Raw genomic sequence first — 72,089 nt, forward strand, 5'->3', positions numbered from 1 at the left:
TGAAGCATTTCATATGAAGTTCTATTGAACCGCACAAGGGGGAGTGTTGTAGGGCCTATGACCCATAGATGTGTGGTCCAACTAGATACCTAGGATTTACCTTTACATATATATAAAGGATATGATATCCATGTAACCTGATTATTCTACTGAATATAACTCTCTTTATTTCTCTTCCTCTTTGTCTTCTTCTTTATGATTGTACTGCAACAATTTTCTCCTTTTTCTTTTAATTATATAAGGTTTTGAGACAGACATATTTTTAGTGAATATACGGGTTTTGGGTGAAATTTTGTTTTTCACATGACTTTTTTCTAACTTGCATCTCATGTAAAAACTCCAACTATCACCTAATGCCCAAATAAAAAAAAAATCAAATTATCATTCATTTCTGTTATGAAAGATCATACTTTCACTTTACCTAGATGTGAAAACTCTCATTATCACCTAGTTCCAAGTTGAAAAATAAAGTTATCATCCGTTCAAATTTTCACTTTAATCTTTGAACTTATATCAACTATTTTTTGCGTGGATTTTCTTTTCTATGGGACTTACACCTCAATGTTTGCTGAACTATCATTGCCTCTTTTTTTTTCCTCTGTTTCTGCAGAGATGATACGAGCATGAAATTCTTGGTTGCATGGCTGACCTCTGGTGCATCTAGGAATACTTCTAAAGAGTCTAGATAACAACTAATTGATGCGAGATCGCAAGTTTGAGTGTTTGATAACGAAATTAAAAAAACAAACTTTAAATCAAGGGTGATAATTGGGTTGTTGATATGGAAAGACCTTGAAGAAAAAAATGAGCACAACATAGTTGGTTTGGAAGCTAAGTGTTTTAGGCAATGTTGGATTATTTCATCCCAACACTTCTCTTCACGGGTAAGGGTGATTTAAGCCTCTTAACACGTGGATCGTTTATGCGTGGAATTTATACCACTCACGTATGAGCCTCGCTCTGATACCAAGTAAGATTTCTGTACTTCCAACTCAAAACTAATTGGCAATGAGTGGAGTATCCGATAGTGTTATATGTGTATAAAGTCTAGGTGTTTTGGGCGATGTGATACTATTTCATCCCAACAAGTAAGATTTATGGGCTTCCAACTCAAAACCAATTGGAAATGAGTTGAGTGACCCATAATGTTGTAAGTGTATAGAGGCTAGGTGTTTTGGAAAATGTAAGACTATTTCATCCCAACACTCCACTTCATGGGTAAGGGAGATTTAAGCCTCTTAACACGTGGATGGTATACGGGTGGAATTCATACCACTCACGTAAGGGCCTCGTTCTGATACCAAGTAATATTTCTGGACTTCCAACTCAAAACCAATTGGTTTTGGAAAGATGAAAAGATGAATTTCACCCCGCAAGAGTGGTTATATATCCTGTGTTTTTCATCGGTGGAATTTTTTCAAGTTTTTGAAGGACAAAAAAATTAGGACGTGATAAAGTAGTTTATGATCTATAGCGATAGTCAAATAACTATTTTTCGGGAGATTTTTAAGGGATTGGATATATAATATCCGGTTATATTTGGAGAGAAAAATTAACAATATTGAATTAGTTTCATATTTTAGTAAAAGGATATTTTTATAATCCATTTTAATTATGGGTTGTACATATATATACATATATAATCTTAGGTTTTCCCTAAATACCACCCACATTTTTCCTAGACGCCACCCACAATTAAAAATAAAATAGTTTTCTACCTAAATTAATGTGGGTAATAAAACCTCTCGTCCTTCTCTATCTACCACCTTAGTCTAATACATCGGTTGCGACCATCTAGCCGAGGCTTCCACCACCATCATCAATTTACTTTATACGTAGAATTGGAAGCCTGTTCTAGAAAGTAGTACATGGTTAACCACAAGAAGTTATCTCTAAGTTTTTCATTTGAGAGCAAACCCTTACTTATTAGACATTTTCTGAGATGAGAATGTCAAACGTGTGTCCTTTCTTATCTTTCCTTATCCTGCCTCTGTCCTTACAGCCGTACATGTGTACTTTAGATTCTTCTTTATGAACCCACCTGACTTGGACTGTGCACGTGCTTTTCAACAGGGAAGGGGCGCTATATAGCGCTTTCTCTAGGATATGGGGAGACTTTATCCAGTTTTCGAGAGTATACTCTCTAGCATCTCCTCTTGGATATGGGGAGGCATCTTAGATTCCTTAACATGGACTCCCAACCATCACAGCTCTTAGGGCGTCAGCTTCATGCTCGAGCCTTTGGACGGTGATGCAGTGATATCTATGCTGACATCCTCCTTTGACATTTTCCAGGTATCTATAAAATAACCGTGTATGACATGAAGATCTTGGTTTAGTTTTATTTTATCTTAATCACGATTTTAGTTTTTAAAGTAAAGTTAGGCCTTGATCTTATATTATTTTGATCAATTAGGTTTTAAGTTTTTGATAGAGAAAAATTAAGTTTCGATTTTAATCGTTGTCACGATCACAATCTCGACACCAGAAATCTCTTATGTCCACAAAATTTGTTCGATTCCAATATACGAGGGATTTCCCAATTATACATATATATAACTTGGAAATTTTGTAACAAGATCCAATTTTTCCGCCAACAAAAGGAAAGAAAAAGAAGACAAAAATGCTTGGATATAACATATGCGTTACTATGAAGAGGACGACGATGGTGGTGATAGTGGTTGTTGTATGTTAGAAGAATGTGAGTTTTTGTGATGTACTAAGAAGAGGACGACGATGGTTGTGCGGTGTTTCTTTTTTATTATTTTATTTTTTACCGTAGTGGTGACAATAGTTGTTTTGTGTTAGAAGAAGGTGAGTTTTTGTTACCCACTATAGATTGGGTCTACATCTGTTGTGCTTTGAGACTGTGGGTGGTATTTAGAAAACGTGTGGGTGATATTTAGATAAAACCTAATCTTTTTAACGGGTTTTTGATATAAAAAGGATTTGTTTTGGGCTACAAATAATTTTCCCCTTTGTCATGCTTGAATATGTCGTCTACATGATAACAACTACAATAAGCACAAATTTCATGTATCAATTTTTTTTCAATGAATGCATACACAAACGCATCCACTTTTTTTTTATGAAACCTATTATAGGGGTTGTTGAATCCATTAAAGGGGCTTCACCATGATTCTAATATCTATTTAGTTGGTTAGGGGGTGTCCTAAAGGTATAGTAAATATCTATGTTACCCTTTCATCAATTAAACCTAAATAATCAAAGAAAAAAAAAATTCTCTAATTTATAATCATATCATCAAAACAACCCAAAATTAATCATCTCTTCCATCAATTACACTGTTAAGATCAATCATTATCAACAACCCTTCCATCAATTAAACCGAAAAAAATCAAAACAATAAAATAACCTAATTTTCTAATACTAAACAACAATATCCCACATTAATCGAAGAAAAATAGGTCAGATTAATCAAGAACTACGTTGAAAGTTAGGGTTACAGGTGGAGTTACAGTTGGTTGTTCTTCATCAACCAACCGTAACTACCGTAATTATAAAGAAAGACTCACGTTATGGTTGGCTTTAATTAACCGTAAAAATATTGTGGGAATTATATAATTGCCCTCAATTCTGAAAGGCTTCATAAATACCCTTGTCCTACAATAAAAATACCCCATTTCATCCAAAGTCCATCAGGGGTCCATTAAAGATTATACAACATTACATATCTACCCTTTATTCTATCGAGTATCTTCTTCTTTTTCATTTCATTTTCATTTGCAGATGTAAAATATGTTTTCTCACCTTCATCGTCGTTACCACCACCTTCTCCTCCGTCGCTGCAGATTCAGGAACACCATCTTCGCCATCACCTCCTATACTTCCACCAAATACACCACCACCATCAAACGACATCAACGGGAAACTAACTTTTGTAATTAAATTCATTAGAAACATCAGATTCAAATTCGATAACATCAGATATGGATTGAAAAACCTAAAGTCGATGATAACAGTTAGTTCTTAAAGATCTTTTTGCATCAATTTAGGAAGAGACAATTAAAATCGTCATTAGAAGTTGATGATGGTGGTGGTGGAGGAAGATACCAGATCAATAATGATGGTGGTGGCGTCGGCGATAAAGGAGATGAAGCAACGTTTGATTGATTCATGGAGAGCTGGATTTAGTTTCTATCGAGAAAATTCAGGGAAGAAAATGGGTTTGCTGCCATTGATTCACAGACGCGGAAGGAAGAATCGACGAGTCTGTGAGTATGAATGATGTTAGGGTTTTGTTTGAGTTTAATTTCATAGAGAGGTTGTTCATGTTCAAACCAAGAAACAATCAGGTGAAGGAGAAATGTGAGAGATGATGAATTTGAGTTTTTTACTCGAATTGGAGATATTCATAATGGGATTTTTAATGTTTCTGAAGTTGAATTAGGGTATGAAGGTTTGTTGGTGATGGAATTGTTTGCTGCTGATGAAATGATGATGTTGTTGGTAACTCATGAGTTGTGAGAAGATGAAGCTGGGATTTTGTTGGGGTGGTGGTGGATTTTGTTGTAGTAGTGAGGGTGGTGGTGGTGCTGGTGATTACAGCATTGGTTGTGTATCAACTCATGTTGTTGATGCCTTTTTCAGCGGATCAACTCTTGTTGGTTGATCCCATTTATGTGATCAACTCCTGTTGTTGACAACATTTTTTATGGGATCAACTACTGGCTCCTATTGTTTGATGTGGTGATGGATGATGTTATAGTGGAGATGATGGTAGTGGTGGTTGTGAATGTGCTGGTGGTGGCTTTTGTTGGGATGGTGGAATCAACAATGGAGATTGACTTATTTTGCAACTATTTTGGCTTCATGAGCAGATTTGGGAACTACTACCTCGGGGATTATGTATGTATCAGGTACTGAAATTACCAACAATGCATGATATTGATAATTTATGGGATCAACTCCAACTGTTGATACCATTTTTAAGGGATCAACTATTGTTGTTGACACCACTTATGGGATCAACTCCTGTTGTTGACACCGTTTTTATGGGATTAACTCCTGCTGTTGATACCAATTATTTTTATGAATGTTATTCTTGTGTTTCTTAAGGATATGTCAGTTTGCAGGTTCCAGGTTTATTGGTTTTTACAGGAAACATACTTATATAAATATGTTGATCTCAGTTTTTGTGGATCAACTTCCATTGTTGATCCCACTCAAAGAGATCAACTTTTGTTGTTGACCCATTCACTGGGATCAACTTTGATTGTTGACACAATAAAAGAACTGGAATATGTATTAGTAAACTTATTTTTGAGCTTTTATTTTTTGGATCAACTTCGATTGTTGACGCCAAATTTTGACGGCGGTGGTGGTGGCGGCGGTGGAAACAGCGGCGGCGACAACAGCAGTGACAACAATGACAATGGTGGTGGTGGTTAAAACATTAGTGGTGATGGTGAAACATACTTATATAAATATGTTGATCTCATTTTTTGTGGATCAACTTCCATTGTTGATCCCACTTAAAGGGATCAACTTTTGTTGTTGACCCATTCATTGGGATCAACTTTGATTGTTGACACAATAAAAGAACTGGAATATGTATTAGTAAACTTATTTTTGAACTTTTATTTTTTGGATCAACTTCGATTGTTGACGCCAAATTTTGACGGTGATTATGGTGGTGGTGCTAGTGGTGGTGGAATGGCGGTGGTGGTAGTGGCCGTGAAATAAGAAAAAAAATTGTTAATGGATGAGGATAAGGTTTGTAAATGAAAATAATTATAAATGAGGATATTAATGTAACCAATATTTTAATGGATAAGGTTTTTAAATGATAGGAATATTTTTATTATTGTATAAGGGTATATTTATTGGATGTCAAAAGGGTATTTAATTAATATACCTAAAAAAAAATTTACGATTGGTTTCGAGTATAATATAAGGTAGTGTGAATTTTTGCGTATAACTATTATAAGAATATTTTACGGCTGTATAACTATTAAGAATATTTTATGGCTGATTTGGATATAATTATGTCAATCGTAAAAAATTATGGTTGGTTGTAATTTTTTTCTTGTAACTGTAACATAATTACGGTTGTTAGTTGTCACACGTAACGTGTGGTAGTGTCTTTTAGAAGAGTCTTTACTTTGTATACGGGTCGGTGTCTATAGTTGTTAGGTTGTTAAGTTAGCGATTTAATCCCTAGTTTCTAGGATTTAGTTTGATCGGGTGTCCATAGTTGTTAGGATGTTAAGTTTGTGAATGTGGGGTAAGTCTTGTAGAATTCAATCACCGGTGTAGCTATCCAAAACTTGACCTAAATAATCAAACTTATGGCTGGTTTGAGAACCATCGTGACCAACCGTATGTTAAGTTTAACAAACCATAATTTTGTATTTCCATCCGTAGAAACCAAAAACTATGTATAGGAAATTTACCGTTAGAATAGTAAACACCAAAATCAGCCGTAATTTCATATAGGATTGGTTTTACTTTTCTTAACCAATCGTAATGCGCATAAGAGCATCTTCAATAGAGGGTGAATATTTTTATTTTTCATGAAACATAGGAATTTAGACCCAATTAACATAAATCCATCTCCAATGGTTGGATCCTAAAATCTAGGAGGGATGTGAAAATAAATATGAAGGTGTTCAAGAAAGTCTTATTTACACCTTCACTTGCACCTCCACGTCATATTTTCATTTATTTTATTTATTTTGAAATTAGTTAAAGTAAAAACGAACGGTTAAGATTTTATCATACAAAATATTCTAAGGATTATACCCTTCACTATTGGAGATAATTTTTAACCATGGGGTCCTATATTTACTTAATGTATAAAATCTCCTAAATAAAGGTTTTAATTAGACCTCCACGTAGGATTTTTTACACCCTGTTGGAGATGCTCTAATGAGTTACAGTTTGAATCTAGAAAACCAGAATTTTAACCGTAACTTATTTACGGTTTGTGCGGCAAGAAAAAATTCCAACCGTAACTGGTTTCTGATTGGCTTTACCAAATTTTAACCAGTTACGGTTGGAAGTTCATTAAATACCAACTGTAAGTTGCTATGAAAATCTTTTTTTTTTTCTTTTAACTTTCTTCCACCAATTTTGATTATGGAGCTAAGTTAAAGGTTATCTAATTATTTTCAACCATTGATTCCCTATTTTTATTGCGTGAACCAAAACTTACGGATTTTCAAAGAAATCTCAAAAAAATAAAAAATCTCTCCACCTTTACTTCCCATCAAAACAACCTGTAATCTGATTTAGTTTCTTTGACTAAGTATAAAAGAAATCATTATATTAGCTAATTAAATGATTAACACTAACTAATTAAGTGTAATTTAGCCATTATTAAATATATTTAGATACGGAGTTTTTGAAATTACTATCTAATGACCAATTTTGTCTTATTATAGCATCCCTTCTACGGATTTCATAGCTCCTATAACAACTTCTTTTTTATACTCAGACTATATACATTTTTGAAGTCGAAAAATGCACTCGGGCGTTTTTTTTTTGATGGAAAGAGATCATATATTAAATAGCAAATATAGTACAAGAGATTTACAAAATCATTTTTATCGAAAACATTGGAATCTATGCTAGATTTATGAACTTTTTGACGCAAGTTATCAGACATGTGTTGTAGCTTTTTAATCCTTGCCTCCTTTGCAATGAAGTCCGCTGCTGAATTGTTCTTCCTCTTGATAAATTTCACTTGAGCTTGAGGGAGATCGCCTAGTCCTTATTTCTTGCAATGTATTTTCTGCTGACCACGAACAGTCTGTTCTTACCTTATTTAAATTGTCCGCTAAGGATTTGGAATCAGTTATCATACACACACTTGATAATATATTTTCTTTTAGCCACGTAACAACCTTTAATAATGACTTTGCTTCTGCGTGGAAAGCGGACGTTTCCCATTCCGATCCCGCAGATAGGTGCATGAAAGATTCTTCATCATTTGAGTATAAAATGAAAGCGAAGCCCATCGACCGATCCTCTTTTTTAAAACATGCGTCAATAAAACTGATCCAGTCCGAATTTAGATTGGACCAAGAATAATTATATGATATTTTCTGTTGCGTTTTGATATTACTTTGAATGGTAATTGACTGGGAGGAGTGTAAGAAATTATTTATTTGTCCTATTAAGTTGATTGGGTCTGGATTTATTTTCTCAAAGACGAATGAGCATCTATATTTCCAGATGAACCAAAGTGTGGTAGAGATCTTTACCTGCATATGGTTTAAGCTAGTGTATGTAATCCACCTTTTGACCCAAGAAGATATCGTGCTGGGTATGTAGCTTGAGATTATATTATTTAGGGATAGACCAAACCAAACTGCTCTTGCAAATGGGCACTCACAGAAGAGATGGGATTCCGTTTCTTGCACTTGATTATTATATAACTGGCATATCTGGTTGATTTCCTTATTATGAACACCTAATCGTGCAGAACTTGGGAGAGCTTTCTGAGATAGTTTCCAGATGAAGAGTCATATTCTTGAGATAACTTGAATTCTCCAGATTTTATTCCATGGGAACTCTAGATTATTATTAATGTCCTGATCCTGATTGGCTAGAAAATTATAGACATTTTTGGCTGAAAATTTTCCCGAGTGATGGTGTCTCCATCTAATGATGTCTTGCTCTTGATTCCTTAGATTTAGCGCTTGTATTTTTTACCTATCCTTTAGGTAAAAGAATTTGTTTAGCTTATCATGATCCCACTTATTCTGATCCCTAATCAGTTCTTGGACTCTTGTTGGCGCCTGGTCGAGTGAGTTTGGCACTTTTTCAATTATGTCTGCATTAGGAATCCATTTGTCTTCCTAAATTTCCACCGAAGCTCCGTTTTTGACTTGCCAAACAATGTTACCTTATATTAGCTCTAGCCCTTTTTGTATACTGGTCCAAATCAAAGACAGATTCGAAGTTTTGGACTTTTCTATAGGATGCGAGTTTGGGAAATATTTTGCTTTTAGGAGTTTTATCCATAATTGGTCTTGTTCTGTACCACTCTATTGGCAAGTTTAGTGAGGAGAGCTAGATTGAAATGATGAGGATTTTTGATTCCCATGCCACCTTGGGAAATGGGCTTGCATATACTTTTCCAAGCTTTTATAAAATCTCTTTTTCTTTTTTGCCCATCTTTTTTCCACCAAAAATTCCTCTGAGTCCTGTCGAGTTGATCGAGAGTTTCTTTTGGCAGAGCCAGAACTTGCATTTGATAGGTTGGGTACGATTGAAGGATAAATTTTATCAAAATTGTTCTACACGCTTGAGACAAGAGTTTAGATTTCCATCCTTGTAGAGTAGAATAATATTGCTGAAGAAGAGGCTCAAAATTGGCTTTTTGGTTCTTATCAAAGAAGAGCGGGGTACCCATTTATAGTTTTTGGTCATCATCGGGACTTTTAAAAATTTTGCTAGAATCTTCCTGTGTTTTGGATGTATTCGTGGACTGAAGTAAACACTGGATTTTTGAAGATTAGCTACCTGGACCGTGATGTTCCCGAAGAATTGTAAGATTTCCAAAAGGCTTTTCGCTTCCTCCCAGATCAGCTTTTGCAAGTAAGAAGCAGTCGTCCGCGAAAAAAAGATGAGATATGGGAGCATTATTGTTGATTTGAGACCCAGAGATTTTCTTTTCTTCAATAGTTTTTTTCGAGGAGCCTATAAAGTATCTCCATGCAAATTAGGAAAAGGTATGAAGATAATGGATCGCCTTGTCTTAAATCTGTCGAGGTGTTGAAAGTGGGTCCCGACGAACCTTTTAAAAGAATTGAAAAAGAGGTTGTTGATATACATTGTAGGATGAGGTTTGTCCAATTTTCTGAAAACCCAAAAGCTAGGAGGACCTTCTTAATAAAATTCCATTCTACCCTATCAAAGGCTTTTGATAGGTCGAGTTTTAACGCCAAGAATCCCTTTTTTTTCTTTGTGGTTTTCATCGATTGAATAAGTTCATGAGCAATTATGATGTTATATGTGATTTGTCGGCCAGGGAGAAATGTCGATTGATTTGGGGAGATTATTTTGCCAAGAATAGGTTTTATCCTATTAACTAGTATTTTTGATATAATTTTATAGATCGTATTACTGAGACTAATTGGCCTGAAATCTCACGGTGTTTGGGGGATGGAAATTTTTGGGATGAGGGTTATGAATGAATGATTAAAGTCTTTGTCAAGAATGCCCCGAGCGAAAGAATTCTTGGACTGAGCTAATGATATCTTTTCCCAAAATGTTCCAGTTGGCTTTAAAAGAACCCGGCTGGTAACCATCTGGTCCTGGGGCTCTCCACTGATTCATATATTAGATATGGTATGCCAGATCTCTTCCTCCGAGGGTATAATAGGCAAGGAACTATTTTCTTCCCTAGTGATGCAAGGAACTATGATGCTAGACAGATCAAAATCGAAGTTGTTGTTTTGGGACGACCCTATTTGTTTAAAATGGTTAAGCAGCAGCGAGTTGATTTGATCTCTATCAGAAAGCCAAAGCCCCGAAGGTTCCCGAAGGGAATTTATCGCATTGATTCTTTTTCTGTTTGAGGCGGCTGCATGGAAATATTCTGTGAAGAATTTATCCCTGGAGATTTGATAATAGTAATCGTTTTTTGTTTTATACCATTTTCCTAGCTTCTCTTGAAGGCTTTTTAATTTGTCGATTTCTTTGGAAATGTTTCCGGACCTATGGAAATTGCCTATTTTATTATTAAGAGATTTAATATTTTTGTGGATGTTCCCAAAAATATTTGAGTTCCAATGGCCTAAATCCGTGGATAACAATTTGAGGAGCCCAAAAAAGGTTCTCTCTACGTAATTGTCTGAATGCAATTTCCAAGAGGCTTCAACTACCGTGGGTAAGGTGGAATGGGTTAACCAAGACCTAAGACATACAAATGGTTTCTGTAACCTAGTTTTCTCAGGATTTGAATCTAATAAAATCGGTGTATGATCAGAGCCTACCCTCCGGAGGTGAGTTACCTTAGTGTCCGGAAATTTCTGAGACCACAAGAAGGAAGTTAGCGCCATGTCAATTCTTTCACGGATGTTTGCTTCGCCCTTTCGGTTGTTTGACCACGTGAAAGGCGATCCATCATATCCCGCATCTTATAGGCCCAAAGAATCAATAGTGTTGACTATGAAGGATTTACTGCTGGAGACTGCTTTATTTCCACCTTGTTTTTCGTCTGGGTCCAGAATAACATTTAAGTCCCCTATCAAAACCCAAGGTTTGTTAATTTGTTGCGCGATGTCCGAGATATATGTCCATTGTTTGATTTATCATCTGCTTCGACTGCTCCATAGACACATGTGACCATGATGTCTATATCTTCTATCCTTGAATCAAAATGACAAACATTAAACTTAGAAGATATTAATTTCATTTTTATGTTATTATGCCAGGCTATTTCTAAAACCTTGGCTATTCCCACGGTTGGAACGATAAACCAGTCAGAGAAGGGTGAATTTTTGAAAAAAGAGTCCATACGGTTAATGGAGCTTTTGTCTCCGCTAAAAAAACAATATCTGGCTTGTATTATTGGCACAAAAAATTAAACTGGTCTTTTGTGAGCGGAGTCCCAAACCCTAGACATTCCAGGAGAACAATTTAATGAAGAGAGATTTGAAAAGGCCTGACAGGGTTATAGATGAAAGAAAGAAAAAAGAAATAAGAGATAAAGGGAGATAGAGAGCTCGCAAAAAGAGATTAATGACCAATAGAGGAGCAAACAAAGGAAAAGAATAAGAGTACAACAAGCAGGGAAGGAAGCTGTAAACAAAATCTGACAAAAAAAACGAATTGAAATTGGATTAACACAGGGAACAAATCAAAGTTACATAGAGGGAAGAAAAATAAAATGGACCTACAGAGATGTCTAGATAACAATGAAGATGCCAAGGCAGAAATTACACACAACAGGTAGGTAGAAAAGAAGACCAAAAATGAATAAAGATAGACAAGTTTAACACTAAAGAAGTAAGTAGATGGTATTAACAGTATTAACAGTACACACACTAACACAGATTAAGGTAGGAAAGCAGGAAACTACAGATTTACACCAAAATATAGCTAAAGAGAAGTGAAGGTTACAACTAGATAAACAGCAGTAAATAAATACAGGAAACTAAAACAAAGGCTAGCAGACTATAAGCAAAAAAACAATCAAGAAAAGGAGCCATATGCTCTGATGTAAGTCTGCACTGTGATTCACTTAGTTTTCTGCTTCTTCTTTTTTTGTTGGGTCATATGATGTCAGCCAAATTTTGCAATTTCCTTGCCCTTTGCTTTAGGGTCCATGATGGCTGGAGTTGCATTTGAACCTTCACCACTAAACCACTGATGAGGGTGGGTGTTGGTGGTATTGGCCTTAGCTTGCTCCTCAATAACATAAGTATTATTGGAACCTCAGGTACTTGTTCTGGTGGCTGACTATTAAGTCTATCTCAGTAATCCTGAGCTTCTTTGGAGCTGGTAGTGGCACATCTAGTGGAAATAAGACTGCATTAGTTGCCAGTTTCTGTAGTAAGCAGAATCCTTGTTGAGTGGTTGCTGAGAAGAGCTAGAACCACTCCAGAAACCAGCTTCAAAGTTGAGAGATTGTCCAGGCCTATCTCTTTTATGGACTACTTTCCACATATAAGTGTCTTTGTTAGCACTATCAGCAGATGAAAAGGAGGAGCCTCTGCATTTAGAGCACTAATAGTAGATGGACCAATACTCTCATTGTACTGATTTGTCTCCACAACACTGCCTTGACTAGCATGATCTACTTCAAGTTGTTTGAGATAATCTGAGAAAGTTACTTCAGAAGCAGCTTGCTCTGCATCAGAGCTGGCCGAACTGTCTTCATCTAAATCCTCCATGTCATGCTACATATTCTGCTGCTCAAGCTGCTGCAAGTTCTCATGTTCCATTTGTTGCTCATCAATATTTTGCATTGCAGCCATGACAGCATCAGCCTCTGCCTGTTGCTCTTCAATTTGTTCCTGGGCGTTCAGAAGATACATAACTACATACCAAAAAAATCCATTCTGTGTGTGTGTATGCAATAATTTTTCAAAAGTGAAAAATACTATAACCCCATACTATATGGGTTCAACACATAGAAACCCAACAAAATGGATCCTTCATTGTCAACTCCATTCTTTCACATTTTGATATTTCTAGGCCCGGAACTTTAATTTTTAGGGCTTGATAATAAAGTGACATTTTCATAATATCAAATTTACCCTTTTCAATATATACAAGAGAAAAATCATAAGATCCATTCATTTCTTCATTTTCTTTCTCTCTCATCTCTCTCGCTCAGTTGCAGGTTGCAGAGAAAAAAGTTTCAGGGTTTGCTCTCTCTCTCTCAGACGAAGAAACAGGCCGAGAACACGATTTCTAATCGAAATTTCCAGTGAGTAATTATTTTATAACTTAGATCTGACCTTTACAAAAAAAATCCTGATTATCTAAACATAAATTCGAAATCAACATCAATTATTCTTCGGAGATTCAATGAAAATTCATCAGCAGGAACTGAATATGAAGATTCTCGTAGAAAATCAAATCGAACAGGAAAAATTTCAATTCAATCGGTTGATTTCGTAATATGATTTCATTTTTTCTGCAGAGATTTCGTTCTAATTTAGTTTTCTGTTTGAAGATTCATATAAAGTTTCTAGGTTTATATTTCTTTCATTGATTTCATTTGCTTTTTTAGATTTGGAAGAATGATAGTAAATCATCTGCGTGTTTGTTATTAGAAGAAGAAGATCTGTTAGAAACGATGATAAATCGAAATTTTATTCTCGGTGTTTTGGAATTTTGGTGCATTTTTGGAGTTCATCCTGGTTATGATGTAGTTATTTAGAGATTTGAATGGATTTGATTCAATAGATTAAATAGTTGAGCATCAAATAATCTATGAATTTGAATCAGTCAAATATTATTTCAATTTTATTTTGAATCTGAAATTAAAGCTTGTGAATCTCAAGTTAAGGTTTCATCATCTCTTCTCAGTCTCCATTCAAGTCAGAAGTCTTCTATAATCTAATTAGTTATTGTTTCATCTCTTTCATTTTTTTCAAGGTTTTTTTAAGTTGGGATTTCCTCTTCTTTGTTGTTTTTCATGTATGTAATGATGTTTTAAACCTTAGGACTTACTTATTGTGCAGGTTCAACAATGGAACTATGAAGATCTTCAACAACAACAGAAATAAAGAAGATAACAACTAATCGTCATTCACAGGTGATTCAAAATCTGATTCTTCTTTTGCTTTGGAAACAACTAATGAAGAAGCTGTTAATAGTAATAATTTTCATCTGGAGATTCGGTATCACCAACATCTGAAAATTCTGTTTTTGAGTTCTAAATGTTTGATGAATTGCTTCTGTTGTTTGGTTTTATTGATGTTGTTTAATTTTTGTAATTTAAGGATACGAAATGTAGATGAAGTATTTGGATCTGGCATTTAGTATGTTTATTTACATATTCTCAGTTTTTACTAAACAAAATTGTTACAAAATGTGAAGAAGGACACACAAAACCTTTTTTGAGATCTTTACTTCTTTCAATTGCTAATAAACCCAGTATGTCTATCCTTCCATGTAATGAAGTTTTCTACACTTCCTTGATGCAGAACAACTTTGGGTACTGGAATCTGTACCTGGAGATGTAAATCCTGAAGAGAGTGATGGAGAAGTTGAGAAGGTTTTCCAGACCTTGCAAATTTTACCCTCAGAAATCCCATCAAGAAAGTAAGAGTTATTCTCCTTCATTTTGTTGTACTTATGTATACTACAGTTTTCATTTGTGCAATTGGGAAGTTGATATATACATTCATCTACACTACCATATATATGGATCCACTATAAAGGTGGACGACTTTTGGAGTTCATGAACTGCCAGTGAACAACACATTTGGAAGTGTTTTCTTCTTTCATGGAAAATCATACCTTCGTAAGAGAATTGACGTTAGTAGATCAACTATCTAACATGTCATATTATGTTTCTAAAACTCAGGTGGCTTGTAGATTACATGATGGAGCTTGGGTTCTTCAAATCACTTTCCCAGTGGGTTGGCAATAACCTTATGAAATCTGGGGACCATGAAACATGGGCTTTTGATCTCCAAGGTGCTGTTGATATGTTCAATTCATACAGGTATGCCCGATTATCCTCATTAATCTGCTGGTATTAGCTCCTGTTTGTGCTTTATTATGGATGTGTAACTCTCAGTTACACAAGCTAAGTGGATGTGTAACTTCTAGTTACACAAGCTAAATATTTGTGTAACTTCTAGTTACACATGCTAATTAGATGTGTAACTTTTACTTACACATACTGATTGAATACAACAGCTGAAGGTTTTTAATGCTTGGAAACAACTTATTCATGATTAAACCTAGGTAGTACTTGTCATCTTGTATAAGAACTCCAATTTGAATGATTCAGGTTTCAGTTGGTGATATTGTGGTGACTCCAATTTGAATCAATCAATTTATTCCAATTTGTTCTTTTGAAGCTACTTCAGGTAACGTTTTTGTTTTGATTCAATATGATTGACTCATTTAGTAGTTCTATTTTCTTATTTAGTTTGATTAGGTTTTGATTCTTGTTTTGGTTGTTCTATTCAGGTCAGAGCAGAAAAATATAATTTTTCTGGAATCAATGAATTTTGAATCTAGGTACGTTTAGATTGTTGTTATTACTGTTGATGTTGTTGTTTTAGGTTCAATTTCTTGGTAATACTAGTTGAATCCAATCATCTAAAAACGATGAACTCTCATGATTACAATGGATTCAGTTATTGACTTGTATCTGTAGATGATAAGATGAAATCTGATTGTTAAAACATCTGTAGATGTTGGGACTTACACATGCTTGTTTAGTTAGTTGATTATACATGCTTGTTTTATGACTTTTGGAGGCTGGCAATATTGCTTTTGCATCTAGACTAGTTTGTGTATACAATGATTAGTTTGGCTGATATTTTTATGTTTCTTTTACAGGAAAATCAACACTTGTGGTGGTGTTGATGGTGGAGGTGCAGGTTTTGGAGGAGGATGAGGAGGCAGTGGTGGTACTGGATCAGATTTGGAAGATAATTTGTATTTGGAGTTAGTGGTGGTGTTTTGGTATGAAGCTGAGAGGTTTGGTATGGATGTTAGAGCTGTGTTAGACATTGTAAGTTGGATCTACTTTACATTCTGCTTGTCTTAGTGGTGGTGTTTTGGTATGGATGTGTAATTTTTAGTTACACAAGCTAAATAGATGTGTAAATTTCAGTTACACATGCTAATTAGATGTGTAACTTCTAGTTACACAAGCTAAATAGATGTGTAATTTCTAGTTACACATGCTAATTAGATGTGTAACCTTTACTTACACATACTTTGCTTTAGGTAACTTAGGCTTGCAAGTTCATGATAAATGGCATATTCCATATGCAGGTGTAACTCCTAGTTACATAAGCCATATGCATGTGTATCTCCTAGTTACACATGTTATATGCATGTGTAACTCTCAGTTACACAATTCAGATGCATGTGTAACTACTAGTTACTCTAGTCAGATGCTTGTGAAACTGAATATACATTGTTGTATGTACTGTTCATTTTGATCTTATAAATACTGATTGCTTGTTGTTATATTTCAGGTTTCAGATAACTTCATAAAAGCTAATTGCTTAAACGTGGTAATGATCTCGCTGGAACTGGAGTTGACGTTGAATACACAAGTCAGATGCATGTATAACTCTCAATTACACTAGATAGACACATATGTAACTCTCAATTACACTAGACAGATGTGTGTAAATTCTAGTTACACATACTAAAAAATTGTTGTAAATGAATATTAAAGTAATACATGTATTTTTTTTTTTGTGTTTTCTTTTTGATGTCTATTTTCTGCGTATATATACAAGTGTAACTTTGCATTACACATGTCACAAGGATGTGTAACTTTTGGTTACACTTTCCATATGCATGTGTAACTTCTATTTACACATTCGCAATGTACTTTAATAATTTCGGGCCTAGATTTAATATTTTCGGGCCTATATTTAAATTTTATTTAATTATGGACTTGACAATATACATAAGGGTATCAAGATCTTTTAATAATTCGGGACCTAGATTTAAACTTCTTTTAATTAAGGGTCTCATATTATGGGTTACCCATGGGTGGGGCCTGAGCATAATTTTCCCCTTTCAAAAATGTTCCATAGGTTTACGTATTTTCTTTAAATTATGGGCCTATGATTAGTGCATTTGACCCATATGGCCAGATGACCCAGATCGACTGGGCAGTAACAAACATTTTGTTCGTGTCCGATATAAGCCCACTAACAGCAGATGACGAAGTCTGTCCACAGTCCACACATACTCGATAACACCATCGCGTAACATGCCCTAGTTAAGACTTGAGAGAAGAGTACTTTCGGAATATACCTTTTTCTCTGTTAAGGTTCTGTTTTAGTGCTTCCTCTGTATTTTTTTTTTTTACATTCAAACGGAGGAACGATCTTAAACTCTATCATTTCTCTCAAATCTAGTAACCAAAAATCTCTGTAACTTGAACGAAATCAAACAAACTATTTCTCATATATATATAGTTCTAACATCTCATCATGGCGACATCCGATGTTGTTTTAAGGTCAGATGAAGATGTTCTTCTTTCTTCTTCCATGTTTGACCTTACAAAAGGTAATTTTCATTTCGTGTTTTCACCAATCTTTTTCTATTAGTTACCAAAAAAAAAAAAAGTCATTTGAAATTTGTATTTTTTATTTGAATTACCCTAGATTTGATTTTATGAGTGTTTGTATTGGATTTTCAGGCGAGAGTATGAAATCTAGGGGTTTGTTGATTGAGAAGAAAATTGATCTTCTTGAAAGCTTGTCTGGAAGGGTAGTAATGCAAACTCTTTCTTTGATTTTACGTTATTTTTAATTCTCACAACGCAAAAAAGTAGCTCCTTCAATATGTGGGGGTGTAACAAACTGACAGTCAAATCATAGAGTTATCAGACCTGCTATTATAGTATGGATTGTTTCCTTGATGGATTCAATTAGCGATGAGAACTGAGAATATATCTTTTGGTCTACATTTAACCCTGTAACAAATCCACGCGTTTTGCAGGTCAGTAATAGGCGGTCGCGAAGATGGTTGAATGATCGTTTATTGATTGAGCTTGTTCCTCGTTTAGATGCAGAAGAAATTAGAGGCCTCTTCGCTCCACCACCATGGGGTAATAGTTTAGCTGTGAATGTCCTTGTATTTGACATTATTTATAATTTTGTTATTACAAGTATGGTTGGTCTCATTTGTAATTATATTAGAGTGTCTATTTTCTAGTTTTGGCTGACCTGATGTTTCTTTTCATTTTGACAGGTGACAGTGTGCCGGTGTCACCATTTTGCATGACAAATGTGGGGGACTGGGATATGTTTAGAAATATCGACATGGATAAAGAGGTTGCAGTTTTTGTTTTCATTTTCAAGTTGAAAAGATTCCTTATTGTGGGAAAGTGTTTTGGGTTGATTAGAGAAATGAAGTATCTGATTGATTAGTCTAGGCAGTTGAGTGAATGTGCTGTATTGGTTTACTACTTTATTGGTTTATAGTATGTCTGTGGATTTTGTATGAATTAATGCTTCATTGCATCTTACTAGTGACAGGGATGGGTACGATAATACTTGTAACATTGCTGGAAAAGTATTATACATGCTCTCAATCTGCTAGGATGTTGTTTTCATTTTTGCTGTAGGATACCATGATGAAATCCCTAAATGGTTCATCAGCAAAGAGGAAAGCTTGTGTTGATGCTGATAAGATTGCTGCTCTGAAAGCCTGGCATAGAATAGATTGTCGGACACGGGAAGCACTTAGGCGCAGTTTTCTGTCGGAACTTATTGATAGTTTTGAGGTAAATCACAGATGATGGAACTTATAAAGAAAATATTCACATTTACGGATTCTTTCTTCTTCTTCTGATAGTACAAGTACATAACTTCTATATGAGAAAAGATCAACTGTTTTTGTGTTCTCTCTTCATGTGATAAAACAAGTAGTTAGCTTTTATACGAGGAAAGATGAAATGTTTTTATGCTAGGCTCTTCTTTTTGATTGAATGCATTCTTATTAAATGTGCTAACAAGCTTATGCCTCTAGTCTTGAGCATGTCTCCTTATGGTTCGTGTCTACCAAAGGTGTGATACATGTGATTAGTGTGGGTAGCCTTCTATGGGGTGCATGTAGTGACTGCAAAAATATACTCTAAACTTTACATCAAACCCTGCACTTTGTTTTAAGACTTACTGGATCTCTTTCTATTCCAACTTCATCTTTGTCATCATCTCCTCAAATCTTGGTAATTCGTTCATAAATTTGATTTCTCAGTATGATGATGGTGCATGGCTTGACTGATATAGCGGCTTCTGGCAATATTCTGTATATGTTAATACTATGTGAATATACTTCTGAAATCTTTATTTTCATTTGGTTCTACTTTGTAATATATATGCCTACTTGACGAAGTGCGTACTTTCTTTTTGTAGATATGCATACGGTCCTTCATCGGGGAAGGTGGAGAGAAAGAAGTTCTCGTGCTAGATGTTCAAGACCCTTTCCACAGATTGTTGTTGCATGGTGTCTGTGAGGTGATTTTCTTTGTCACTCTCGGGGCATTAACTAGAGCCTGCTGATATTTAGTTTTGTCTTTCAGTGTTGAAGAAGAACATTAGAAAGTTATTTTCAGAATCTGATGTGTTTAGCATGTTTGTGGAACAGTTCTACGGCTTGGATTCACTTACTGTCACAAAGTCAAAAGAAGCAAAATCACCAAAGATGACCAAAATTGAAAAGAAACAGTTGGGTTCTGTAGAGCTTCCAAACATAACTTTGTCTTCTTTTCTGAAAATGTCCAAGGAAGGAGGAATTTGGTAAACCTGAGGTGGACAAATCACAGTTGTTCCATGTTTGTTGTAATTTTAAAACATTTAAGAGTTAGGATTCATTAGTTTTATTTATTTCTGAATGTAAAAATAAATAAATAAATCAGAACTTCATTTGTCATCCTTATAGTTACGGGGTGCAGTCACTGCAGTGTACATCTTCCTTATCTATCTGAACGTTTATGAAAATTGAATCTTAATTAGTTGGGTTAACTTGTGAGGGCTATGTGATTTTCCGGACCAAGCATTCCTGGTTGTGGTGTAAATATTTCCTGCACAGGATTCTCGTGAATTGTTGGGTAGCATACTGCTTTTTCAGGATTCTCGTGAATTATGGCCTATGGGAGCCACCAAGAAGTGACTCGGTGGAAGATTTCGTTGAGCCTCGTTCCACTATTTATTGGCTTCTATTCAGTTGTCATTGCTTAAGCCATTCTTCCCTAAGGCCATCCACTCCAACTTTTGATGACCTTTCTTGACCGGACAACGAACTCACTGGTTCGGTTTGCAACTTCCAAAGTCAACGAACACAGTCCGCAAGCATTTGTGTGCTTCAGGAGTTGCGTGCTTCAGGAGTTGCGCTTCAGCTTGTCAACCAACTCCATCTTGGAGATCAGTAAACCCTCCATATCCCATATTTCTTAGAAATGGAAAAGAAACCAGTCAAATTTTCTGTGGTAAGATTTTCACCGTATCTGTTTCAGTCTTGGACTCTTGGATCGTTTAATTTACTGTCTTCTGATATGTGTTGTTGTTTGTGGGGACGATGATGATGAATACTAGGTGGATGCATTCACAGAAGTAGCATTCATGGGAAATCCAGCAGCTGTATGTTTGTTAGAAGAAGAAAGAGACGAAGAATGGCTAAAAGCAGTTGCTATGGAATTCAATCTCTCCGAAACTTGTTACTTGACTCGTATTCATCATCACCAAGAAGCAGATGAATCCAAATCAAACCCTAGATTTCATCTTAGGTGGTTCACTCCTGTTGCTGAGGTTTATCTTTCATTCTCTACTGTTCGATACAATTTTAGTGACACACTTCTAAATTGATTTTGTAGTATGGATTATCACTCTCTACTGTTTGCTTTTTTGCTCTTTGATTTGAATTCAGATTTTACTTTGACAACCTCTTTCTGGTTTCTATTTGAATGCGAATTTGATTCTGAAGTGATTCCTTACCTCCTTTTGAGAATGGATTGGAATTTGTGAAAGACGAGTAACTGTGGTGGATGTCTTTCAAGTTGACATAGTGATACTTGTTGTAGGTCGGCAATAAGTATTTCATTTGTTATTGATAAGAGAATGTAGAGTAATAGAGAAAATGGAATTATATGCAACAAAAGGTCTCGTCTAGTTGTATGAGCTATGGCATATGATAGCCTTAACAAATGTACATGTATGCTAGAGAAATCTTTAACCTCTTTAGATGATGTTAAAAATTCAAGAGTTCAAGTCCTTTGTTTTTGTAGACGATATACTGAAGCTGTTTCTGTAGTTTAACTTTAATCAAATGATTGGTTAGTTTATGGTTGTTAATATATTGATTTTTCATGATTATCATCTCTGTTTGCAGGTCGAACTTTGTGGTCATGCAACTTTAGCTTCTGCACATGTTCTCTTCACTTCTGGTTTAGTGAAGTCGAATGTAATTGAATTCCTCACATTGTCTGGAATTTTGACTGCTAAAAAGATTCCTGGACATGGGAAGGTTGATGACGGACTGGAGGTTTTGAGTAGTACGTCAAAAGACGATTTCTCTATTGAGTTGGATTTTCCCACAATTTCGGTGATTGAATGTGAACCAAATGAAATCCCTACCATTCCTATAACCCTAAATGGTGCTTCAGTGATTAACGTAAAGAAAACATCTATCGGTGATGACCTCATTGTACTTCCTCCACCTTATTTTACTTGCGTTAATTTTGATCAAGTTTTAATAGGTACTTAACCAACTGCAATCTGTAAAAATTTAATTGCTTTTCTCAGGTCGAGCTTGCATCAGGACAGAGTGTAGCAGATTTGGAGCCGCAGTTTGATGAACTGCAGAAGTGTACAGGGAGAGGAGTCATTATTACTGGAATTTCTCCTCATGGGTCTAAATTCGATTTCTTTTCTCGGTTCTTCTGTCCAAAATTGGGTATTAACGAGGTGAAATTCTCAGCATATTTGTCTAATTCGTAGTTATAGATCATGTCAATATTTGTTATTTGACATTGGAAACTACACTCCAATAATGCTTAAGACTGATATCAAGAGACAGGCCAATAAAACTTATTGATGCCATATGAAAGTTCTGTATGGAGTGCAAACTAGGTGGAGTTACCTTTTGGTGGACTCGAAACTTCTATCACCCGCTAAGCAGAGATATCCGTGACTGCTTGACAGTAACACCACAAGAACAAAAAGAACAAACATCTCCAGTGGAATTCTTGATTTTATATTAGCCTACCAACATCTCATCTCTTCTTCTTTCATTTTTAATGATTTACTGTTCATGTTCATCCAGGATCCCGTCACTGGGAGTGTACACTGTGCCTTGGCACCCTATTGGAGCCAAAAATTGGGAAAACGTGATTTCCTTGCCTTACAAGCATCTCCGAGAGGTGGAGTGTTGGATCTTCATTTAGATGAAGAAACCCAGAGAGTAAAAATCCGTGGGAAAGCTGTTACTGTCATGGAAGGTTGTGTCTTTGCTTCATGTTGAGAGTTCAGTTCTTCCATCTTGGCTTTGTGTAATTCATGATAGAATTGTGAAATCAGCAATGGTTGTTGGGTTCTAGGTCCTGTTTTATATTTAAGGAGGTTTTGCAGTGAAACTTCCATTGGGTATTGATTGTTAAAAACATATGGACATTGGACGGAAATCTTTTTAATACCTGTTTGTATTGAAGTTCTTGGATCATCATATGAACGAACCCAGATTGAACTTCGACTTCCCTTGTAGGATTAACCCAAACTCAAATTCTCTGCACACCTTAGTTGCACCAATAAATAAAGTTTATCGTCTCTGTAACATGATGCTTCGGCTTATGGGTTGTTCATCAGCAAGCTGATAACTTCTATTATAATTGTGCGATCTTATGGTATATTTATGAAAAACTTTCTTAGAGCAACTGCAGTAGCGAGTTGCTATAAAGCCAAATAGCTAAGTGTTGAATTACGAGTCTGATGGTCAGGTTACATGAGATAGTGAAGTGTGTGTGCACATGGTTGTGTAAATTATAGGGGTTATTTGGTTTTTGGTACTAAGATTTTGACCAAAAACTAGCTTTGGTCTAACATTTGTCCAGCCTTTGCGTTTGGTTAAGTGTAGTTTTAATTAATTGACCCATTTATATTATATGAACCGTCCATCCAAGCCATTCATCCACGGCTAAAATATTTCAACATAAAAATTAAGACTAAAATATCCTCTTCCTTCACCTCCCGAGTCCCCACGACCAATCTTTCTCACCAGTCTCTAAAAGCAACCATACTTGACTAAACCTTCACTCGATCACCATCGAAGACATATATCATTACTGCCAAGAACAGCTCCATCAACTCAACGGCTTTCATCTCAGAACCAATCAACAACAACATCCATCACCGTTGTGTTCAACCTATTCTCTGTGTTCAATCTATTCTCTGTTGTTAAACCATGGTTGCATCATCACCAGGTAGGGGCTCTGATTTTAGGGTTTAACTGAATTCAGTAAAATATTTTTTTTAAATCATTTATTTCTTCAATTTGGGGTCTTAGATTTGTTATTTCTTTTGTTAAATTGTTGTTTGGTATGGAAAATGGATTGGATTGGATTCAATTGAAATTGGATTGAAAAATTAGGTTAACCTCTGTAATTTTATTGGAGTAGGAAGGAATTGTTGCTATTAGGCTTGGTGAAATAATTTCTAGGGTTTTGTTAGAAATCGGATCTAAGAGGAAAATGAAATTCATTCACCAAAAGTCTATGTAGTGAGAATAACATCATCATTGTAATTGTAATGGGTATACTGGGTTCAGTTAACATCAGAATTGTAATTGTAATGGGTATACTGTAATATATAGATTTGGATTTGGTTATGAATTTTGAGTTTACTGTTTTGATTGGGTTCAGTTAACTCAAAAGATATCAAATAAAGGAATCAAGTAAATCTTGAATAACACCGTGTACTTCTCAATGGGTGTTTTAATTTCGCTTAAACTCTAAATAGCATCGTTGATATACTTATTTTCTTTCGGTGGTTGCAGTGGTGGTTGTGAATCTTGTAACGGTGGTTGCAGTGGCAAGTGAAAAGAGGAACAGAGAAGGTGATGCCAGCGGCGGTAGGAGAAGGAAGAGAAGGGTTCCCACACTTATTATGTAAAATGTTATGAAATTGAAAGACATAATAGTAAACTCGATTAATAATTGTATTTGCTTTTCTTTTTTCTTTTTCTTTTTATAATTTCAAAACAGAAGTCAAGATTTAACCTGGTCAATCCAAGTCAACGTTGATCTTTAGACCAAACGCAAAGGCTGGACAAATGTTAGATCAAATTCAGGTTTTGGTCCAAATCTGAGTACCAAAAACCAAATAACCCAAACTATAGTCTGAGTTCATATGTTTGTTTAATGTAGAAATGGTGTATAATAATTTGTGAACAATATTTAGATATATTTAGGGCATTGTTGTAACTGTGCATATCAATCTATACTCTTTAATTCACTCTCTCAATTTCCACATGGTATCAGAGCTCAAGAGCGAGAGAAGAGAAAACCCATCTTAGTTTCATTCTTTAGCTTGATCTACCGTTGCTTCCATCTGCGATTAAAATACTGAAGTTAAATCCTAAAACTCTTTTAAAGAAGCTACAAACTGATGTTTTTGAAGAACTTGTGGCTATTTGTAAGTTGGTTTCTACTTTGAAGTTTGTCTTTGTTGTTGAGTTAAAAGTAGATCTATAACTAGTACTTCTGAGAATAGTAGTTCACTTAACCCTAAGAGTTCAACATCTCTAGACTTTTCTCATAATGATAGTATGAATGTCAAGATGATATATTCTAAGTTGGATGATAACAACTATCTTGTTTGGTCTCATTGAGTGAAACTTTACATCACTGGTAGAGGAAAGATTGGGTATTTAACTGGTAGCAAAGCATTTCCAGCAACCAAGACCCCACTTATGAGACTTTGGTGGAAGAAAATTCCCTAATAATGAGTTGGTTATTTTCTATGTATCCTGATCTAGAGAGTAGTTTTATGCGCCTAATCACTGCAAAAAGAACTGTGGGATGAAGTTGCTCAGATTTTGTGGTGAGTGGTGATGCTACACAAATCTATGATTTGAATCGTCGAGTTATATAGACACGACAAAATAATAGACTCTTGTCGATCTACTATAATGCTCTTCAAACTTTATGAAAAGAACTTGATTTACTCCAGCCAGGCGACATGGAGTATGTAGCTGACACCATCAATTTGCAGAAAAGAATTTAAAATGGCCAAATCATTGAGTTCCTTGCTGGTCTAGACTCTGATTTTGACCCCATCAGGATTCAAATATTGGGAAGGAGCCATTGCCGACTCTTAGAAGAGTTTATGGAATTGTAAAATCTGAAGAACTTCGCAGAGGTGTTATGACATCTCCTCTATCTCAAGAAAGTTCAAAATTGAAAACTGTTACCACCTTTAATCATACTCCAACAGTCACACCAGAAATCCTGACAAAGAAAGACTTGATATATTATGACTATTGTAACAAGAAAAGACATATCAGTGAGACATGCTTCAAGCTCAATGGGCGTCCACGATGGCAGTATGTTGATAGAAGATGGGCTTCTCTAGTGGAAATGTTGGAGGAAGAAGATGACGTCATAATGGTGTCCCAAGAGCATACCACACAACTGATGAGGAGGAGTTTCCATCTACATCAACCAGCGTTTTTTCTCAACCATCTCAAGCTCAAATTGAGCAAATGATAAAAGAGTATGCTCGAATGTTGTCTTCCAATGAGAAATCAGTTGGATCTACTTCTATGACTCAATCAGGTTACAAAGGCACCTTTAGTAATGCAGATATATTTACATGTGATAAACCTAAGGATCCTTGGATTGTCGATAGTGGAGCAACTGATCACATGTCTTCCAAGTCTAAAATGTTTTCCACCTACAATCCCAATTCCAGTAAACCTTGTATATTGACTGTTGGTGGGTCTCCAACTATTGTTTCTGTTGAAGGGAACATTCCAATAACTATCTACATGTACCTTTCTATGGTGGTGTTACATGTCCCGAATCTCTCATGAAATCTCTTTTCCCTCATTCAGATAACTAAAGCATTACAGTTTTGTGTTACCTTCTTTGAAACACATTGTGTTTTCAGGATATTCGCACTGGGAAGACCATTAGTTATGGTAAGGAGAGAGGGAGTCTTTATTACCTGGAATTATAAGAGACAGAACAACAGAGCAGCACAAGAGCCTACAAATCAACTAGTGCATCTAGTTCTGAAGAGCAAGTCTACTATGGCATAAACGATTAGAACATCCTTCTTTGGGGTATTTATAAAGGTTTTTCCCTAACTTGTTTTCATAACTTGATATATCTAAATTTCATTGTGGAACATGTGATCTAGCTAAACATCGCCATGTCCCTCATCCGTTAAAGAATGAATAAAAGTTTATCTCCCTTTTCTATTGTACATATTGATGTTTGGGGTCCTTCACGTGTCACTAATGCTTGTGGTTTTCGTTGGTTTGTTACTTTTATTGATGATTACTCACTAGTCTCTTGGGTTTACTTATTGAAAAATAAGAACAATATTCACGCTGTCTTCAAGAACTTTAACAAGTTTGTTCTTACCCAGTTTGACTGAATAATTCAGGTGTTAAGATCTAATAGGGTGGTGAGTATCTAAATCAAGGTCTTTCCTCTTACCTCTCCACATAAGAGATTGTCCACCAAACTTGTTTTACTGATACCCCTCAGCAAAATAGAGTTGATGAGCGAAAAAATAGTCATCTACTGGAAATCACTAATGTTTGTTGTTCCAAATGAATTTTCCAAAAAGGTATTGGCGTGATACTGTCCTTAATGCAGCACAACTGATTAACAAGATTCCTTCCCGGGTTCTGAATTTTCAGATACCCAGTGTTGTTCTTTCTCTTGGCCTTTCACGTATCTTAGATCCCCTTTCCAATTAAAATTATTGGATGTGTTTGTTATGTTCATGTTCATAAACAAGATATGCGATAATTGGATCCAAGAGTTCTCAAGTGTGTTTTCTTGGGGTTTTCATCTACTCAGAAAGGATACAGATGTTGTCATCCTCCTACAGGAAAGATCTATGTACATATGGATGTAACCTTTTGTGAAGATCAGTCCTATTTTTCAGGGCATTCAGAGGATTCTCTTCAGGGGGTAACATGGTACATATTGTGAAGATCAACCTTGGTTTGATATTTCTGGTTCAATACCTAAGGAAAGTGATACTCCCAAACATCTAATTATTTCGCAACTTCAGGTTTACAAACGAAAAGACAAGGCTCTTCAGGAAGCGAAACTAGAACCTCCTTCAGTTCCGGCTGGGATAACCGCAAGAGCTAATGAAGATGATATTTCAGCTGATAGGTGTAGATTCAGCTGGGGATTCCATAAATATTGTGTAATATGGTATCCTACTTGCATACGTAAACCTCAAACTCGATATGGGGATTCTACAAATCATCCAATCTATAACTTTGTATCTTTTCACCGTCTGTCACCCTCTTATGTTTCTTTTCCAAACAAATTATCATATGTTATAATTCTTACAAGGGTTAAATACGTTCTTGATGATCCAAAGTGGAAACAAGATATGATAGAAGAAAAGAAAGCTCGAAAAGTGAATTACACATGATACGCGGTCGAGCTACCAGAAGGAAAGAAAACTATCGGCTGCAAGTGGGTATTCACTGTTAAGTACAACTCTAATGCGACTATTGAAATATACAAAGCAATATTAGTATCCAAGGTATATACTCAGACTAATGGAATTAACTATCAAGAAACCTTTTCTTTTATTGCTAATGTTAGAGCATTGCTCAGTCGAACTCGCATGCGTTTCTATGTCAAGCATGTTTGTTAATGTTAGTAATCAAAACTATAAGTCTTAATTTCTAGTCTATTATAGCTAAGTCTCAAACTAAGATAGAAAGTGTAGTTGAGCTCAAGGACTTCATGGCGATTCATCATACAAGTAGAAGAACTACTCAAGGAACCGGTGGAACTTCTCGACAAAAAGGTATGTGAAGACTTGAACTTATCTATCACTCAAAAGTCTATCTACTCTATCTCCTACTCTTTGAGACAAGAAGTCGTACGCTATATATATAGACTTGGATTATATACATTTGGTATTTTGAACCGAGTATACCTCGCCTATCTATATCTCAAAATATGTGTTGGTAAGCTTTTCGCTTCGATCAAGTTTATCTTTACCATGTGACGAAAGTCATGATATGTTTCAATGATCTTGAAAATTTCTTTGACGAGAAATGGTGTAACAACTATATAACGTCCTCTAAGAATGTTTCAATGATTGAAATAAGAGTTTAGATTACATAACCAATGGTGGTGATACGTATTGATCTCTATACCTTGGTAGATATTACTATAAAGGCGGAATTCAGAATAATAATAGACGAGAAACTTAGAAAACAGAACACAAGTAGTAATTCGAAGAAAATATCTTCTCTAGATTATGAACAAGAAAAAAATTACAACTCTCTCTTTGTTACGCTCACAATCTCTCCAAACATTGGATCAACCTTAAACTGTTTGCTAGCTTGCACAAGTATTGTTCCAAGCTTCTCCTAGGTTTTTTATGCCTAATATCTGTGTCTCTAGGTGCGTCAATATCAAGAACACACTCTAGATGTTTAGTTATGAGCTAAACATCCCTATTTATAGGTTTGGTTTGGTTTCCCAAACGTCTTAGGAATCTATTTCCTTTTGTAGGACTAATTCCCTTTCTAGGTATATTACCTAAACTAAGAATACTTCTCAAACAATACTCCTTCCTAAACTAGGAATTTATCCTAAACAAGGAATCCTTCCTAATATAAGATTTCATCCTCAATTCGTCTTGAGGATTACTAGTTACCGGTGAAAGGAAGATACACATGTATCATGCGCCCCCCCCCCCCCTCAAGAACTTGAACTCCCGTGAAAGTTATATTTGTAGTTAGGGAACTCCTGAGTTCCTTTCACCCTGCTGAACCATTTCTCCTTGCCGGGAACTTGACTTTTACTTCCAATTAGAAAAGCGTCCTTATCTTCTTGTCTTGTCTTAGTCACTCTTCGCTCCGTAATGCAATACTCCTCGAGTGGTTCTTCTCTATCAAACCACAAGTCTTCCACATGTGGCAAGATCATCTTGTCATGTCCAACATCATCTAGTAATGGTGGTTCAAACATACTTAACCTTCTTAGGTGTTCTTGTTGTTGTTTGGTAATGTCTACCAAACTAACTCTAATCAGCTTCTCGTCAAGAGAATGGATCACAAGGAGGATGAAATTTGTACTAGCATTCACCAACCGCTTAGCCTGAGTGGTTGTAATCAAGCTTGCTCCCTCAATAGGAGAGTCAATAGCTCGTATTACAAAAGTTTTCTCATCTTTGGTAAATGTAAAACCGAATCTCGATCCCATAAGTAAGGACTACCAAGTACAACTTGACAAACATCCAATGGAACCACGTTGCATGTAACCTCGTCAATGTATGACTCATCAAAAGCAAACTTGAACGTGCACTGTTCTGCAACCTGTAGACCACCTTCCTTTTGAAGCCACTCTAAAGGATAGGGTTTCGGATGTTTGAAAGTTTTCAAAACCAACTTTTCTACCAAATAATGTGAAAGTAAATTCTTTTGACTTCCCGGCTCAATAACAACATCTATTAGTGTTGTCTTAACCTTCATCTCAACTGTGAAGAGTCGTTCCCTAGTATCGTCCTCCATAAGTTCTTCTACGCCTCCTGCCATTAGAGAGAGCTTTTGATTAGGTTCTGTTAGTCCTTTGACTTCTTTTGGAACTTGTGTGACTAGTGTTGCCATCATGGCTTCTTTATTTAGTAACCCTTTTGTTTTTAGATTAGGATACTTCATCCAACACTTATCAAAAACATGCCCTGTTTGTTTGCAATGATTACAAACTAAACCTTCTCGGTCGTTAGACTTCCCTTTCTCTTTTCTCATTTCATCTCCTTTAGCGACGAAACTTCCAGACTTTCCCTTGACGTTTTCCTCAACATCAGTTTTCTTAATCCTACCTTCAATGACATTAGCTTTTATACTTGCTTCGGAGATAATATCCACCGAAAACATCTTCAACTCCTCCCGTTTATACTCATGGAACCCGGAAATATACTTCATATAGATAGCATGATCTTCCAAGTATAAATCCAAAACCATAGCTTGATCTGAAATTCTGAAGTATATTCTTGTATGGTTTGGTTGTATGATTGCTTCAAGTTGAACCACATGAAATATCTCCCCTCAAGGTAGCCAACCGGATAAAATTGTTTCCTTACAACTGCCTTGAATCTTTTCTACCAAAATGCTCCTTTACCTAGGTTTTGTCTTTGATAAGCTTTCCACCATGTTAGAGCATGCTTTTGTAGCTTCAATGCCGCCAAAGCAATCTTTTTCTTTGAACCATATTCAAAGAAAGAAAAATACGTCCCTAGAAGTTCAATCCAATCGTCCAATTTTTCTACATCGACACTCCCATCGTAAAGTGGAATATCAACACGAAAATCATTTCATATTCTTACTATGAGGTTTAGTTGATGTAGAACTTTTAAGAAGATCACTTTTCTTCTTATCTTCATCCTCATCTACTTCCCCTTCTTCCTCTTCTTCTTCTTCTGAATCGTCTTCTTCCGAATCATCTTTTTCCGAAGCTTCAGGTGTAGGTTTAATGTTTTTCTTTGTCTTCAGCTTGAGTGTATGAGAAGGAATACATTCACTCAGCTCCTGAAGGGTAACTTGAATAGACTTCATGTCTGTTTGCAGCGTAGCCACCTTTTATTTCATAGTTTGTGGTCACCATCTGACTTTGTCATCCTTGATCCCCTTGTTTTCTTAACATCCTCTAACTTCTCGAGTACCTCACCAAGCTTTATTTATAGAGATCTAGTGAAAACCATAAACCACGGGGATCCACCCTAGAAACTAACCTTGCTCGTGATGCCAACTTGATACGTATTAATCTCTATACCTTGGTAGTTATTACTATAAAGGCGGAATTCAGAATAATAATAGATGAGAAACTTAGAAAACAGAACACAAGAAGTAATTCGAAAAAAATATCTTCTCTAGATTATGAAAAAGAAAACAATTACAATTCTCTCTTTGTTACGCTCACAATCTCTCTAAACAGTGGATCAACCTTAAACTGTTTGCTAGCTTGCACAAGTATTGTTCCAAGCTTCTCTTAGGTTTTCTGTGCCTAGTATCTGTGTGACTAGGTGCGTCAATATCAAGAACACACTCTAGATCTTTAGTTATGAGCTAAACATCCCTATTTATAGGTTTGGTTTGGTTTCCCAAACCTCTTAGGAATCTATTTCCTTTTGTAGGACTAATTCCCTTTCTAGGTATATTACCTAAACTAAGAATACTGCTCAAAAAATACTCCTTCCTAAACTAGGAATTTATCCTAAACAAGGAATCTTTCCTAATATAGGATTCCATCCTCAATTCGTCTTGAGGATTACTAGTTCCCGAGGAAAGGAAGATACACATGTACCAGGTGGACATAAGCATTATTGTGGAAACACATTTATGTATAAGTCTTATTCCTTGAACCAAAGTTTGCGAACTTTGTTGATGAAGAGAACCGGAAGAACGGCGTGAGCCAAGTCCGCGAACTCAGTCCCTGAACTGCCGAAGTTCTCAAACCCGAGAATTTATGCTGGAGTTGACAAACTACTTATGTGAAGCTAAGTCCGCGCACCCAGTTTGCGAACCGTCGAAGTTCTCATACCCGAGAATTTCTGCTGGAGTTTGTAAACTCTGCCCGGTAACTGATAGGTGTCTAAAACACCTAATTTTATATCTAGTATTTATGCTTTCTTTGCTATTTTTTCTTGTAAATTATGTATCTTATTTTGAATTTGAGTTATTAGGTATTTTGGAGTCGTTTTGAGCAAAATAAGGAGAAAACGTCCATTTGGAGCGTAAAGGAAACAAAGTCAATTTACTGGCGAGTTATACTTGGAGAAGACTAAGGTGCGCGAGAAGGAGGTGAAGAATGAACTGCCAGTTCCTCAAAACTGACAGTGGAGTTGAGAAAGGAATTAAGCCGTCGGTTCTCTGAACCGAAAATCCATGTTTGAGTTGGTCACTGGGTATCCCTTATCTACTTTACCTGGGTGGTTATATCCAACCTCATTTCCTACACCAAACCTAAAAATCATAGAAAATTCATATCTCTTCATCTGTTGTTATTTTTCCATATTGGTCTGAACAATGGTGGCATCATAATTGAGAGGAGAGGTTCTGTATTGAGTAAAACCAGAGATGGTTCTGCTACCGGTAAAGATTAAAGGGTGAAGCTGGATTTCTGAGATTGAGAAGATGTTGTTGCTGAATAGAGAGTTTAAGAATCATAAGATGGAACTGATGATGAAATACAAGCAATTGAGGAAAAAACTGAGTTGTTGTCGCTCAGTTGATGACAGAGATCGAGAAGAAGTTAGGGTTTGCATTTTAATAAAATCGATTGAAGAATCTGGTGATGATTTTGACGGATTTCAGAGATTGGGGTTTGTGGAGATTAAGAGAAAGACATGTTTCTGAGATCGATGGAGTTGATAGGTGTGTTGCTGCAATTCGATTGAGATAAAATGGGTTTGAGTGAGATTTCAGAGGGGTTAGAGTTTGAACCAGAGAAGCTGAAATTGCAGGTGGTGGTTTGAGGATCTGTTCTGATGAGAGCGGAGAGTGCTTCTGGGATTCGAAGCTGAATTAGAATGGGTATGAGAGCTGGATTGGCAGGATGAAGTGATGTTGATTGTCATGGTCTGTGATGTTCAAAGAGAGAAGGTTGATCGTTGCGGCTATGATGGTGTTGGTGGTGGCACTGAGATTGCAGATTTGGTAGTGTTGATAATGGTGGATATTTTCGAAGGGGTCTTGTTAACTTACTGCAGTCAACAAAGAGATAGAGATGGAACAGGTGATGGATTCTTTCGAGTTTGAAATGGTAGATGCAGGCAGTAATAGAATGAGATCGGTGACTCTGTGGTTAGCTGAGATATTGCATGTATAGAATGCTGCGTCGCAGTTGAGGATGTTCTTGCAGCTCATATGGAACTGGTGCTGCAGTTGGCCATGGACTGAGATAATGAAACTGAGAGAAAATGGTGATGCAAGGAAGATGAGTTGCAGGTGCAAGTGCAATTCCAGTTGGGAGATGGAATTGGCAGTGGTTAGCAATTACATGAGGAGCTGCTGCTGTTGTCTCATATGCTGAATCTATAATGATGGTGAGTAAATGAGGATTGGTCTGCAATGGGTACTGTGTGAGTGTGTTTTCAAGGGTGAAACAGTGGTTTGTATGGCTGTGAAATATTTGGACTGCAAGCAAGTAGTTGTTGGCTAGAATGGTTGTTAACCAGCAAGAAAGGAGAATGTGTTGGCTGCAACAGTGCAGTTCAAGGAGGAAAGGCTGAGCTGGTGGTTGCAACTGAGATGGAAAGAAGAATAAGGAGATGAGTTGATTGCAGTCAAGCCGAGCTGAAATAGGACCAAGAATGGAAGTCAGTAGGAAACTGTTGTGGATAATGAGCTGAAATGGTATGGGTCAAGGATGTATGCAGTGGTTGATTGAACTATGAGCTGGTAATGAAGCTACAGTTGGTTCCCAGCATGAGGAAGTGCAAGCGGTGGCTGAGTTGCACGGTATTGCATTTCTGAAGTGTGCAGTGCTGCAAAGGAGATAAACTGGTGAGATGGAGCAGCAATGTGAGCTGACGAGTTGTGTGGTGATTTGGTGGAACTTGGAACTGAGCTGAGATCGAGAAAGACATGTGCTGCAGCTGTGATAAGAGTGTGCGGTATTATGGGGAGTGGATGTGGATGAGATGATTGCAGTTGAAGCTAGAGGAAGATGGCAGTGAAGATATGGATTGAGAGATTGGTTAGGGTCTGTGAATGAATTAAAATTACAGGGAAGAAGTGATGCTGTGAAGAGCCAAGAGAAGCAACAGTGGGTGCAGATGAAGCTGGAAGTGAAGCAGTGATGCACAATCATTGTGCAGCAACAGCTCTGGCCTGTGCAAAGTGGCATGCAATTGTAGCCTGAACCAAGTCAGTGAGTTAGCTTCTTACTCAGGTCTGACTAGGCTCATCACTGACATCACTGAGTTGAGTCTCTGATTCGGTTTGACTTCCCGAGTCGACTCGTTGACCCGACCGATTCAGGCCGTTGACCGGTGATCGGGCGGACTTTTGCCGGTCACCTGAACCAACTTTCGGCGACTTTTCCGACCCACTTTTCGGCGACTTTTCGCGAGAGTTTTCTACACGGGTTTTTATGACTTTTGGCCACGCGGATTTCATCTAATGGTTTGAATTTTGACCTAATTTTGGGAAGCAAAGGGATATAAAAGGAAACTTCTACAAACTTTTGGGATTATTAGTTTTATATTATCTTTTTGGAGCTTTGGAGAAAACTATTCTAGGGTTTTCTTTGCTTTCATCTTCTTTATTATTTTTATTGATCATGATGATGAATGAACTCCATTATTATGAGTAACTAAATACACTTGTTGGTTATGGGATAAAAGTTGATTTCTCAATGCATGTTATTTGATTCTATGGATTAGTTTTGTCTCAACTTTATTGTTTATGATTCATGGTTTATAGTGTTTTAGGATTTGATTGTTTGATTGGTTGAGTCCGGAATCAATCCGATTTGCTTTCATCTCTAGAGCTATATTAGGGTTTTCAATACGTAAAAGTTGTTTGTCCCTGATTTTAAGTAGCATAATTGTGGTTAGTGCTTGTAGTGATAGATCCTACTAGTCACATATGAATCATAACCTTGGTTAAAACAAATTAGTGCTCTTACACGTTTGTTTGCTTTGATTAGTCTTATTCCATAAATCTTAAAGCTTTTAGGGAGTTAAACTTAATTGTGCTTTTACACTTTGGGTTGCTTTCTAGGAAGAATTCACATATGCATCTTTTAATGTGGTTGTGATGAAAATAGGGAATTAGCGGGATACTCTTGCGATCAAGGTATTCTAGGACTTTTAATAAATAAGAGATTAAATTATCAATTCTATTCAATGATGAAAAATACATGCTTGTGAATGATACTATCCCATGACCAATATCTTCTCCTTATTGATTATTCCATATTTACTTTGCTTTACTTTATTTTATTTGATTTGCTAAAACAAAAACCCCCGGTTATCTTAGAAACCGAAAATTGCATAACAACAAAGGCCTCCCTGTGGATACGAACTCTTTCCTACCACTTTCTACATTATTGTAGTTGAGTAAGGAAGTGAAATTATATTTGTCGATTGACAACCGATCAAATTTTGGCGCGCTGCCGGGGAGGCATCGGCTTGTTATTAAGTTTTTAGTTTCTTTTCAGTATTTTTGCTTCCATATTTGCTTTTTGTTTCTTGTCTTGTTTCTTACTTGTTTGTGAGAATTGTTTTCAGGTACCTAATCCCTGGCTTCTAAAGATTGGAACTATCCAAGGTGCGGAATAGCCACTCGAAGAGGCACAATACTCCAACCAAGTCAAGGTACAACGGAAGAACAAGAGCTAGCAGTGGAAGAAGAGTTACAACAAGAGGTACCGGTTGAACAAGAACCACCTTTTGAAGAAGAAGAAGAAAATGGGTGATGCAAATCGTACACTCAAGGACTTGGCTTCTCACAAGTTGGATACACAACAAGGGTGTATTCAATCAAATTCTACTTTTGAGATCAAGCCGGGGTTGCTTAGAGAATTACCAAAGTTCCATGGCATGGTGAATGAAGACCCAAACAAGCATCTTATGGACTTCCACACCATTGTCACGGCCATGCTTCCAGCGGATGTTGAAGCGGATGGTGCAATGTTGAAAGTTTTTCGATTCTCTTTGATGGATAATGCTAAGGATTGGTTGTGTTATTTACCTCCCGGAAGTATCACAACATGGAATGGGTTGAAGAAACTCTTTCTAGAGAGGTATTTTCCAGCATCCAAGGCTACTCAAATTCGCAAGAGATTTGCGGGATGAAGCAAAATGTGGGAGAATCCTTTATGAATGTTGGGAACGATACAAGAGATTGGTGGCAAGCTGTCCTCACCATCAATTCAGCGATGCAATGATCATCCAATACTTCTATGAAGGACTCAATTCAAGTGATAGGAATCTTCTTGACGCTGCGGGTGGTGGTGCACTAGTGAACAAAACGGTGGCACAAGCTAGAGAGTTGATTGAGAACATGGCAGCAAACTCCCAACAATTCTTGAGTCGTGGTTCGGACGTGCTCTTAAGGAGAGTAAATGAAGTGAGCGAGGTAGAGGAACTTCGTCAACAAATGGGTAACGTGACAGCAATGTTGCAACAAGTTGCAGCCGCGGTGATACCAAGTTCTTCTCAAGGGTATGAAGACTCCAATGAACAAGCTAATGTGATCTTCCCAAATCAGCAAAGACGGTATGATCCCTACTCCAACACTTACAATCCGGGATGGAGAGACCACCCCAATTTTAGCTATGCCAACAAGCAAGGAGCGGTTCAACAACCTACTTTCAACCGTCCAAGTGGATTTCAACCACAACAACAACAATTTCAGCAACCACAACAATCAATGCAAGGTCAAGGTTCGGATATTGATGCAAAACTTCAAAAGATGATGCAAGGCATTGGTACCATGTTTCAAGAGAGCCAACAAGAGACTAAGAGCGCTATTAAGGAGTTGCAGACACAAATGGGATCCATGGCGATTGAGATAAACAAATTGAAAGCACAAAATAGTGGGAAACTCCCTTCTCAACCTATTAACCCAACAGAGGGTGTCAATGCAATTACGTTGAGAAGCGGTACACAACTTGTGCAACCCGAAGTTACTGATTCGGGCAAGGTGGAAACACCCAAGGAGCCGGTGTTGGAGGAAAAGAGGGATGAAATTCCCCAAACAACCGAGGTACCGATTCCTAACTCTAAAACTCCTATTCCTACTTATGTTCCTCTTACCTTACCTTTCGCAGATTTGCAAAGTCCAAAATGGAGGAACTAGAAAAGGAGATTTTGGACGTGTTAAGGAAGATTCATGTGAACATACCCCTCATAGATGCTATAAAGCAAATGCCAAAGTATGCAAAGGTGTTAAAGGACTTGTGTACCAATAAGAAAAAGCTCCAAGGTAATGAAGTGCTAAGTGTGGGAGAGAATGCTTCGGCAATCTTACAACATAAACTCCCACTGAAATGCAAGGATCCGGGTAGCTTTGACATTCCCGTCACTATTGGTAACACTACATTTAACAAAGCAATGTTAGATTTAGGTGCATCCGTTAATGTTATGCCTGCGTCCATATATAATTCACTTGATCTTGGTCCTCTTAAAAAGTCTGGAATTGTTTTGCAATTAGCCGATCGCTCTAATGTTTACCCAATGGGTATTGTTGAGGATGTTCTTGTGCAGGTTAATCAACTTGTATTTCCAGCTGACTTTTGTGTGTTAGAGATGAATGAAGGTTCACCGGACTCATCTCTTCCATTGCTACTTGGGCGTCCCTTCATGAAAACGGCGAAAACCATTATTGATGTGGATAAGGGAACGCTAACTATGGAGTTTGATGGAGAAATAATACGTTTCAACATTTTTGAGACGATGAGATATCCTAGTGACGTCCACTCTTGTTTCTCTATTGATGTTATGGATACATTAGCACAACAAGTGTTTGAATTGAATGGTGGCGATGCTTTGGAAACCGTTTTAACTACATCCATGGATAATGGTGTAGAGTGTGGTAATGAAGTCAAGGAAGCCCTTGGTGATCTTAGTTCACTACAAGGATGCCCGGAAACTCATAATATCTCTTTTATTTCTTTACCATGCAGTGATGAAAAACTTTTACCATCTATTGTTAAATCTCCAAAATTAGAATTGAAACCTCTTCCAAGTCACTTAAAGTACTTGTACTTGGGTGACAAGGAAGAGTTACCTGTGATTGTTTCTAACGAGCTTAGTGAATTACAGGAGCAACAACTTCTAAGGGTGCTAAGGAAGTACAAGACGGCCATTGGATGGACAATCGCTGATATCAAGGGTATAAGCCCTGCCGTTTGTATGCATAAGATTCGTTTGGAGGATGATGCAAAGCCTACAAGGGAAGCGCAACGTCGTTTGAACCCTCCCATGATGGAAGTTGTGAAAAAGGAGATACTCAAGCTTTTGGAAGTGGGTGTTATATACCCCATATCCGACAGCAAGTGGGTAAGCCCGGTACAAGTAGTACCAAAGAAATCAGGTGTGACGGTAGTGGAGAATGATAAGAATGAACTTGTCCCAACTCGTGTGCAAACCGGTTGGAGGGTTTATTGATTATAGGAAATTGAATGCCACTACTAGAAAAGATCACTTTCCTTTACCTTTTATTGATCAAATGCTTGAACGTTTAGCTGGACACTCTTACTATTGCTTCCTTGATGGCTATTCAGGTTATAATCAGATTGTGATAGCACCGGAGGACCAAGAGAAAACCACTTTCACTTGTCCTTTCGGTACTTTTGCTTATAGAAGGATGCCTTTTGGCTTGTGCAATGCTCCAGCTACTTTCCAAAGGTGTATGGTGAGTATCTTTTCAGAATATGTTGAAAACATAATCGAAGTGTTCATGGACGATTTTAGTGTCTTTGGTGACTCATTTGACCTTTGCTTGGATAACTTGTCTTTAATCCTTGAACGATGTGTTGAAACAAACCTTGTGCTAAATTGGGAGAAGCGCCATTTTATGGTAACTCATGGCATAGTTTTAGGCCATGTAATATCTTCTAAAGGCTTGGAAGTTGATAAATCTAAGATTGACCTTATTCGTGCTCTAACCCCTCCTACTACGGTGAGGGAGATACGTTCTTTTCTTGGACACGCAGGTTTTTATCGTAGGTTCATCAAGGACTTTTCCAAGATAGCATCACCACTTTGTAACTTATTGCAAAAGGATGTGGTTTTTAACTTTGATGAAAAGTGTATGGAGGCATTCAATCGCTTGAAAGAGCTTTTGATTTCATCCGCTATCATTAAACCACCGGATTGGAGCAAGCCTTTTGAGCTCATGTGTGATGCAAGTGACTACGCGGTTGGTGCGGTGCTTGGGCAGCGTGTGGGGAAGTTTCCTCATGCCATTTATTATGCTTCTAGAACGTTAAATGAGGCCCAAAAAAACTACACAACCACTGAAAAAGAGTTATTGGCCATTGTTTTTGCTTTAAAAAAATTTCGCTCTTACCTAATTGGTACAAAAGTTGTTGTCTTTTCTGATCATGCAACACTTATATACTTGCTTACAAAGAAAGAGGCGAAACCGAGGCTCATACGATGGATTTTTCTCTTGCAAGAGTTTGATCTTGAAATCAAAGACAAGAAAGGAATTGAGAACACCGTTGCGGATCATTTGAGCCGACTTGATGTGGACAAGGAAGTTATCCCATTGCGTGAAAGCTTCCCGGATGAGCAACTATTCTCAATTGCCCTTGGAGAACCATGGTATGCGGATATTGTTAATTACTTAGTTTCTAAACAAATACCAAAGGACTTGTCTCGTGCTGAGAGGGACAAACTTAAAAGGTTAGGTAACCAATACATATGGGATGACCCTTATTTGTGGAAACAAGGTAGTGACCAAGTATTACGTAGGTGCATTCCCGAATATGAATTTAACTATATGTTGTCTTTTTGTCACTCTTATGCTTGAGGAAGACATTTTGGGAGTAAGAAAACCGCTCACAAGGTGCTTGAAAGCGGTTTCTATTGGCCAACCTTGTTTAAGGATGCACATAAATTTTGCACAACTTGTGATAGGTGCCAAAGAACAGGCAATCTAGGTGCTCGAAATCAAATGCCACAAACTTTTATTCAATTTATTGAAGTGTTTGATATATGGGGTATTGATTTTATGGGTCCTTTTGTCAACTCTCATGGGAATTTTTACATCTTACTTTCTGTTGATTATGTGTCGAAATGGGTGGAAGCTAAGGCCACCCCAACTAATGATTCTAAAGTGGTTTCAGATTTTGTGCAAGCAAATATTTTTGCAAGGTTTGGAATTCCAAGGGCCGTAATTAGCGATGGAGGTTCTCACTTCAAAAACAGGTTCTTGCAAAGCTTGTTAAGGAAGTACAATGTGTCGCATAAGATTGCAACACCTTATCATCCACAAACCGAAGTTTCCAACCGAGAGGTGAAGTCCATACTTGAAAATACGGTGAATCCAACAAGGAAGGATTGGAGCATGCGACTTAATGATGCTTTGTGGGCCTATAGAACCGCATACAAGACACCTATTGGGATGTCTCCTTTTAGGCTTATGTATGGTAAACCTTGTCACTTACCCGTGGAGATTGAGCATAAAGCGTTTTGAGCTATCAAGCAATGCAATATGGAGATGGATGGGGTTGGAAATAAAAGGAAGTTACAAATCCAAGAGCTAGAGGAGCTTCGCAATGATGCATTTGAAAGCTCACGCATTTACAAGGAGAAAACTAAAGCATTTCATGATAATATGATTTCTAGAAAACAATTTTGTGTTGGGCAGAAAGTTCTTTTGTTTAATTCTCACTTGCAATTATTTCCGGGTAAATTAAGGTCACGATGGATTGGACCTTTTATTGTTACTAATGTGTTTTCTCATGGTGCAGTCGAAATTCGTAGTATTGCTACAGGAAAGGAGTTTAAAGTTAATGGGCACCGGTTGAAACCATACTATGAGAAATTCTCTTCCGAAGTGGTGGAAGGAGTTAATTTTGTGGATGCACTCCCTCTGGAGGAGTCATAGAAAGCAAGGAGAGAGTCGGGCTGACGACTTTAAACCAAGCGATAAGTGGGAGGCAACCCACCGGTTTTGTATCTTTACCTTTTTTTTCAGTATTCTTGTCTTGTTTTATTTTTATTTTTTTATTGTCTTGAATTTCCCACCTTGACTTACTTTGGATGATTCAATTTACATTGAGGACAATGTAAAGTTTAAGTGTGGGGGAGTGGTTAAGCTTTTGCTTTGTACCTTTTTCATGCATTTTTTTCAACTTTTTTGTAAATTAGTGAATAAGAAACTCCAATTTGTAGTTAGTTTAGAGTCACATAGTATACATGTCGCTAAGATTACATCGAGAATCTCATAAGAGTGACTGAACTTAGAGATGACAGAGAACGTGATCGGGTTTCTTACTTGTATGAGAGTTAAAATTGGATTTAACCATCCCAGTGGCAAATGAGGTGCAGATTGAATTCGGTATTATATTTATGATCCCCTATAGTGGAGACTACCCATATTACATTATGAGAGGCACCGACCTTCAATTATTTGTACCTGTCTAAATACGTGCTTTTAGAGTGTGTGTCACCGTACGTAAACTCCGGGTAGAATGGTGAGCTACCCAACCTCCCACCATAGAAGCACTATTTTGATCTCTTGAGTGTTATTTTTATCAATCATGAATGGTGACATCGAATTGCTAACTTACATACCACTTCTTGTTCGCAGTTAGCACCTTCCACTTTATCTCTCTCTACACCAACGGGTCCATAGAAACACCATCATCATCAACAAGAAGAGCATCACAAATTCGAAGGAAAGTTGGAGACGTTCAAGGTTTATGAGAAACGGTACAGAAATGAGCAGATTTCAGATTTAAGTAAAGCAACAAGACAAGGAGCAAAATTTTTACAAGTCGAAGACTATTGTACAAGAGTGAAGATTATCAAGATGAGAATTCAAGAAGTTTATGATATCAAGACATACAAGTTGTGAAGAATTGAGTGGTAAATTACTCATACCATGGCCTTTGCATTTTCATTTGTTAGTTTTTATTTTATTTTCTCAAGAAAAAAAAATCCATTGTATTATATTTTGGTTTGTTTAGTTCATTTTTGGTTTTGTATTCATTCAATAAAGCCAATGAAAGAAGAAATATCCATAATGAAGTTTCAAGCAACAAGGAATTAGAGGAAAGAATCACATTGTCAAGATTCAATGAAGTTTAAGAGTTATCATCATGTGTTGAAGACCGAAGACGAAGATGAAGAAAAGTATTGAAGACCGAAGACGTTTCTATGGATGCTGTGAGAGTGGTGCTAACTGCACGCCGAACGGATAACAAGGTAAGTAAGCATATTCCCACCTTCGTTAAATGGTTGATTTCCTTTCTAATAGATCGTCAGAAAAAATGGTTTTCAAAATGATAAAAGATGTGGGTTTTCAAAATACTTCGGAGGGTTTTTACCTTCCTACCATTCAAGGTGTCGCAGGATTTTCTCTTCATTCCTACCTGGACACATGTGTGACCCATAAAGAGCTATTTATTATTGAGAGCAATATCATAAAACCCTTTCTTGTGAGGCAGAGTCGAGAATTTTGATCACTCCGAACCCGATTTTATTTCGATAAGGGATGGTTATTTCTCTCTCAACTTTTAAGGATGAGATTGTGTTCATTTATGTGTCTAACTTCTTATTGCTAGTATGCAGAAGTTCTATGTCTTCTTAGCGCGTTGGATACTATCTTTTCGGAGAACTAGTAAGTTGGAAAAGTAGGTTTTGTAGGCATACCTCTTGTAAACCTTCACGAGACTATAACTCGTCCACTAAGGACACCTAGGGGTTTAAAGGCTTGTTATTTATGCTAAAAGTGACCGTAGCCTCGACGACACGGAGTTGTATGTATTTTAGAATTAGTTTTGTTTGATTTGCTCGAGGACTAGCAAAGTCTAAGTGTGGGGGAATTTGATAGGTGTCTAAAACACCTAATTTTATATCTAGTATTTATGCTTTCTTTGCTATTTTTTCTTGTAAATTATGTATCTTATTTTGAATTTGAGTTATTAGGTATTTTGGAGTCGTTTTGAGCAAAAGAAGGAGAAAACGTCCATTTGGAGCGTAAAGGAAACAAAGTCAATTCACTGGCGAGTTATACTTGGAGAAGACTAAGGTGCGCGAGAAGGAGGTGAAGAATGAACTGCCAGTTCCTCAAAACTGACAGTGGAGTTGAGAAAGGAATTAATCCGTCGATTCTCTGAAACCGAAAAGCTACGTTTGAGTTGGTCACTGGGTATCCCTTATCTACTTTACCTGGGTGGTTATATCCAACCTCATTTCCTACACCAAACCTAAAAATCAGAGAAAATTCATTTCTCTTCATCTGTTGTTATTTTTCCATATTGGTCTGAACATTGGCGGCATCATAATTGAGAGAAGAGGTTCTGTGTTGAGTAAAACCAGAGATGGTTCTGCTACCGGTAAAGATTAAAGGGTGAAGCTGGATTTCTGAGATTGAGAAGATGTTGTTGCTGAATAGAGAGTTTAATAATCAGAAGATGGAACTGATGATGAAATACAAGCAATTGAGAAAGAAACTGAGTTGTTGTCGCTCAGTTGATGACAGAGATCGAGAAGAAGTTAGGGTTTGCATTTTAGTAAAATTGATTGAAGAATCTGGTGATGATTTTGACGGATTTCAGAGATTGGGGTTTGTGGAGACTAAGAGAAGGACATGTTTATGAGATCGATGGAGTTGATAGGTGTGTTGATGCAATTCGATTGAGATAAAATGGGTTTGAGTGAGATTTCAGAGGGGTTAGAGTTTGAACCAGAGAAGCTGAAATTGCAGGTGGTGGTTTGAGGATGTTGTTACTGATGATATTGAGGATTTCTGGGATTCGAAGCTGAATTAGAATGGGTATGAGATGGATTGGCAGGATGAAGTGATGTTGATTGTCATGGGTCTGTGATGTTCAAAGAAGAAGAAGGTTTGATCTGTTGCGGCTATGATGGTGTTGGTGGTGGCACTGAGATTGCAGATTTGGTAGTGTTGATAATGGTAGATATTTTTGAAGGGGTCTTGTTAACTTACTGCAGTCAACAAAGAGATAGAGATGGAGCAGGTGATGGATTCTTGCGAGTTTTAAATGGAAGATGCAGGAAGTAATAGAATGAGATTGGTGACTATGTGGTTAGCTGAGATATTGCAGGTAGAGAATGCTGCGTCGCAGTTGAGGATGTTGTTGCAGCTCAGATGGAACTGGTGCTGCAGTTGGTCATGGAATGAGATAATGAAACTGAGAGAAGATGGTGATGCAAGGAAGATGAGTTGCAGGTGCAAGTGCAATTCCAGTTGGGAGATGGAATTGGCAGTGGTTAGCAATTACAGGAGGAGTTGCTGCTGTTGTCTCAGATGGTGAAGCTATAATATGGTGAGTAAATGAGGATTGGTCTGCAATGGGTACTGTGTGAGTGTGTTTTCAAGGGTGAAACAGTGGTTTGTATGGCTGTGAAAGATTGGGACTGCAAGCAAGTAGTTGTTGGCTGGAATGGTTGTTAACCAGCAAAAAAGGAGAATGTGCTGGATGCAACAGTGCAGTTCAAGGAGGAAAGGCTGAGCTGGTGGTTGCAACTGAGATGACAAGAAGAATAAGGAGATGAGTTGATTGCAGTCAAGCCGAGCTGAAATAGGACCAAGAATGGAAGTCAGTAGGAAACTGTTGTGGATAATGAGCTGAAATGGTATGGGTCAAGGATGTATGCAGTGGTTGATTGAACTATGAGCTGGTAATGAAGCTACAGTTGGTGCCAGCATGAGGAAAGTGCAAGGCGGTGGCTGAGTTGCAGCTGGTATTGCATTTCTGAAGTGTGCAGTGCTGCATAAGGATATGAAACTGGTGAGATGGAGCAGCAATGTGAGCTGATAGAGCTGTTGTGGTGATTTTCTGGTGGAACTTGGAACTGAGCTGAGATCGAGAAAGACATGTTGCTGCAGCTGTGATAAGAGTGCGGTATTATGGAGTGGATGTGGATGAGATGATTGCAGTTGAACTGTAGAGAAGATGGCAGTGAATGATATGGATTGAGAGATTGGTTAGGTCTGTGAATGAATTAAAATTACAGGGAAGAAGTGATGCTGTGAAGAGCCAAGAAGAATCAACAATGGGTTGCAGATGAAGCTGGAAGTGAAGCAGTGATGCACAATCATTGTGCAGCACAGCTCTGGCCTGTGCAAAGTGGCATGCAATTGTAGCCTGAACCAAGTCAGCTGAGTTAGCTTCTTACTCAAGTCTGACTAGGCTCAGCATCTGACATCACTGAGTTGAGTCTCTGATTCGGTTTGACTTCCCGAGTCGACTCGTTGACCCGACCGATTCAGGCCGTTGACCGGTGATCGGGCGGACTTTTCCGGTCACCTGAACCAACTTTCGGCGACTTTCCAACCACTTTTCGGCGACTTTTCGGCAGAGTTTCTACACGGGTTTTTATGACTTTTGGGCCACGCGGATTTTCATCTAATGGGCTTTGAAATTTTGACCTAATTTTGGGAAGCAAAGGGATATAAAAGTAAAACTTCTACAACTTTTGGGATTATTAGTTTTATTATTCTTTTTGGAGCTTTGGAGAAAACTATTTCTAGGGTTTGCTTTGCTTTCATCTTCTTTATTATTTTATTGATCATGATGATGATGAACTCCATTATTATGAGTAACTAAATACACTTGTTGGTTATGGGATAAAAGTTGATTTCTCAATGCATGTTATTTGATTCTATGGATTAGTTTTGTCTCAAATTTATTGTTTATGATTCATGGTTTATAGTGTTTTAGGATTTGATTGTTTGATTGTTGAGTCCGGAATCAATCCGATTTGCTTTCATCTCTAGAGCTGTATTAGGGTTTTCAATACGTAAAAGTTGTTTGTCCCTGATTTTAAGTAGCATAATTGTGGTTAGTGCTTGTAGTGATAGATCCTACTAGTCACATATGAATCATAACCTTGGTTAAAACAAATAAGTGCTCTTACACGTTTGTTTGCTTTGATTAGTCTAATTCCCTAAATCTTAAAGCTTTTAGGGAGTTAAACTTAATTGTGCTTTTACACTTTGGGTTTCTTTCTAGGAAGAATTCACATATGCATCTTTTAATGTGGTTGTGATGAAAATAGGGAATTAGCGGGATACTCTTGAGATCAAGGTATTCTAGGACTTTTAATAAATAAGAGATTAAATTATCAATTTTATTCAATTATGAAAAATACATGCTTGTGAATGATACTATCCCATGACTAATATCTTCTCCTTATTGATTATTCCAATTATTTACGTTGCTTTACTTTATTTTATTTGATTTGCTAAAACAAAAACCCCCTTGGTTATCTTAGAAACCGAAAATTGCATAACAACAAAGGCCTCCCTGTGGATACGAACTCTTTCCTACCACTTTATACATTATTGTAGTTGAGTAAGGAAGTGAAATTATATTTGTCGATTGACAACCGATCAGTAACTTAAGTCCGCGAACCTAGTCTGCGAACTTGAGAAGGTTATATATCTGAAGATGATTTCTGAACTTAAACTTAAAAAGGCTAAGGAATGTAGTTTGCAAACCGTGGCTATAAAAGTTCATGAACCGATTCAAGTGAATCAAATCATCTTTGCTTCAATTGTGTATTGTGTAGTACATAAGATTTCCTTGCAATTGAACAACTCTCTAACTATTTTATTTGAAGTCATTTGAACTAGTTATGGTGAAGAAGAACATGGTTGATATGAAATTCTTATATGGTTAACTATTGTTGAACCAACAAGTGCATATGTTTAGGTACGGTTAACAAACCTAGAAGCGTGCATTGTCAAGTGTGTGTAACAAGCTAAGTTTTCGATCTAACGGTTGAGAAATATTAGCTTGAATTTAAATCAGGTTTTAATCTAACGGTGAATATTGAATGCTTTGTTACTAAGCTAACATTGATTGCAAACCCTGATTTGAAAGACTATATAAAAGAGACATCTAGTATTGTGCAAAACTAATCCCCACACCTTACGTGTGATACTAGTGTGCGTACTACTTTGGTTCTCCTCTTCTAAAACCAGGTTAACGACTTAAAGACTTCATTGGGATTGTGAAGCCAGCCGATACTACTTTTATCGTAGTTGTGTGATCTGATCTTACATCTTATATCGTACGAGTACAATCAGATTGATTGGCTTGAGATTGATATCTCCGATAGGCAAGATATAAAAAGTAATCACAAACATCTTCGTCTCATTGTTTGTGATTCCGCAACATCTTGTTTCGCTACCATATGATTAAGATTGTTGTGAGGTGATTGATAACTCTAGGATGTTTGTCGGGAATATAATACCGGATTATCAATTGGTTCCTGTTCACCTTGATTATTATCAAAAGATGGAACAAAACCTTTAGGGTTTATCTGTGGGAGACAGATTGATCCTTTAATAGACTTGTTTGTGTGAGACAGATTTGTTTATTGTCAAAGCCTGCGATTTTGGGTCGTAACAACTCTTAGTTGTGGGTGAGATCAACTAAGGGAATCAAGTGCGCAATATCCTGCTGGGATCAGAGGCGTAGGAGCATAACTGTACCTTGGATCAGTGGGAGACTGATTTAGGTTCAAATACAGTCCAGTCCGAAGTTAGCTTGGAGTAGGCTAGTGTAAGTAACGGCTTAATACAATGTGTGTTCAATCTGGACTAGGTCCCTGGGTTTTTCTGCATTTGTGGTTTCCTCTTTAACAAAATTTTTGGTGTCTGTGTTATTTCAATTTCCGCATTATATTGTTTTATCTTTATAATTGAAATAACACAGGTTGTGCGCCAGATCATCAATTAGAGTAACCCAACCATTGGTTGTTGATTGTCATTTATTGATCCTTGGATATTGGTCTTTGGTACCATCCAAGTTATTTCCTTGTATTTGATTAGAACTCGCAGTTCTTGCTTGAGTAAATCAAATCAAGAAGAGAGATATAAACTCGTCGATATACTTTTAATTGATTGAGTCTTGTTGATTATCTTAAAAGTATATTTGAGTTTGTCCAAACAGATTGCTAAGAGAAATATTGGGTGGTGTTGTTAGACCCCCGATTTTTAAATTAGTATCAGAGCAGGCAAACACGTATAAGACCTCAAAAGTCTGTGTTTGTAGCAATCTGACTATATGGATAAGAGCATCTCTGATAACGTAACATCAGTTCAGAGACTTTCAGATATGTTTCAAAAACCTGAAACTTCTGAGAAAATCCCTTACTCTCGTCCATCATCTGAATCTACATTCAACTGAGAAAAATATCTTGATGAACGATTGGATGATCTTTCAAACGATAGTGATTCAGAAGAAGGACATAGTATTGACGAGGAAGTCTCTCAATATATCAAGTTGTTTAACCGTGCTTTGAAAGAAAAGAAGTCGACAACTTTCTTGAGAAAATACTTGGGTCCTCTTTGTCAAGAAACAAGAAGTTGAGAAAACTCTTTAAAGGTTATGATGGTGGGTACAGGCTCTTACAATCTACCGTTAAAGATCACAAAGAAGAAGTTTGCTCAAAAAGGATCGAATGTGATAACCTTCTTCGAAATATCTTCATGTTGAAAGAAAGACTTGCAGAAACTGAAGCAAGATGTGAATCTCAACAAAAATGTTTTAACGACAAAGAACGCAGTCTTCTTTCCAAAGAAAAATCCTTGGATACTAAACTGGCAGCCGCCCTTAATAAAGTGAATTCACTAGAAGAGAGTCTGGAAAAATTCAATTCTATCTCCACAAAATTATCTTCTATGCTTGGAGCATGTAAAGAACATCGTGATACACGTGGTCTGGGCTATAAAGGAATAGACGCTCCAAAAACTGGTAAGATTAATTTTCTTAAAGCTTGTGATAATTCTTCATGTGAAAAACCCTTGGCAGTCTGCAATGATTCTAAAAAATAGGATTCAACTCCTTCCAAACCTGATCGCAAGAGAACAGTTAAAAGTAATTCCTTTAACTGTTATTATTGTGTAAATAAAGGACATTCTGAGCAAGGATGTCGTTATCAATTGAGGAAAAAAAACTTCATAACATTCTTGCATGGATGTCTAAGGAAGTTATTAAACCGATTTCCCACATTGTTGGAGTAAAAGGCATTTTGAACACTCGAAGAATGCACTGTGATAAGTCCCTTCTTAATTGCATGTTCAAACTGAAAAATTCCTACAATAATAGAAGAAAGAGTGGCAAAAGAATGACTGATCAGGTAAATCACCCTGACAAAAGAAAAAGGCATAGGAGAAGGAAAGAAAAGTTAAGTTCCTCTTCACTTCCTAAAAGAAGCTGCAAATCCAAGACTTCTGCTCCTTCATTCATATCAATAATTGAGTCTCAGAACTAAAAATCAGCGTAAGTCGACTCAAACGGAGCATCAAGAAAACATGGAAAACAGTTGACTCAGGTACTCCTATCTCTTCTCTTGATAACACTTCTTTTGATATGACACGTAAGTTTTCTCTAAACACCCGTGAAAAGGAAAAAGAAGAAGAAGAAGTGAATATTGATGAGCAAGATGCTCATCTTATTACACCATGACTGCTTTAGACTGCATCCCTCTATTTATTTTAAAGAAGGATGCTCATGAGTCTCAAGAAAGTTGTCTTGAGAAATATGTCAAGGTTGTTTTGTGTTCTTTGTCAAAGGTCTTTTTTTTTTTTTAAGATTTCTTGTTCCTATTGTCTGCCTATCAGAATTTCAATCTCGAAATTGTTTCGTCCAATTGGGCTTCTACGGGTCTCACATAGGCTTTGACCTAAAAGTACACGTACTAAACCCACACAGACTTCACGGTCTCTAGGGTTTGTTTGGAATACCTTAAATACTGTGTTCCATAAGATGAAAAGATTCTACTGAATTCTTTTGGCGTGTGCACAATGGATAGAAGCAACAAGATTGATGAAGACGAGAAGGGCATAACTAATGAGTTAATTCCAGTTTCCATAACATGCTTTCATGTTATTGATCATGAAAACAAACTACCAGTTCAGATGTCATCACAGCTGGTAGGAAACCTTCTTCGAGACTTTGAAGTAGTTCGCGAACAACTCGGGATTGCAATAAGGAATCTTGATTTTCTGAAGAACAAACTAAAGAAAACAACTGATGAACTCATCCATGTTTAATCTCTAGTTGCTGACAGGGTTTGGGGTGTTCCAAATCTTGTTTATTTGTTCTTTTTGTTACCTAGTAAATCTTATTTTTGGTTTGGTTGGAATAATAACTAGTGCTTGAATAGCAATGATTGTGACTACACGTAGATATTATGTTTCATCTTCTTGTTCTTTTTTAGGTTTATTTGGTATTAAATTCTAAAATTTTTTGGAGTATGATGTTTTTGCAGTATTAATCTTTATGATTTGTTATATTGCAATTTGTTATGGATATTGGTGTTTACGTCCGTGAACTATGTTTGTCCCATACTCTGTCAAAAGTAAAGTCGTTTGTGATCGGTATTCACGTACTGGTAAAAGAATGAATAGAATTTTGAAAAATACAAAAGTTAATCCTATATTGTCAAACATTTGATGGAAGATAGGTTAGAATCTTTTGTTTTCAAGGATTATGTCTATTAATTGTCGTTATGCAAATAGTGATTAAAGATAGAATGAATCCTGTGTATTCCGCAGTATTGATCAACCCTGATCCATACTTTATGTATTACTGTGAGGCTCCATAATGTATCTTTTGTTGAGCACTATACAACCAAGTTGATCTTTTAGCTTAGTTGGTGTTCCGTGAGATATGTTATCGAGCATATTGAACTAAATTAATCATCTTGTTTGGTTATTTAGTTATTGCTCCGTAAGTTTTCTTATGTCGAGCAAAACAAATGACAATTAAATTGAGTACTTTTGTGATTAGTTTGGTTGTGTATTCCGATTATATTAATTATGGGTTCTCTTGTAATTAATCTAGTTGAGTATTTTCATGTCTCCATAAGTTCTCTTATGATGAGCACAATCAATTGAATTGATCACCTCTTGCGTTTAATTATATTGCTATTCCGATTAAATTAATCATGGGTTTACTTGTGATTAATTTGATTGAGTTTTTGGATATAGAAAATCATTCTTATGGTTTTTGGTGTCCAATAAAAATCATTATTTTCTTTTGAAATTAAGGTCGGTCTTGTTGTTCTTTCGGGAATGACATCAAATGAGGGAGAGTTCTTTTGATCTTGTGCTTAATGGTCATATCTTGAGGGGTGTGCGGCTGTGGAATTTTAGAGGGGTTATCTTGTATCTTTAAACTACTTGATGAATGCATTTAGCTTCAGCTTCATGATTGCATCTAAATTAGTTGGTATGTATTTTTTTCCTTTTGTCATGAAATGTCTCTCTCAGAAATTTCATTATGATCCCGTTTTTGTACCTTTGCCAATTTTATTGATAAAAAGGGGGAGAATTAATATGTAGTTCATACTACAAATACATATGGTTTTCGGATCATTATGTAAGGGGGAGTGGTTTCCATGTGAGATGTAGTATTGACTAAGGGGGAGTGATACATATCACCATAGTGTTATTGTTGAAGTTGTGATGCAATTGAACTTTGACGCTGTGTAATAATATTATGACAATGTATAACAATAATCGAGAACTATGTTTTCTCATTGTTATAGCTACGGATCTTCAACAGTGGTGATGCTAAACTTACAACCTTTGGGATCATTGGAGTACTTGGAAGTGACGAAGATTTCGAGGAATGTTGAAGATTAGACATGTGGAATAGGAGCTACTATAGTTTCTTTATCTTTTTTGTATTCCATATGTATTGACAGTTTTGTCACTAAAATTGACAAAGGGGGAGATTGTTAGAGCATTGCTCGGTCGAACTCGCATGTGTTGCTATCTCAAGCATGTTTGTCAATGTTAGTGATCAAAACTATAAGTCTTGATTTCTAGTCTATTATAGCTAAGTCTCGGACTAGGATAGAAAGTGTAGTTGAGCTCAAGGACTTCATGGCGATTCATCATACAAGCAGAAGAACTACTCAAGGAACCGGTGGAACTTCTCGACAAAAAGGTATGTGAAGAATTGAACTTATCTATCACTCAAAAGTTTATCTACTCTATCTCCAACTCTTTGAGACAAGAAGTCGTATGCTATATATATAGACTTGGATTATACACATTTGGTATTTAGTTACGAGTATACCTCGCCTATCTATATCTAGAAATATGTGTTGGTAAGCTTTTCGCTTCGATCAAGTTTATCTTTACCATGTGACGAAAGTCATGATATGTTTCAATCATCTTGAAAATTGCTTTGACGAGAAATGGTGTAACAACTATATAACGTCCTCTAAGAATGATTCAATGATTTAAATGAGAGTTTAGATTACATAACCAATGGTGGACATAAGCATTGTTACGGAAACACATTTATGTATAAGTCCTATTCCTTGAACCAAATTTTGCGAACTTTGTTGATCAAGAGAACCGGAAGAATGGCGTGAGCCAAGTCCGCGAACTGCCGAAGTTCTCAAACCCGAGAATTTCTGCTGGAGTTGACAAAATACTTGCGTGAAGCTAAGTCCATGAACCCAGTCCACGAACCGGCGAAGTTCTCATACCCGAGAATTTCTGCTGGAGTTTGTAAACTCTGCCTAGTAACTTAAGCCCGTGAACCTAGTCTGCGAACTTGAGAAGGTTATATATCTGAAGATGATTTCTGAACTTAAACTTAAAAAGGCTAAGGAATGCAGTTTGCAAACCGTGGCTATAAAAGTTCATGAACCGATTCAAGTGAATCAAATCATCTTTGCTTCAATTGTGTCTTGTGTAGTACATAATATTTCCTTGCAATTGAACAACTCTCTAACTAGTTCATTTGAAGTCATATGAACTAGTTATGGTGAAGAAGAACATGGTTGATATGAAATGCTCATATGGCTAACCATTTGGTTAACTATTGTTGACCCAGCAAGTGCATACGTTTGGGTACGGTTAACAAACCTAGAAGAGTGCATTGTAAAGTGTGTGTAACAAGCTAAGGTTTCGATCTAACGGTTGATAAATATTAGCTTGAATCGAAATCAGGTTTTCATCTAACGATGAATATTGAATGCTTTATTACTAAGCTAACATTGATTGGAAACCCTGATTTGAAAGACTATATAAAGGAGACATCTAGTATTGTGCAAAACTAATCCCCACACCTTTTGTGTGATACTAGTTTGCGTGCTAGAGTCAATTCTCCTTTAACCTTTAGTTTTGTGAAACTGACATCCCATTTCCATTATCTTAACCAGTGACAGCTCCACCAGTTCATCATCACTGTCTTCAATATCTTCCCGTTCTCGACTCTGCAGCAAACAAATCCCATTAACGGATATCAATGGGTAGTGGCAGTGACCAACAAAGACCCGTTCAAGCTTCACTCCATCTCATTTTGGAACTGCATTTGTCCCCTAACTTTCATCATCGCCACCTCTGGTTTCATTAACTCCGCTCACAGCATCTCGAACCCGATCACCGATCAATACTGCCATCACTCACGTAACCATGGAAGCAACATAGACTATTCCGTGTTTTTCCCTGATTTACTCGAGTTCACACAACACACTAACCCATCAAACCATTCAGATCTCTAAGGACTTCATCGATCTTTATCATTCATTAACACAAACCGAAGGCAACATCTGCCCCTTCTAGCCAACACAATTCTACATGCTCTGTATTATTCTTAATCTCTGAATTATGTTTTAGTCTTCATCTTTCCTAACGCAAGAGACTTTTACTTATTCCTTTAATCGACTTTGTTCATCACCGTCTTCAATGGCAGAAAACTCCAACTTCTTCCCTGGCTTTTCTCGGCAGTTAACAGTTTGTATAACTATGTGTAAAACTCAATCATCTGCTCATTTCCTTCTTGTAGTTAAAGTCCTCTTTGTACCCCTGACAGATAAGCCTTGAACCATCGCTTAGCAGTGACCGCAAACCTGGAGTAGAACTTGTTCAGCCTTGGCATAAGGACCTGGTCACTATTGTTGTAAATTCGACCTAGGCTTATGTTATATAAATTAGAGAGGGTAGCTTTGAGTAAAAAATGCGATTTCCTTTAGTGGTTTCTTAGTGACTTCCTATAGCAACACTTCATGGAACAATAGGCCCCCCTAGTAATTTCTTTATTCCTTTGTAAAACTGGTTCCCCCTAGTAATCTACAGAAACAGTTGGGATGCCCTTAGTAAACCCGATTAGAATCAAATGGATGTCTTCTTTGGCTGCCTCCAGTAATTCCTCATGGAATTCAACTGGTTGCTTCTTAACGCCCACACAACTGCCGGTAGTGGTTTCCTATGCAATGATAATTCTACCTCTTTTTTAGCCAATTGGACGATTTCTTGTCCTTTTCGGGAATAAGCTCCAAAGTTCCCATAAAATATAAAAGATAGCTAGAAAACTAGCTAAGAAAGTATAATCAATCGATACTTAGAGAGGTGTTTTTAAACACCTTTCAAATTCCCCCACACTTAGACTTTCCTAGTCCTCGAGCAAACAAAACAAAATAAAAATAAAATACAACTCCCTGTCGTTGAGGATACGGTCACACTTAGCATGTGTAACAAGCCTTTAAACCCCTAGTTGTCCCTAGTGGAAGAGTTATAGTCTCTTAAGGGTTTACGAGAGATATACCCACAAAACCTTTAAGCCAAAATGAATAACAAATCAATTAGCAATTACTCCCCAGCAGCGGCGCCAATTTGATGAGCGTCGTTTACTCAACAAAATATTAAGATGTTTCCCACTAATTAACAAGTAATAAAGCGGTAGTAAGGATCGTTCCCACGAGAAGTAATGAAATTGATATGTTATCTAAATTAGCGAGAATATAAAATAAGGGTAGTTGGTTGATAAGAATAAAAAGGATAATAAGAAAAATAGGATTACGATTAAGAAATACTTCGCCGTTACTAACCGTTAACTCAACAGTTTACTCATTTATCTCTTGTTAGAATCAATTGTCACCAACCGTTGAATAGCAGGTAGCTTATCCATCCCCAAAATTCCTGTTGTCACTGGATAAGGAAGGGCTCGACTACTAGATTATATCCAATGAGCCGCCCTGAGGTTCGCTTACAAGGTATAACTCAATCGAATGCTTTAAGGTTTTTGAATTTAGGTTGATCCTAGCAGTTAAAATCAGTACACTGGGTCCACTTACTGGTGTTGTATTTACTCGCAATTTCTCCACAGAATCCCTCCGCAAGGTCTCGCGATATCTACTTGTGTAGGAAATAAACGACAATTACAGATCGTTCAAATCCCTACTAGCATTAGAATGATTAATAAACTAATCTAGTTGCGCACCCAAATCAATCTAAGAATCAATCATAAACCTTCAATATAGTAAAAAAAATGCACAATTATTAACTTTAAAACTCGAAGTAAACTTGTAATAATTGAGCTTCACAATTATAACTTTGAATTCATTCTTAACAATCAAAAGAATATGGAAAAGAGATAGTCCCCCCCCCCCCCCCCTAAGAGGGAGAAAACCGGTGAGTACAAGATATCCTAAGTTGTATCTAAGCTTCCCTATATATAGAGTTTTGTAGCCTCTTCTTGAATAAACGAGGAAACCTAGCTAAGATAGGAAAGTGCACCTCCTTAAGAATTGTATCCCGTGCATCACACCCCGGTCGAAGTATGACGTCAAACTTTCCAAAACACCAAACATCCCACGTCCAAAGTCTGGTCGTGTAAAGAATTTCAGCCAAGCTAATGGTCCTTCGCAAATGCCTGTTAAGTTCAGTCCACAAGGTTATCATCCAAGCCCAACTGTCGTTCTTGGCTTGTTAGTTTTGTGAAACTGACAACCCATTTCCATCATCTTAACCAGCGACAACACCACCAGTTCATCATCACTGCCGTCAATATCTCCCTATTATCGACTCTACATCAAACAAATATTAACGGATATCAATGGGTAGTGACAGTGACCAACAAAGACCCGTTCGAGCTCAACTCCATCCCATTTTCGAACTGCATTTCTGTCCTAACTTCCAGCATCGCCACCTCTGACTTCATTAACTCCGTTCAGAACATCTCGAACCCGATCACCGATCAATACTTCCATCACTCACGTAACCGTGGAAGCAACATAGACTATTCTCTGTCTTTACCTGATTTTCTCGAGTTCACCCAACACACAAACCCATCAAACCATTCAGAGCTCTAAGGACTTCATCGATCTTTATCATTCATCAGCACAAACCGAAGGCAGCATCTGCACCTTCTACCAAACACAATTCTACATGCTCTGTATTCTTCTTAATCTCTGAATTATGTCTTAGTCTTCATATTTCCTAACCCAAGAGACTCTTACTTATTCCTTTAATCGACTTTGTTCATCACCGTCTTCAATGGCAGAAAACTCCAACTTCTTCCCTGGCTTTTTTCGACAGTCAACAATTTGTATAACTATGTGTAAAACTTGATAATCTGCTCATCTTCTTGTAGTCCATATTCTCTTTGTACCCCTGGCAGATAAGCCTTGAACCATGGCTTAGCAGTGACCGCAAACCTATAGTAGAACTTGTTCATTCTTGGCAATAAGGACCTGGTCGCTGTTGTTGCAAACTCGACTTAGGCTTATGTTATATAAAATGGAGAGGGTGGCTCTGAGTAAATAGTGCGACTTCCTTTAGTGGTTTCTTAGTGACTGCACATAGCAGCACTTCAAGGAACAATAGGCTTCCTCAAACGAAGGGTTGCAACAATCAACGGATACCCTTTCATCTGAGATGCAAATCTCAGCCGTCCAAGTTCGCCACCTAACGCTTGGAAACTTCCGGACCAAGTCCAAACATCACGGTTTTGCCAAAACCCTAATTTTGATCGCGCCTAAAATATGCCAAAGCCATGCCGGCCCTACCACATGCCGTTGGCTGCCAAACGAAGGGTTGCAACAATCAACGGCTACCCTTACATCTGAGATGCAGATCTCAGCCGTCCAAGTTCGCCACCTACGGATGGCAACTTCCGGACCAATTCCAAAATCACGGTTTTACCAAAACCCTAATTTTGGTCGCGCCTAAAATATGCCAAAGCCATGTCGGCCCTACCACATGCCGCTGGCTGCCAAACGAAGGGTTGCAACAATCAACGGCTACCCTTCCATCTAAGATGCAGATCTCAGCCGTCAAAGTTCGCCACCTGACGCATGGAAACTTCCGGCCCAAGGCCAAACATCACGGTTTTGCCAAAACTCTAATTTTGGTCGCGCCTAAAACATGCCAAAGCCATGCGGCCCTACCACCATGCCGCTGGCTGCCAAATGAAGGTTTGCAACAATAAACGACTACCCCTCCATCTAAGATGCAGATCTCAGCCGTCCAAGTTCGCCACCTAACGCATGGCAGCTTGCGGACCAAGGCCAAACATCACGGTTTTGCCAAAACCCTAATTTTGGCCGCGCCTAAAATATGCCAAAGCCATGCCGGCCCTACCACCATGCCGCTGGCTGCCAAACGAAGAGCTGCAACAATCAACGGCTACCCTTCCATTTGAGATGCAGATCTCAGCCTTCCAAGTTCGCCACCTAACACATGGAAACTTCTAGCCCAAGGCCAAACATCACGGTTTTGCCAAAACCCTAATTTTGGCCGCGCCTAAAACATGCCAAAGCCATGCGGCCCTATCACCATGCCGCTGGCTGCCAAACGAAGGGCTGCAACAATCAACGGCTACCCTTCCATCTGAGATGCAGATCTCAGCTGTACAAGTTCGCCACCTAACGCATGGCAACTTCCGGCCCAAGGCCAAACATCACGGTTTATGCCAAGACCCTAATTTTGGCCACGCCTAAAACATGCCAAAGCCATGTCGGCCCTACCACATGCCACTGGCTGCCAAACGAAGGGTTACAACAATAAACGACCGCCCTTCTTCCTGAGATGCAAATCTCATCTGTCCAATCTTGCCATCAAACGCATGGCCACTTTTGACCCAATGCCAAGCATTACTTTTGGCCGCACCTAAACGATGCCAAAATCCTAGCTCGGTCGCGCCTAAACGATGCCAAAATCCTAGCTCGGTCGCGCCTAAACCATGCCACTGGCTGCAAACGAAGGGTTGCAACAATCAACGACCACCCTTCCTCTTGAGATACGAATCTCATCCATAAATACTTTCCACCAAACGATTCATGACAATCTCTTGGCCACGACGCCAAAACCCTAATTTGGCCGTGCCAAGAGCATGCAAGCACTGCAACCATGTCGCTGGTTGCCAAACGAAGGTTTGCTACAATCTATGGCTACCCTTCCTCCTGAGATGTAGATCTCATCCGTACAAACCTGCCACCAAACGACTCGTGGCAATGTCTTGGCTGCAATGCTAACTCTTGGTCAGGGCACCAACTTGGATGCGATGCTAACTCTCTGGTCACGGCACCAACCTAGATACGATGCCTATTCTTTGGTCACGACACCAACTTGGATACAAACGCCAAATCCTTTGGCCACGCCATACGTAGTAACATGTTGCACGTTTTCCACGAAAACACTCGAGATATCAAAACATGTCACAAACTGGGGGATGCTCATCAGGGTATTGGTCTGGAGGTTTACAGCGTGCGGAGTACACTACGCCCGTTACAGGAAAGTGTCATAAGGGTGAGGCGATTAGTAAATACAAGAAGTAATGGTGAAACGTTTCCTTCATTATGGAAACATCAATTTCAGGCGTTACCCGTTACCATTTTCTTCCATTTACTCAATCGTTTCCACTTCTTACGAGACCAGGGTATGTTTTGTTGCGACTTGTATAAATAGGTCTCACCTATTTCCACCAAAAACAAGTTTTGGTCAGGAGAATACAACACTCAGAAATCACTTGTTAGCTTTCCCATCTGTTAGCTCTCCACTTTCTGATACAAGTCGTCAAACAACTACTCTTCCCGAATCAACTATTCTGGTCTCAACACTCTCTTCGCTTCCCTCTCTAGACCAACCCTTCTCCTTCACTTTGTGACCGAAGCAAGTCTGAAACGACCATTTCTTGGTTTAGGTCAGATTTGTACAGATTGATCTCTCGAATCAAAGTACTTCCTTGAAGTACATTGTTTAGGGTTTAGACTCGTTTCTCACCCACACCCTCGAAATTACCAAAATCAGCAGAAACTGTTTTCACCCTCAAACAATTGGAAACCACAGTGGGAGATTAATCTCTCGGTTACAATATCAATTTCCAATTCTCGATTTCATTCTTCAACCCAGATTCTAAGATGGTGAAAGGAAACGATCCGCTCAGGGATCAATGGATCAGTCACCAACCGGTTCAGTTACCAGTTATCACACGAAAAGGGGTGACTGGGGACTTCTAATATGGTGAAACCAAACGATCCGCTCGGGGATCAGTGGATCAGTCACCAAATGGCTCAGTTACCAGTTATCACACGACAAGGAGTGACTGGGGATTTCTGGCGGTCAGGATTACGTCTCCCATAAAACTATGGCGGGCATGCCTATAGCTAGGGTAAGAGCAAACAGAAAGAAGAAACACGGAGATACGTACCTGGAATATGTCCGCATGCTTTATTGCTACCACTCTGCCACTAGCACCAAGACATAAAAACGAAGCCAATAATACGAGAGCTAACAGCTTGCATCTCCTCTAGCGCTAACGGCTTGTGTCCTTCTAGCGCATGCAGCTTGCATCTTTTCTAGCGCTAACATATTGCGTCATTCCAGCACCGACAGCTTGCATCTCTTCCAACGCTAACAGCTTGCGTCCTTCCAGCGCCGGCAACTTGCATCTTTTCCAGCGCTAACAGCTTACATCTTTCCAGCGCCAGCATCTTGCACCCTTCCAGCGTAACTTCTCCGCCCATAGCCGATTGCACCAACAGCTCCGCGTCCTAAGCCGATCCAATGACGTTGACGGCTCACCAAGACAATATGGCGCACGCCGAGCCAATGCGAGCGGCTCCACTTCAAAACCAATATTGGCGGCTCAATGTCAAGCCGACGCCAATAGCTCGCGTCCTAGCCAGCAGCGCCATGGGCCATTCCTTAGCCGGCCGGGGCAGCGCCATCCCCCTTTTCATAGCCATCCAGTGCACTGTCTCACGGAACAAGTTGCAGTGCCACCGCTATCGATCAGTAGCCAAGGTTGCAGCGCCGACGCCAACACTCAATGGCCAAACCAAATTTATACAAAGCCACGAATGCAATGATCACAGATTCTTCATTCCTCATAACAAAGTGATATTAATACACCACCTGTCAATACCAGTGACGCAGAAAATGTACCTTCATGCGTTATACCTCCGATCACCCGAGTCAGATCCGCTTCCGCCACCCCAACGTTTCTTCAAGTGTGACAGCTCCAACCGTCGCCAGAGCCGCTGCTACTCCACCATCAAGACGAGAGATTTAAGGATCCATAAGAAGCCGACCTCCTTTTACCGCTGTTGACTTGATGGAAAGATGAAAGGATCTCGTAAGGCTCAGACAGACATGGCTACAACTCAGAAAGAGATACCTATTTTCCTCAAGACACTAACGGACCGTCCACCACAAGAGTCACGTCAACCCCAGATGGAGATGGAAAGGAATACTGTTAACATCCGGTGCAGGCACTTCAGCAGGGCGTGCGTTTATAGACGAAGAGGCTCGCGTTTATCTTGAACGCCAAGTATAAAGGAATCAGCAATCCAATTTCATCACACGTGAAGATCAGGAACGACCTCTCCAAAACCGTGGCAAAGAAAAATTAACAACCCTCCTGAGTTCACAGAGACCCTCTTCCCGCCAGGAGCTGCATGATCTCTAGGGAATTCGCCCACAAAATCGTGCAGTTTATGATGAAACATTTATGTGAGATTCTATATTTCTCCAAGACACAGCGTCAATACATATTTTCAGCCCTCAACCGCACTGCATCAAGAAAGCAGCTGTTTCCGGCCAGGGAAGCCGTTCCCAAACCCCAACCTCTCATGGGAAGCACGATTGATAGATGGAACTGGGGACTCCTAACCAGTGTTCGCTTGAAGGATGCCGAGTTTGACAGCACGCTGATTGATGCGGCCTCTGAATTCAACATTGTAACCTTCGAGGATCTGAGAGTTACAAAGGAAAATCAAACAGAAGAAGCGTATTATTTTCCATGAGAGAAAAACATGACTTGCCGACCAGCACTATTCGTGCCGTATTCCCATATTCCATATCGTATCAAGTCGTTTTTTGAAGTCAAGGGTTAATAGCGCCCTCACTGGAGTTTTCTCCAGGAGCCGCTTCAACGCTCTCTCTAGAAGTCACTCCGATTCAACGTTCCCCAACAGCGGCTCCGCTTCAACATTCTCTCCGGCAGCCGCTCCGCTTCAACATTCTCCCCAGCAGCCGCTCCGCTTCAACGTTCTCTCCAGCAGCCGCTCTGCTTCAACGCTCTCTCCAGAAGTCGCTCCGCTTCAACATTCTCCAACAATGGTTCCGCTTCAAAGTTCGCTCCGGCATCCGCTTCAACGTTCTCTAACAGCGGCCCCGCTTCAACGTTCGCCCCAGCAACCGATTCGCTTCAACGTTCGTTACAGCAGCCACTCCGCTTCAATGTTTGCTCCAGCAGCCGCTCCGCTTTAACGTTCGCTCCAGCATCCGATTCTATTCAACATTCGTTCCAGCAGCCACTCCGCTTCAAGGTTCACTCCAGCAGCCGCTCCGCTTCAATGTTCGCTCCATAAGATGTTTCATGATCCGAAGTCGAAGCTTCAGCGTTCTTCTCCATAAGTTTCAACGTCGTCTCCAAGAGCCGGAGCCGCTTCAACGCCTTCTTCCTGCCAAGGTTCGTGCCTGTGGCCGCCGCTCCCTCCTGCCGAGGATCATGTAGTAGCCGCCACTCCTTATTTCCAAGGATCGTGTCATAGCCTCCACTCCTCCTTTCAAGGATCGTGTCGAAGCCTCCTCTCCCTCCTGCCGAAGATCATGTAGTAGCCACCACTCCTTCTTTCCAAGGATCGTGTCATAACCGCTACTCCTCCTTTTAAGGATCGTGTCAAAGCCGCCGCTCTTCCTTGCCAGGGATCGTGCCGTAGCCGCTACTCCTTCTTTCCAAGGCTCGTGCCACCACACTCCCCATGTCAAGGATCATGATTGCAGTCATCCAATTTTCTTAGTCGTGGCCACCTTTTGATCCATCCCGCTAAAGCTCGTAATCATGGACAGTTTGCTCGCTGACGCATCCATCTAATCCCTTTACTTCCATGGACGCCCATACAATTCCAGCCAACCTACTTTGTTTCCACGATAATGTAGTCTCTTCTGATCACATCTGCTGCCAGGGACTGTTGACGCTCGTTTGTTGATACCAACCAGGGCTTCACCATAGCAACAATCACTACAAAGATGGAAACCCTTAAACCGCACTTGGGGACTGAGGATCTACACGGAATCCCTTCACTGTCAAAGCTCAGAAGACACGGTCAACTAAAAGGTCGTAGCCACAACAAGGTCATCTACTCTTCAAGGGTGTAGCGCAAGAATATCATCACCTCTCTGTCTAGAAGACGCCTTCAACACTTTACGAGGCCGCGGTGGATCCCAAGCCTGCTCAGAGGAAAACAACTTCAGAAACTAAAGAAAAATGCGACTAGGGACTCCTCATCGCAGTCCATCCCGACGACCATCAAAGACTCATGAGATAACTCCAGAGACGCAGCTGAAACATTTTCTTGAAGAAACAGAGGGAGCCACGATAAACAACATAACTCTCTCATTCCTACCTCTTCGCTATCCAGAATATTTCTTCCATGTGATATCCTGAGCATCCCAACGTCACATCTAGAAGAGTACAATAAGATTGTATCAAACCCCGTGGACATGGATTCAAGGCGATGCAATGAAAGTAGGCTACACATGGGGACTACCAGCATGGGACGCTTTCAGTCCCCTCAACCTGGTTATTTCTGATTTCAACATCATCACTCCCGAAGTTTTACGAGCCGTAGGAATTTCTCAACATGAAGCCATACATGTGCATCGAAGACTCCAAAAGCACGCCACAAAGATACATTCACATATTCGTCCATGCCATCGGATCTAACAGATATATAACTGGGCACTGCTCATCGCATCCCATTCCATACGATAGTCCAAGATTCAGAAGCTGGTTGGAAGGATGTCTCTTGGAACAAAGTCCTTGAAAACTTGATAGCGGCACATCAACAACAGAACGTCTCCCAACCCATCTATTTCATCCAGTGGCTCTGGAAGATTTCGACCGACAACACAACCACAATCTCCAAGGTTATACCTTACATGATCGTTGCCGAGCATATATTTCATCCATCCGTCCGAAGAATGCGATGGAGTTTGGTAAATTTTGGAATCCACTGGAGAGACACTACAGTCGAAAGAACGGATCCGGACGAGCAAAAAAAAACAGAAGAGGGTCGATACCTCTTTTCATGCGGACAGAGTTTCTAAAGTTTGAACAGAATAAATATTCCTTCTTGCTCCATGAACGGGAATAGATGACTGGACGCGACTACGCCACCTCGGTCCCGCAACATCCCTCTTGAATTCTTCCTGAGTTTTATTGTCGGACTGTTTTTACCTCCTAAAAGAACTCAACACGTAAATATTCCGGAGTAGGGAGATATGAAATTCTTTCCTGATCGGAATGGAGGGGCGGACCGTCAAAATCCGAGTTCGTACGAGAATTCTACAACGATTTTAGTAAGGGGATCTAATTAGGGTTTCGGCATGCCAAACCCTAATTTAGACAAAGTCGTCATCCTTCGACGGAACTGAAGCCAGTCGTCATCATTCCACGGAACTGAAGCCAGTCGTCATCCTTCCACGGAACTGAAGCCAGTCGTCACCCTTCCACGGAACTGAAGTCAATTTCCATCATTCCACGGAACTAAAGCCAGTTTCCACCATTCCATGGACTGAAGCCAGTTTCCACCATTCCACGGACAGAAGCTAAATCAGCACCAACGGCTCACGCCCAAGCCATGCCAAGCCCAAGCCAGCGCCCGCGCCAAGTTTGTGATAGCGGCTCCATTCCAAGCCGACCAATGCTAGCGGCCCCATTCCAAGCCGACCAATGCTGACGACTCCATTCCAAGCCAACCAATGATGATGGCTCCATTCCAAGCCGACCAATGATGACGGCTCCATTCTAAGCCGACCAACGCCAAAACTCCATTTCACGCCAAGTCTATGCTAGCGACTCCCTTCCAAGATGATGCCAACAGTCTGCATTTCAGCCAGCAACCATCTCTACCACCCCGCGACCAAGACAGCAGCACATAATTTACGCAAAGCCATCAATGCAAGAGTCAAGGATTCTCTTTGCCTCCCGAAAAAAGGTTAGTCGGATCTTCCTGACCATCTTTTCATGATTTATCGTTTCGATTTTGCCCTTTTCTGTCACCATCTCATGCTTAAGCATGAGACTTAATGTTGATGGTAGTTTTTAGCTTAGGGTTAAAATCGTAAAACCTTAGTCTGACGTGGCGTCACTCTGTAAGGAAATGGATCCGTGAGTACCAATATCTCCACTAGCACATTTATTGAACCATTCAACATGACTGCGTAAAATTATCGGGGTACATTTTTTTTATGTATATGCCATGCTCCTTGATAGAGCCCTCAGTACTGACTGGCATCATCTCTACACATGCCAGCCACGCATGTTAGCCAAACGTGCCAATGGCATGCCATGCCAGCCACATATCCGCACCAAAGGCATACCAACCATGCCAGCCGCACCAAAGGAATGCCGACCATTCCAGACACATCTCCGGGCCAAGGCATGCCAACCATGTCAGCCTCACCACAGTGCCAATGGAATACCATGCCAGCCGCATCTCCGCGCAAAGGCATGCCAACCATGCCAGCCACACCACAATGCCAATGGCATACCATGCCAGCCACATCTATGTGCCAAGGCATGCCAACCATGCCAGCCGCACCACGGTGCCAATGGCATACCATGCCAGCTACATATCCACGCCAAGGCATGCCAACCATGCCAGCCGCACCACAGTGCCAATGGCATACCATGCCAGCCACATCTCCGCGCCAAGGCATGTCAACCATGGAAGACGCACCACAGTGCCAATGGCATACCATGCCAGCCGCACCACAGTGCCAATGGCATACCATGCCAGCCGCACCACAGTGCCAAAGCCATGCCGGCCCTACCACATGCCACTTGCTGCCAAACGAAGGGTTGCAACAATCAACGGCTACCCTTCCATCTGAGATGCAGATCTCAGCCGTCCAAGTTCGCCACATAACGCATGGCAACTTCCGGCCCAAGGCTAAACATCACGATTTTACCAAAACCCTAATTTTGGCCGCGCCTAAAATATGCCAAAGCCATGCCGGCCCTACCACATGTCGCTGCCTGCCAAACAAAGGGTTGCAACAATCAACGGCTGCCCTTCCATCTGAGATGCATATCCCAGCTGTCCAAGTTCGCAACCTAACGCATGGCAACTTCCGAACCAAGGACAAACATCATGGTTTTGCCAAAACCCTAATTTTGGCCGTGCCTATGATATGCCAAAGCCATGCCGGCCCTACCACATGTCGTTGGCTTCCAAACGAAGGGTTGCAACAATCAACGACTACCCTTCTATCTGAGATGCATATCTCAGCCGTCCAAGTTCGCCACCTAACGCATGGCAACTTCCGGCCCAAGGCCAAACATCACGGTTTTGCCAGAACCCTAATTTTGACCGCACCTAAAACATGCCAAAGCCATGCAGTCCTACCACCATGCCGCTGGCTTCCAAACGAAGCGTTGCAACAATCAACAGCTACCCATCCAACTGAGATGCAGATCTCAGCCGTCCAAGTTCGCCACCTAACGCATGGAAACTTCCGGACCAAGGCCAAACATCACCGTTTTGCCAAAACCCTAATTTTGGACGCGCCTAAAATATGCCAAAGTCATGACGGCCCTACCACATGCCGCTGGCTGCCAAACGAAGGGTTGCAACAATCAACGTCTACCCTTCCATCTGAGACGCATATCTCAGCCGTCCAAGTTCACCACCTAACGCATGACAACTTCCGGCCCAAGGCCAAACATCACGGTATTGCCAAAACCTAATTTTGGTCGCGCCTAAAACATGCCAAAGCCATGCGTCTCTACCACCATGCCGCTGGCTTCCAAACGAAGAGTTGCAACAATCAACGGCCACCCTGCCATCTGAGATGCAGATTTCAACCGTACAAGTTCGCCATCTAACGTATGGCAACTTCCGGCCCAAGGCCAAACATCACGGTTTATGCCAAGACCCTAATTTTTTCCGCGCCTAAAACATGCCAAAGCCATGTCGGCCTATCACATGCCACTGGCTGCCAAACGAAGGGTTGCAACATTCAACGACCCCCCTTCCTCCTGGGATGCAAATCTCAGCCGTACAAGCTTGCCATCAAACGCATGGCCACTTTTGGCCCAATGCCAAGCACTAATTTTGGATGCACCTAAACTATGCCAAAACCCTAGTTTTGGCCGCACCTAAACAACGCCAAAATCCTAGCTCGGTCGCGCTTAAACCATGCCACTGGATGCAAACGAAGGGTTGCAACAATCAACGACCACCCTTCCTCTTGAGATACGAATCTCAGCCATACAAACTTTCCACCAAAAGATTCATGACAATCTCTTGTCCACGACGCCAAAACCCTAATTTGGCCGTGCCAAGAGCATGCAAGCACTGCAACCATGCCGCTGGTTGACAGACGAAAGGTTGCAACAATCTACGGCTACCCTTCCTCCTCAGATGCAGATCTCATCCGTACAAACCTGCCACCAAACGACTCGTGGAAATGTCTTGGATGCGATGCTAACTCTATGGTTATGGCACCAACCTGACTACGATGCCTATTCTTTGGTCACGACATCAACTTGGCTACAAACTCCAAATCCTTTGGCCACGCCACACGTAGCAACATGCTGCACGTTTTCCATGAAAACACTCGAGATATCAAAACATGTCACAAACTGGGGGATGTTCATCAGGGTATTGGTCTGGCAGTTTACAGCGTGCGACGTACACTACGCACGTTACAGGAAAGTGTCATAAGGGTGAGGCGGTTAGTAAATACAATAAGTAATGGTGAAACTTTTCCTTCATTACAGGAAAGTGTCATAAGGTCTCACCTATTTCCACCAAAAACAAGTTTTGGTCAGGAGAATACAACACTCAAAAATCACTTGTTAGCTTTCCCATATGTTATCTCTCCACTTTCTGATACAAGTCGCCAAACAACTAATCTTCCCGAATCAACTATTCTGGTCTCAATACTCTCTTCGCTTCCCTCCCTAGACCAACCCTTCTCCTTCACTTTGTGACTGAAGAAAGTCTGGAAAGGCCATTTATTGGTTTAGGCCGGATTTGTACGGATTGATATCTCGAATCAAAGTACTCCCTTGCAGTACATTGTTTAGGGTTTAGACTCGTTTTTCACCCACACACTCGAAATTACCAAAATCAGCAGAAACTGTTTTCACCCTCAAACACTTAGCTCTTTGGCTTTTTAGCACCCCTCATTGTTCCTCATTTTTTTCTTCTTCCAAATATGGATTTTAACAACATGACTACGACTGCTCTTAAGGTATATGAATATCACTGAATCATTGAAGAAACTTTTTTGCCTTGCCTAATGTTCAATTTAAGATTCGTATGTTGAAAAATCAGATGTGTGGACCTCGTGGCATATCACCAAATTTACATGACTATTATTGTTAGAGCATTGCTCGGTCGAACTCACAAGTGTTGCTATCTCAAGATTGTTGTCAAAACTATATCCTGATTTCTACTCTACAATTAGTTAAGTCTCGGACTAGGATAAAAATATAGTTGAGAAACAGAGGATCACGACAGTCATCATTGCGTTCTACCGTTTGAAGGAGAATATCAATCGAAGCTTCTGGAGAACTTCATCAACAAAAGGTAAGTGAAGACTGAACCACCTATTTCTCAAGTTATATTCACTTTTATATCACTGAGACGATGTCGCATAACTAATTAGACTATTATGCATATAGACAAGAATTTCGAATCGAGAACTAATTATCAAGTTAAGGGACTTCTCGAAATATAATGACTAATCTTAATGGACATTTGTTCATACTTGATGAATTTTGGTTAAGGACAATTAATTGTTCGAAATCAAAATCATGATTCAAGTTTTATCGTTTGAAAATAGCCTGGAATAGTGATATGTGTCATTGATGTTATCCAGCAATGTTTCGATTTAGAGACAAATATAGAACTACTATAGATTCAGATACAAGACAGTGTTATCAGTATTACAAACTGGGAAAACTTTTATAAGTCTGAACCTATATTACATGCATTCGTTCACATAACGGATTAGCTATATATCGACTTGCAGATTTGTGGTACACATATTCGTATGTATATCATGTGAAAATCTGTTCAACTCGTGAACCGGGTCGGTATGCGTACTCGTATGCCAACCATTTAGGAACTGTGGTTATGGAACCTAGTTAGTTTACAAACCGGTATGCAAACAAAAATAGTTATGTGTTCCTGAACTCGGTTTTAGTACCCAAAACGGTACGCGAACCAAAATAGTTCTGTGGACTCCGGAACCGGTTGTAGTCTTTAGGTTTCAAAACCGGTACGCATACTTTAAAAGTTCCGTTGACTCTGGAACTTGGTTTGGTTAAATGTTTACAAACCGGTACACGTACTCTGATTGACCTGAGTCACGAAGGGCTATGTATTTGTACTGTGTGCATTTACTAACCATGTCGATTATCTTTAATTGTGATGCTATGTATTTCTACGAGATAATTTGCATTTGATTAATTCTCTTAAAACACTAGACTTATTTGATCACATGATTGTGACTCAAGATTAATGTCTTAACTATTCATGAAAATGAGTATTAAGCTTTTAAGTTCAAATCGGCTAGTTTCGTCTAACCATGTTGAACATAATATTTGTACATGGTTCGGTTACAGTTTCACCTAACCAGAGTGTATATCTTGCTTATGTAAATCAGATTCAAAGATCTAAAGGTGGATATTGATTTCTTGGTTCCAAAGCTATCTTAGTTTAAACCTAAAACAACATATGCTTTGAATGTCTATAAAAGGGGAACTTCAAGCAATTGGAATCATCCCGACACTAGTTTTTGGTGTGTATTAGTTGTATCTAGAGTCGTCGTCTTTTTAACCCTTTTAGGATTTAGCGACTACAAAGTCTTCATAGGGATTCGTGAAGCCAGGTCCAATTATCTTTCCTTGATAACTCGAGTATCCTGATCTTGATTGTTTGTTGATCTTACTCCGTCGATCAAGATAGATAGAAATCGTCAAAGTTCTCTTCGTCTCAAACTTTGTTGATTCCACAGGTTTTATACTTGTGAGGTGAATAATAATCTAGGATGCACTTCGATTGCATAAGTTTGGATTTGAAGTTAGCTAGACTTTGTCTATTTCTATCGATTTCCATCACCTTTGATCAAACTATTTGTTTGTAAAAGGAAATTATATAAATAGGATTAATCTGTGGGAGGCAGATTCAATTGAGTTGAAGCAACTCTTAGTTGGTGTGACATCATCTAAGGGAATCAATTGCGCGGAGTTCTACTGGGATTCAAGAGGTGTAAGGAGCGCGACTGTACCTTAATCGGTGGGATACCTTTTAAGACTCAACTACATTCCAGTCCGAAGTTAATTGGTAGTAGGCTAGTGTCTGTTGCGAGTTAATACAATTGGTGTTCAGTCTGGACTAAGTCTCGAGGTTTTTCTGCATTTGTGGTTTCCTCGTTAACAAAACTTCTGGTGTCTGTGTTATTTCTTTTTCCATATTATATTGTTTATCTTTATAATTGAAATATCACAGGTTGTACGTTGATCAATCATAGTTGATACATCCGACCAAGTTTGTTGGATACGACTTGATTGATTCTTGGACAATTGGTCTTTGGTACCGTCTAAGTAATCTCTTTGTGATTAGGTTCACGGACTTGTTTCTGTAAATGTTCTAATCGCAAGAGAAAGAGATATAACTCTAGATACTATAGCGTAATTGAGTTTAACTCTCGAAATTGCACTGAATTTGTCCATACAGATTGCCTAAAAAAAGTGATGGTATATTTTGGTACCCCGCATTTTCAATTATACAAACCAAATTCTACAAGGTTACCAAATTCATGTAAAATAAAAGCAATTCCAACCACCGAATCCAGGAGAGTAATAACCTTCCATGGAATTGGAGAACCCTAGTATTAAATATTTGATCTTTTTCTTTTGTGAACTAAATATTGAATATGATCAACGGTTTTACTAACGAGAAGCACCATGGTCTGTAAGAATGGAAAACGACTTTCTACCTCACAAGTCAGCAAAAAACCAACAAGAAATTACTAAATTAACCGTTCATCATGCAAAAGGATTGTCATCCAACAAATTATTCATCCTAGAAGTTCATTTTCGTAATACATAAAAACTGGAACATGTAGAAAAATAAATTATTATTTCACAATTCATTTATTGAATGAACTTCCATCTCCATGGTTTATTCTGCAAAATGAATTACCATTCATTATTCATTAATCAACCTCGTCGGTCTATTTCAGTAATAAAACTTTATCCCACAGTTCATTTTGGAAAATGAACTAAGGTAGCTAAATAAACCACTAATCCAAATATTATGTTTTCGAAAATCAAAATTTTATCACGATGTTTATACTTATCATGTAGATCTCGTTGAAATATAAAATATGTTAAACCCAACTTGTAATATGAGAGATATGTTATTTTTAATATTTTTACATCTAAAAGACAATTTTGATATTGTTTTAGATAATGACGACGTCTGAGGGCCATTTAGCTATTTTTAAACCGAATACATATTTATAAAAAGAGTCGAAACTTCTAGATGTCCCTCCCAACCCAACACAAAAAAACTTATTTCCCCCTGATATGTATCACTCTCTCATTGGTCTAAATCATTTAGTATGAGACCCTTTCCTAAAATAGTTCATCATTCCTACTTCTATCTAGGATTTAAATTGGTGATATTGGTGATACATAAAGGGAAAACTTGGAAAAATATTGTGGGGATAATAAGCGATTGGAACACGCCGACTTATAAAACTGAATCCATGAAAAACGACTAAGATCAGGACTAATGACAATTTATACCATGGTTTCTAGTGGGGTATCAATTTACCGGGGATGGTACCAAAATTCCATATATGACAAAACATTCTTCAGTTTATCTTATATGGATTCTGGTATCTTCCCAATTAAACCGTCCCCCAGTGTTGATTTCTACTGTTCGTTATACACTTTTATTTCCTGAAACTTACTCCGGTAAGTGGCACCATGACAAGTGTGCTATGCAATTAGGTAAAATCTTTAAGGACTTTAGTAAGTACTCTGGGCAGTCAATTAATTTTGACAAATCAGTTATTGCCTTCAGTTCAAAAAGGGTAATGTTGTCAAATATCAAATTTATAGTATCTTGGGATTAAGAGATTATATCCTAATGATAAGTATTTAGGAGTTCTTCACTTAATTGACATGATAATTTGATAGTTTTGCTCATTTACAAGAGAAGTTTCATGATAGGTTAGTGAGATGGAAGAGTACGCAGCTTAATCAGCGTGCTAGAACTATGATGACACAAGCTGTGCTAGGTTCCTTAGCTTCTCATCACCTAGATTTTTTTCTCATGCCAAAAAGGCTTACTGAGAGGATTGACAGTTTTCAGAGGAATTTCATATGGAATAAAAAACAAACTGGTAGAGGTCTAAGTTTAAGGGGTGGGATGTTGTAACCATGCGATGTTAGGGGGCCTAAACATAAAGAAAACTGTTGATATGAATGTGGTTAGAGCACTGCTCGGTCGAACTCGCATGCGTTTCTATCTCAAGCATGTTTTTCAATGTTAGTGATCGAAACTATAAGTCTTGATTTCTAGTCTACTATAGCTAAGTCTCGGACTAGGATAGAAAGTGTAGTTGAGCTCAAGAACTCCATTGCGATCATCATACAAGACGAAGGAATATTCAAGGAACTGGTGGAACTTCATCGACTCAAAGGTATGTGGATACTTGAACTTATCTATCACTCAAAAGTT

General features: G+C 38.6%; 2 protein-coding genes and 3 long non-coding RNA genes across 6 annotated transcripts; all 5 read left to right on the forward strand.

Annotated features, from left to right (window-relative positions):
• Window positions 1–13,357: 13,357 nt before the first annotated feature.
• On the forward strand, window positions 13,358–14,711 carry LOC113354351. The gene is made up of 3 exons (XR_003361829.1): window positions 13,358–13,408; window positions 14,169–14,242; window positions 14,634–14,711. It is a non-coding gene; the product is annotated as an uncharacterized LOC113354351 (long non-coding RNA).
• A 266-nt stretch (window positions 14,712–14,977) lies between these two features.
• On the forward strand, window positions 14,978–16,714 carry LOC113354352. 2 transcript variants are annotated; one of them, XR_003361831.1, is made up of 5 exons: window positions 14,978–15,157; window positions 15,449–15,527; window positions 15,631–15,681; window positions 16,006–16,180; window positions 16,653–16,714. It is a non-coding gene; the product is annotated as an uncharacterized LOC113354352 (long non-coding RNA). The 2 variants fall into 2 exon arrangements; XR_003361830.1 differs by lacking the exon at window positions 15,631–15,681 and having other exon boundaries at window positions 14,983–15,157.
• A 721-nt stretch (window positions 16,715–17,435) lies between these two features.
• Window positions 17,436–20,165, forward strand: LOC113350137. The gene is made up of 7 exons (XM_026594220.1): window positions 17,436–17,703; window positions 17,837–17,907; window positions 18,139–18,247; window positions 18,391–18,473; window positions 18,767–18,925; window positions 19,557–19,658; window positions 19,789–20,165. The coding sequence occupies exons 1-7, from the start codon at window positions 17,628–17,630 to the stop codon at window positions 19,942–19,944; spliced, it is 756 nt and encodes a 251-aa protein (XP_026450005.1). The 5' UTR covers window positions 17,436–17,627; the 3' UTR covers window positions 19,945–20,165.
• A 228-nt stretch (window positions 20,166–20,393) lies between these two features.
• On the forward strand, window positions 20,394–22,883 carry LOC113350136 (uncharacterized isomerase BH0283-like). Its single transcript, XM_026594219.1, has 5 exons — window positions 20,394–20,629; window positions 20,736–20,948; window positions 21,529–21,843; window positions 21,942–22,103; window positions 22,462–22,883. Exons 1-5 carry the CDS (start codon window positions 20,600–20,602, stop codon window positions 22,657–22,659), a joined length of 918 nt encoding a protein of 305 aa, XP_026450004.1. The 5' UTR covers window positions 20,394–20,599; the 3' UTR covers window positions 22,660–22,883.
• A 461-nt stretch (window positions 22,884–23,344) lies between these two features.
• On the forward strand, window positions 23,345–24,375 carry LOC113354353. Its single transcript, XR_003361832.1, has 2 exons — window positions 23,345–23,614; window positions 24,187–24,375. It is a non-coding gene; the product is annotated as an uncharacterized LOC113354353 (long non-coding RNA).
• Window positions 24,376–72,089: the final 47,714 nt, after the last annotated feature.

The sequence above is a fragment of the Papaver somniferum genome, chromosome 2 (assembly GCF_003573695.1).
Source record: "Papaver somniferum cultivar HN1 chromosome 2, ASM357369v1, whole genome shotgun sequence".
Lineage (NCBI taxonomy): Eukaryota > Viridiplantae > Streptophyta > Magnoliopsida > Ranunculales > Papaveraceae > Papaver > Papaver somniferum.

Excerpts from the sequence above, each read along its gene's own strand:
- LOC113350137 (XM_026594220.1), top strand. The coding sequence starts at position 17,628 with ATGGCGACATCCGATGTTGTTTTAAGGTCAGATGAAGATGTTCTTCTT. Across the intron at positions 18,248-18,390 it reads CTTCGCTCCACCACCATGGG|GTGACAGTGTGCCGGTGTCA; the intron begins GTAATAGTTTAG and ends TCATTTTGACAG. Across the intron at positions 18,474-18,766 it reads ATATCGACATGGATAAAGAG|GATACCATGATGAAATCCCT; the intron begins GTTGCAGTTTTT and ends TTTTTGCTGTAG.
- LOC113350136 (XM_026594219.1), top strand. The coding sequence starts at position 20,600 with ATGGAAAAGAAACCAGTCAAATTTTCTGTG. Across the intron at positions 20,949-21,528 it reads GGTTCACTCCTGTTGCTGAG|GTCGAACTTTGTGGTCATGC; the intron begins GTTTATCTTTCA and ends CTCTGTTTGCAG. Across the intron at positions 22,104-22,461 it reads CAAAATTGGGTATTAACGAG|GATCCCGTCACTGGGAGTGT; the intron begins GTGAAATTCTCA and ends ATGTTCATCCAG.